Source organism: Arachis hypogaea, chromosome 6 (assembly GCF_003086295.3).
Source record: "Arachis hypogaea cultivar Tifrunner chromosome 6, arahy.Tifrunner.gnm2.J5K5, whole genome shotgun sequence".
NCBI lineage: Eukaryota > Viridiplantae > Streptophyta > Magnoliopsida > Fabales > Fabaceae > Arachis > Arachis hypogaea.
In genome coordinates, this window is record NC_092041.1 from 13793903 (window position 1) to 13865991 (window position 72089).

Below are 72089 nucleotides of genomic sequence, written 5' to 3' on the forward strand. Positions count from 1 at the left end.
TTGGTCCAAAAGATTTTCAGTTTGATTTAAAAAAAGGTTTCTAAAATTTTAAAATTAATTCTTTAAATCAAATAAAATCTTTCTTAAATGAGGTCATGTCTTTTCAAAGTCTTTTCAAAAGTAATGCGGTTGCATGGTTTGAGATAGTTTCTTTTGGGTACGGTTACCAATAATCCTTCTCTTCCCTCCATAACTCCTTCTACCCTTCAGTTTCTTCTCACTCACTTCACCACTTTTCTTCCCTCAAAAGCCTAAAACCAACCAAATGAGGAAGAAAGCTATTGCTAAAAGAACACCGCATGAAAAGATCCGTAAGCTTCCTAGACCATCAACTCGCTCTCAAGACCTTACCTTCACACCATCGCCATCTCCTCCCACTTCTCCTCCAAGAACTGACCCAATGGCGCGAACCAAAACCACACCCAGATTTCCTGCTCCTGCCAAGCCGACGCCACAACCAAAGGCGACGCCCTCCAAACCGGGATCTTCAAAACCTGGTTCTTCGAAACCTGCATCATCCAAGGGCAAACGTCCGGCTGTTGAAGAACCTGTTCCCAAGCCAACACAACCAAGGTCAAGGTCTGTTCCTGTGCGCTCCTAGAGAGGTAAAACTCGAGTTCCTCTCAAATCAGTTAGTAAACCTGACATTGGACCTTTTGATCACAAAGCTCATTTTTTGACCTCTCATTCAAACTATAACCCCTATAGATTCAAATCTGCCATGAACAATGACTTTTATGAGGGGGTTATCCAGTATCGTACCCTATGTCCATCTTTTCTTGCTGATCTGCAATATTTGAAAAGAAAAGGTTTTCCTTTTGTTGATAACTTGATTTTTCTGGACTGGAATCATCTTTTTGATATCAAAAAGCCTGTTTATCCCTTGTTGGTCAAAGAATTTTATGCAAATATGACATATCATGAAGGTACTGCTCACTCATATGTAAAGGGCCGAGACATTGTTTTGAACAATGAAACTATCAGTGATGCATTGAAGTATACTGATGTTGGGCCTTGTGCTTACACTTCAGTTAAGTGGGATGAAGGAGTTGGTGTTTCTTACAATGATGCCCTGGCTAGTATTTGTGAACATGTCTCTTTGATTGATGGCATTACACCCACTCACAAAGTCCTAGGATATGAACGTGCTTAGTTGCACCGAATGGTCAACCACATCATACTTCCTCAAAGTGGTTCATATCAAAGGGTTTCATACACTGACACTCTTGTTTTATATGCCCTTCTCACCAAAACTGAACTTTCATTTGCATATTTGATGGTTAGATACATGTTTGACTCTGTTAAGAGTGAAAAAGACGAAGCACTTCCTTATGACATGTTTCTAACTTGTATTTTTGAGTATTTTGATGTTGACTTGACCAATGAGAAATATAAAAATAGACATTCATATCTAAAGGGAGGTGGTGCAGTGAAACAGCAAAAATGACCCACTCGATCTGAAAGAGTGGTTTTGGATGATGATGATGACGAGTACAATCCAGAGGACTCTCCTCCTCCTTCCACCGAGGGTACTTCCGTCTCTACTGGCAAGAAATCCATTCTGCTGAATATTGTCAAGGATGTTGTTTAGGAGTTTGTCTCCCAATCCAACCATATGATTGCTATGAGCAAGGAGCAACGGAAGTTAGCAAGCAAACATGAAAATTTCCTAAGGAAATCAAGGGATAGAGTGGCGGTTTTCATGACATACATTGATAACCTTCAACAAGATGAAGATCCAACCACTGATGTTGAAGAAGAAGCTAACTCGAAAGGGAATGAGTCTGATGCCTAGGATTGCTACATAAAGCTGCTGCTGTCATTTTGTCTCATGAATTCTGTTTACTTCGTTACTGCTGAACTGTTTTTTTTTTTGTTGTTGGATGACTGTAATACACTATATACTACTGCACTTAAGTTTAGTTTACTTCATATTTTGGACTGTGCACTAACTCTTTCTTGCAGAGTTTAAGGTGCTGTTTTTGTTGATATTGCCTGTTATTCGCCCTTGATGACAAAAGGGGGAGTAATAGTAGATAAGTAGATAACTTGATGCTTAATTTATGCTCAATTTTGCTGCTGATATAATATGTTGGGCTGATTGCTGTGGTGTTGTTTGTTTAAAATCCCTTAGTCAAGATGAATGTGTGTGTAGCTCTTTATGGTGTAAACAGGAACAAAAGGAAGAAGCCTAAATCCAGGGGGAGCTACTCTTGAAAAGGAAAGGGGGAGCAACACAATTGCAAGTAACATCATTCAAAGGGAGTTTCTCTAACCTTACTAAAACTTTAAATCATTTTGATTTTGTTGCTTAAATATGTTTGTCATCAAGGGGGAGATTATTGAGTTAAGAAATTAACTAAATCAATTAGTGATGACAAACATTATTTTGGGGCAAAATAAATAATTAGTGTTGATAAATTATAATTGCATATTACTAATTATTTATTAAAATTGTTGCAGGCCAAAATCTGAATTACAGCCCAAATGGAATGGAAAATAAAATAACCAAGCTGGTGGGCTGAAAGCAAAAACAGAAGCCCAAGAGAAACAAAGCCAAAGAAATCAAAACGGGCCAAGCAAACCATATCCATATCCAAGCCCGAATTGAGTTCAGCAAGCTTTTTCCCTCTCACTTGCTTTCACAAACTCAACGTTCTTTTTTCTCTGACCATGTCAAATCACAGAAGCAAGAGAAAGTGCTTAGCTCCTAAGCTATTCAAAGAAGAGAAAAGAAAGAGAAGGTTAGGTGATGAGCGGATAATTTATACGCTTTTTGGCATTGTTTTTAGTATGTTTTTAGTATATTTTAGTTAGTTTTTAGTATATTTTTATTAGTTTTTAGTTAAAATTCACTTTTCTGGACTTTACTATGAGTTTGTGTGTTTTTCTGTGATTTCAGGTATTTTCTGGCTGAAATTGAGGGTTCTGAGCAAAAATCTGATTCAGAGACTGAAAAGGACTGCAGATGCTGTTGGATTCTGACCTCCCTGCACTCGAAGTAGATTTTCTGGAGCTACAGAAGCCCAATTGGCACGCTCTCAACGGTGTTGGAAAGTAGACATCCTGGGCTTTCCAGCAATATATGATAGTCCATACTTTTCCCAAGATTTGATGGCCCAAACCGGCGTGGCAAATCAGCCTCAGAAATTCCAGCGTTTAACGCTGGAACTGGCATAAAACTTGGAGTTAAACGCCCAAACTGGCATGAAAGCTGGCGTTTAACTCCAGAAAATGTCTCTACACGAAAATGCTTCATTGCTCAGCCCAAACACACACCAAGTGGACCCAGAAGTGGATTTTTAAGTCATTTACTCATCTCTGTATACCCTAGGCTACTAGTTTACTATTAATAGGATCTTTTGACATTGTATCAGTACCTCATGACACTTTACACGTTTTCTTTGTGTATTTTCCACGGCATGAGTCTCTAAACCCCATGGTTGGGGGTGAGGAGCTCTGCTGTGTCTTGATGGATTAATGCAATTACTACTGTTTCTCATTCAATCATGCTTGCTTCCATTCTAAGATAATACTTGTTCTTAACCCGGATGAATGTGATGATCCGTGACAATCATCATCATTCTCAACTATGAACGCGTGCCTGACAATCACCTCCGTTCTACCTTAGATTAAGTAGTTATCTCTTGGATTCTTTAATCAGAATCTTCGTGGTATAAGCTAGAACTGATGGCGGCATTCAAGAGAATCCGGAAGGTCTAAACCTTGTCTGTGGTATTCTGAGTAGGATTCAATGATTAAATGACTGTGACGAGCTTCAAACTCCTGAAGGCGGGGCGTTAGTGACAGACGCAAAAGAATCACTGGATTCTATTCTGGCCTGATCGAGAACCGACAGATGATTAGCCATGCTGTGACAGAGCATAGGAACATTTTCACTGAGAGGATGGGAGGTAGCCATTGACAACGGTGAAACCCTACATACAGCTTGCCATGGAAGGAGTCTTGCGTGTTTGATGAAGAAGACAGTAGGAAAGCAGAGATTCAGAAGATGGAGCATCTCCAAAACCTCAACCTCTTCTCCATTACTGCAAAACAAGTAATCATTTCATGTTCTTTTGTTTTTTCACAATCAATCCTGATAATTTCTGATATCCTGACTAAGATTTACAAGATAACCATAGCTTGCTTCAGGCCGACAATCTCCGTGGGATCGACCCTTGCTCACGCAAGGTATTACTTGGACGACCCAGTGCACTTGCTGGTTAGTTGTGCAGAGTTGCAAAAGTGTGATTGCAATTTCGTGCACCATTAGGCAAGAAAGGCTGAGGTCAAATCAACAAGTTTAAGCCAGATCCAGTTTTAGGTAAAAGTAATCCATTTCCGTTTGCGTGCTTCATATCTTATTCTCTTCTTTCCAACACTCTGCAAGTCCGAAAATGGCATACAAAGGAAAGTTGTTTTCTGCCCTAATCTGCTGTGTATCCACGGTCTCAAACATGTCTTGGGGACCAAGTTGGTTTTCAAGGGCTCAGATCAAGTTGACCATTGGAAGACTCATGTGGTTGCTGCTTTATGGCTTTCGGTCAAGATGAAGAAGTCAGAAGCAAAGTTTCTACTCTAAGGTTTAATGTGAAAAAGTGAATCTGTGGGTTGGTGAAGCTCAAGGCTCAAGGTGTTGACCTTGGAAGAAGAACCCAGTAACATGCAAGGAGATAAAAGAAGTCTTGTTGCTCATTCAGAACCAAGGAGAGAAAACCAGAGTTTGGTGAGTTGTGTTCTGTGAAGAGTTCTCTGAGAAGTTCCTCTACCTGGACAATGTTTTCTTTCAAAGAAACATTCCTCCAATACTGAAGAACTGTATCTGAGGCTTGCGAAGCTGGTTTTTCACATAGCAAAGAGGCTGTTGATCCAGTCAATCTCCTTCATGTTTTACAGATTGTGATGTACTTTTCAATGTTTATCTTTCTGTAACTTCTTGTGAGAAAAGGCATATTGTGAGAGCTCAAGTAAAAGCCATGAGTGAAAAAAGGCTTAGTGAAACACTTGAGAGAAAAGCCTAGAGTTTATTTCAGATTTCTTTAGGTTGATTAAGTGTCTTGTCTCTTGTACCTGTTAGGTATCCCTTTCTTAGTTGGGTTAGCAATAAAAGTGAAGAGTTAGGTATTAGCAGAGCCAATGTCAAGTTAGGTTAGAACTTGAGTGTGAAATTGGTGTATGTGATACTTTTAACTATAGTGGAAATTCCTCCATAGTTGTGGAGGAGATTGGACGTAGGTTGCATAGCACAAGGCAACCAAACCAGGATACATGCTGGTGTTAGCTTTTCTCTTCTCTGCTGTGTTTTGTTTTATGATATTCATGAGACAAAAATAAATTGTCTCATAAATTTCCGCTGCTGAGTTCAAACAAAATCAGAATCCAAAGTTTGATTAAAAAGGGTAACTTCAGTAATTAAAAGGAAGGCATAGATTCAACCCCCCTTCTCTAAGCCTACCACAACCTTCAATTGGTATCAAGAGCTAAGGTCTCAAGAATCAAGCTTAACCGCTTGGAGCAACAAGGGAGGGACTCCTCAACCTCAATTGTCCACACCATGGTTTCATCACGAAACCAAAAAGGGGTTTAAAACCTCTAAAAATTCTATGTTGCGACTACAATATCTAAGGAGGTATTTATAACCTCTTATTAGGTTAAAACAAAGAAAAACCCTAAAGCCCATAAACATTAGGCCCAATCTAGTAACTAAATAAACAAAATCAAAATACATTAAATTAAAATATTCTAAAAATATAAACTAATATCTTCTAAATAATACTTGAACTCTTCATATCTCGAACATTTGAAGCACATATCATTCTCCTCCTCTTCAAAAAAGATTTGTCCTCGAATCTGGTAGGTGAAAAAAATAGTATATGAAAAGGACAATAATTACAAAGAAGATATTTTTTGATTTTTTTTTCTTTTCTTTCTTGTATATATTTTTCTTTCTTTTTTTTTTGCACTGTATGCTTTTTTGTTTTTTTTTAAACAATAAAATTAACAATAATATAAAATACAAACGAAAAATAAGAACACAAGAACTTAAAGAAAGACGCACAAATACTGGACTCTTTTTTTAATGATAAAAGAAGAACAGATATAGATTAATAAGAATTAATCTAATACCTGAGCTTTGATACCAAATGATAAAGAAATAAAGGATAAACAAAAAGATAAGGATTCAAACTGAATAAGAAATATAAATTGAAATTGAAATAAAAACAAAAAGGATAGGTTGAAATTGAGTACAAAGAGAATCACTCTACTTTCTACCCAATTTCTTGACGCAACAAGAAAGGGACTCCTCAACCTAACTTATCAACGCTATGGTTTGGTAATTGAATCGAAGGGACTCCTCAACCTTCTACTCAATTCCCCGATGCAACAAGAGAGGGACTCCTCAACCTCAATTGTCCACACTATAGTTTCATCACGAAACCAAAAAGGGGTTTTGAAACCTCTAAAAATTCTATATTGCGACTATAATAGCTAAGGAGGTATTTATAACCTCTTATTAGGTTAAAACAAAGAAAACCCTAAAGCCCATAAACATAAGGCCCAGTCTAGTAATTAAATAAACAAAATCAAAATACATTAAATTAAAATATTCTAAAAATGTAAACTAATATCTTCTAAATAATACTTGAACTCTTTATATCTCGAACATTTGAAGCACGTATCATTCTCCTCCTCTTCAAAATTCGTCCTCGAATCTAGTAGGTGAAAAGAATAGTATATAAAAAGGACAATAATTACAAAGAAGATAATTTCTTTTTTTGTATATATTTTGGTTTTTTTTTTGCACTGTATGTTTTTTTTGTTTTTTTTAAACAATAAAATCAACAATAATATAAAATACAAACGAAAAATAAGAACACAAGAACTTAAAGAAAGACGCGACAGATACTGGACTCTTTTTTTATGATAAAAGAAGAACAGATATAGATCAATAAGAATTAATCTAATACCTGAGCTCTGATACCAAATGATAAGGAAATAAAAGATAAACATAAAGACTAGAATTCAAACTGAATAAAAAGATACATTATAATTGAAAATAGAAATAAAAAGGATAGATTGAAATTGAGTACAAAGAGAATCACTCTACTTTCTACCCAATTTCTTGACGCAACAAGAAAGGGACTCCTCAACCTAACTTATCAACACCATAGTTTGGGAATTAAATCGAAGGGACTCCTCAACCTTATACTCAATTCCCCGATGCAACAAGAGAGGGACTCCTCAACCTCAATTGTCCACACCATGGTTTCATCACGAAACCAAAAAGGGGTTTAAAACCTCTAAAAATTCTATGCTGCGACTACAATAGCTAAGGAGGTATTTATAACCTCTTATTAGGTTAAAACAAAGAAAAACCCTAAAGCCCATAAACATTAGGCCCAATTTAGTAACTAAATAAACAAAATCAAAATACATTAAATTAAAATATTCTAAAAATATAAACTAATATCTTCTAAATAATACTTGAACTCTTCATATCTCGAACATTTGAAGCACGTATCATAGTTTCTCTAACCTTACTAAAACTTTAAATCCTTTTGGTTTTGTTGCTTAAATATGTTTGTCATCAAGGGGGAGATTGTTGAGTTAAGAAATTAACTAAATCAATTAGTGATGACAAACATTATTTTGGGACAAAATAAATAATTAGTGTTGATAAATTATAATTGCATATTACTAATTATTTATTAAAATTGTTGCAGGCCAAAATCTGAATTACAGCCCAAATGGAATGGAAAATAAAATAACCAAGCTGGTGGGCTGAAAGCAAAAACAGAAGCCCAAGAGAAACAAAGCCAAAGAAATCGAAACGGGCCAAGCAAACCATATCCATATCCAAGCCCGAATTGAGTTCAGCAAGCTTTTTCCCTCTCACTTGCTTTCACAAACTCAACGTTCTTTTTTCTCTGACCATGTCAAATCACAGAAGCAAGAGAAAGTGCTTAGCTCCTAAGCTATTCAAAGAAGAGGAAAGAAAGAGAAGGTTAGGTAAGAAAGGCTGAGGTCAAATCAACAAGTTCAAGCCAAATCCGGTTTTAGGTAAAAGTAATCCATTTCCGTTTGCGTGCTTCATATCTTCTTCTCTTCTTCCCAACACTCTGCAAGTCCGAAAATGGCATACAAGGGAAAGTTATTTTCTGCCCTAATCTGCTGTGTATCCACGGTCTCAAACATGTCTTGGGGACTAAGTTGGTTTTCAAGGGCTCAGATCAAGTTGACCATTGGAAGACTCATGTGGTTGCTGCTTTATGGCTTTCGGTCAAGATGAAGAAGTCAGAAGCAAAGTTTCTACTCTAAGGTTTAATGTGAAAAAGTGAATCTGTGGGTTGGTGAAGCTCAAGGCTCAAGGTGTTGACCTTGGAAGAAGAACCCAGTAACATGCAAGGAGATAAAAGAAGTCTTGTTGCTCATTCAGAACCAAGGAGAGAAAACCAGAGTTTGGTGAGTTGTGTTCTGTGAAGAGTTCTCTGAGAAGTTCCTCTACCTGGACAATGTTTTCTTTCAAAGAAACATTCCTCCAATACTGAAGAACTGTATCTGAGGCTTGCGAAGCTGGTTTTTCACATAGCAAAGAGGCTGTTGATCCAGTCAATCTCCTTCATGTTTTACAGATTGTGATGTACTTTTCAATGTTTATCTTTCTGTAATTTCTTGTGAGAAAAGGCATATTGTGAGAGCTCAAGTAAAAGCCATGAGTGGAAAAAGGCTGAGTGAAACACTTGAGAGAAAAGCCTAGAGTTTATTTCAGATTTCTTTAGGTTGATTAAGTGTCTTGTATCTTGTACCTGTTAAGTATCCCTTTCTTAGTTGGGTTAGCACTAAGAGTGAAGAGTTAGGTATTAGCATAGCCAATGTCAAGTTAGGGTAGAACTTGAGTGTGAAATTGGTGTATGTAATACTTTTAACTATAGTGGAAATTCCTCCATAGTTGTGGAGGAGACTGGACATAGGTTGCATAGCACAAGGCAACCGACCCAGGATACATGCTGGTGTTAGCTTTTCTCTTATCTGCTGTGTTTTGTTTTATGATATTCATGAGACAAAAATAAATTGTCTCATAAATTTCCGCTGCTGAGTTCAAACAGAATCAGAATCCAAAGTTTGATTAAAAAGGGTAACTTCAGTAATTAAAAGGAAGGCATAGATTCAACCCCCCTTCTCTAAGCCTACCACAACCTTCAATTGGTATCAAGAGCTAAGGTCTCAAGAATCAAGCTTAACCGCTTGGAGCAAAGATTCAATGGCGAACAACTTGGGCACAACCACAGTTGCCTACACCCTCATTGAAGGCCATTCAAACAACCGGCCACCTTTCTTCAACGGGAAAAACTATGCCTACTGGAAAGAAAGGATACGACGTTAGGAGCATTACGCGCTCCTGCCCGTGTAGTAGGAATACGACGTTTAGGTGGTATCTTCCACCTAAGAATAAATGATTATATCAAATATAGGTAGGTTCAAACACAAAAAACAATGAAAACACACTTTAAAGACCTTATTTTACGAACATTCCTATAAATCCTTAGTAACATCACAACTTCTGAAAATGGGCCGGCTTTCATTTACACAATCATGATCTTACTATAGGAGAATTGCTCCTATTACATAGGAAATCTTGAGCTTTGGTACCAATTTGTCATGACCCAATCTGGCCGTGACTGGCGCTTAGGAAAATTTTTCCAAGCAAGCCTCAGAAATTGATATTACATAAAACAGAACAAATAGAATTTTCAATTATACTAAAAGACAACACATTCTCAACATCATATTTAAAACATAATCAGCATATTTACATAAAATTCTACTTTAATATTTACAGCAAGCACGGTCTATTAGTTTCATCTACTAAAATATTTACGAAATAACATACTTAAGTCACTAAAGTCAGATCCTGTTGTGTCACATGGAGCAATTTAACAAGTCTAAAGAGTTTTAAAGCTATTTACACAAAACATCAAGTCCTTAAATAGTAAAGGGTTCACCAACACAAACAAAACTAGAGCAGAACTGATGAAGTTGGATTAGGATCAAAGCCCATATCTGAAAGAAATGAAAGAACAACAGAGTGAGTTTTGTAACTCAGTGTGTAAGCAGAGCATCTGTAGCCCCACAAGAGACAGCTGTATAATTAATAAATTCTTAGTTAACATAAATCCACCTTAATAATAGTGATAAAATTATACTAAAACACAATGATAATTAATTATAAATATCAAGCATTCAAACTTCTTTATTTATAACAATATACGCGGAAGGTTATCTAATCCAGAAAAGTCAAGATAACAGACAAAAATCACACTTAGGTTGTTTTCCTTCGTGTGAGTTCTGAAACAGACATATTCCACTAGTTTTGTGGACATGAAACAGACAAGAACCATTTCATCTCATATAGTCCTGAAAATACAATTATATACTGACAAGGTGCACTAAGTCTAGTGCTTACTGCCGCTAGCTGCAGTTTCTGTCATAGAACCTTCCAAAATATTTTGACATACAAATTGTGAACAAGCTAAAAATTGTCAAACAAATCAATAAGTGCATCATCAATTCAATAGTAATAATTCATATAATAACTTTATCCAAATTTAATACTAAATTTACATTCAAAGTGTATACGCAAGATAATATATACATTGTAATTTAATTTTCCAAATGACAAAATTTAGTTCAACACAAAACACTATATCTCACGTGGAATTTTTTACTGTGTAAAGTATTTAATATAACATCATGTTGACAAATAAGTTAATAAATAACTAAATAATTAATTTTTATAATTATTTTCAATAATTATAAAAATGATACAATACTAAAATTTAACTATAGTTACAAAGTTTGTTTACAAACTAAAATCCAAGAAAGGGATTTCTACTCCACAAGTTTTAGCAAGGAAGAAGAGTGGTTCCTTTGAGTATCTAATACCACAAACATAACAATAATAATTCTAATAAATTAATCTTAACATCAATTAATATAATAGATCCTATATACCAAAAAATTTCAAATTCTATCTTATTCTAACCCTAAATCTTTGAATTTATTAATACACGTAATTATAAACATGCTAAAAATTAAAAAATAGGTAATTATCAAGTTAAAAAGTCACTTTAATATCTTAATAATTAGTAATATTTGAATTAAAGATTATTTTTCTCTTCTTCAAACTTAGACTACTTCAAATAATTTTTGGTTAGGTTTTTTTATTTTTATTTATAAAATTTTAAATACTAACCACATTATAAAACTAACCATTGCAAAATTAGTCGTTGAAAATTAGCTGTTGAATTTAATATTAATATTTTTTAATACTGAATTATTTTTAAATTTATAAATTTAAGTAATGTTATTATAAAGAAGATAGTAATTACATTAATTTTAATTAATTAAATTTTTTTTTATCAAAGATAGGAGACTCGAACCCGTAACCCTTTAATTAAGTATGGGAAAACTACGCCATTTGAGCTATTACTTATTAGTAATTAATTAATTAATTAAGTAGAACTACAATATAAAATAAAATTAGTTCTTTTTAATAGAAAAGAGAGATACTTTAAGTTCCTATTTATTATTTATGATGCAAAAATTAATTTAGAGTTATATTTTATAACAGATGGGTCATAAATAAAGATGGGATTTACGAAAATAAATTCTCTACTAAAAATAATCTTAACATTTTCTTTGTAATATACGTTTATTTGTTATACATTATATTAAAATCGAATTTTACACCTAATAATCTAATTGATGTAATATATTTTTGAGATTGTTTAGCAATTATATTAAAGATTTTTTAATTTATTTTTTTAATTAATTAAACCAAATCAATTATAGTAAATATTTGTACTAGTTGATTTATTTGATTAATTTATTAGATATTAAAATAATAGATTTGCGACCAAAATAGACAAAATATTTTTAACTAATATATATGTTCTGGACAAAAAAAAACGTAACTGACAAAGTAATTAGGCCATAACCGATGTCAGGAAATAATGACAAGATTATCACAATAGTTATGCTATTAAAATCTGTAACCGTTGATTTTTGGCAATAATACGCTGTAATAAATACTAAATGCCGGAAAAATGGTAGTCCTACATAGCGAAGTTAAAAGGGAAAGACAACTACACGGAAAAAAAAAAAACTTTGACCACCTGATACATTATCAACTTTAGTATTAGAATGTTTTGTAGGCTATCTACCTAACTTGATTTTGCACGCGACGAAATTGAATAATATTATCTTCTGTTCATAAATTCACTTCGAACATGAACAATATAATACCAACAATAATTAATAATACTAAAATAATTAATAATATTAAACTTGCTCGAGTGCAACATCTATTACATTTTTCCTTTTAGCACCTTTTCTTTCTTTCTTTATCCGTTTGGTGCACAATTTATTTAAAATATATTTTAAAACAATTAATAAAGTTTATTTATCATATACCGATATACCAGACTCGATGAATAAGAAAACAAAAGGTAGTATTTAATTATGACAACTATTTAAATAAAGACAAAAATATCTTTTTATAAAGATATTTTGTAAAGATGTGACTTATTTATTTAATTATATTTTAAATAAAAGTAGTACTTTTAGAATATATCATAATCTAACCATATAATATATTATCCAATAATAAAAAAAAATATTTTTATATGAAGATAATTATAAAATTTTTATAGTAGTATCTACCTTTAATTATATTAGTATTACTTATTACATTGCACAAGAATCATATTATTTATGTTGAAAAAAATATTAAATTATGTGTATTGAGTCAAAATCAAATCATATAAATTAAAGACTAAATTAAAATAAGAGAATTTATTTATTTAAATTGAATATAATAAATAAAAATTAATTTGGTTAAAAAAATTTTTTGTCTTCTATACATAAATGACAAAAATTATAAGAATCATCTTTTTTTTATTATTTTATTTTCTTTTTCTTTTAATTTATTATTTATCTATTCTATCTATCTATCTATTTTATCTATTTTATTATAATCGAGTTTTTACACTCAATCATAAAATTTTGACGTGACATATTTTTGTGAATATTTTTTTATTTAATTTTTTAATTCATTAAATATAATTCATTACGATAAATTAATTATATCAACTAATTAATTTGATTAAATATTTAAATATCATACAATTTATTATAATTTATATCAATAAATTAATTGTAACTCATTATATCAATTCTTTTGATTCATTAATAAGGTGTATAATAAAATGGGAAAAAGACAAATAGGTCTCTGACTTTTTAAATTTTTGACAAATACATCCCTGACAAAATTTAAATACAAAAAAGTCCCTAACTTTAACAAACGGAGGACAATTTAGTCCTTCCGTCTATTTTCCTCTCACACATCAAACGGAACTGGCTGACGTGGCTGTAACGGTGTCCAGGTGTCCATTACGGTGCCACGCTGGAAGGAAAAAAAAGTTCGAAGGACAAATAGGTCCTTACAGATCAAAACGACGTCGTTTTAGTAAGGTAACCCATTATTAATAAAAACCCTTTGCCAACACAGAAATTACCATATACTGCCCTGACCCCTTCATGAAGCCAGAGCTTCCTTCCCTCTGGCTCGAAACTGAAGCGTCATCGAAGAAGGTGGAGTAGGAGAGACTTAGTTCATATGCTGAAGAAGTTCAATCATCAATCAAGGTAAACAAGTCCACAACGTTCATGATCACATTCGCATTAGGGTTCCATTTAGTGTATGGTGTGATGCATGCAAATGCATTCTGCTATGGTTGCTTTCTGTTTCAATCTATTTGAAAAAAGTTATTTTGTCTTCATTTGAAAGTTTCTCAGGGTTCTATGCATTGTGGGTTGATTTTGTTTTTGTTTGAAAATTACAGATGACTGATAGATATGTAATTCCTGTTTTTCACCATGGAGGAAAGTTTGTGAGGAATGGTTATGGGGGAGTTGTTTATGTGAATGAGATAGTAGAAAAATTTCCAGAGATGGACATAGATTTTATCAACTTTGGTGATTTGGTGAAGTTGTATGAGGGTTTAGGATATCCTGGCTACAAGGCAATATACTGGTTTGATAGTACAGCCAGTGATATAGAATCTGGGTTTCATCGTTTAACAGGGAATAATGGGATTCGTGAATTGTGTGACAATTTGATTAGGAATGAAGAAAAAGATGAGTTCCATATTTACTTTGATCATGTTGTCAATGAACCTGAGTATGTAGAAGAAGCAGGAGGCGGGAATGCAGGAACTGGGAATGTTGAGTCCATAGAACTAGATGACATCTGTGATAATCTGATGACATCCTCCTCTGATGACGGCTACGAGAGCACGGAGGATGAACCTTACAAACCTCCACCTCCGGAGTATAATGATAGTGATTATGAGAATAGCAGTGGAGAAGAGAAACGTACCAAAAAGAAGAGAAGTATGACTTACAAGGGAAAAAAAGTGGATGTACCAAAGAGGAAAATGAAATAGAAGAAGAAGAAGGATCCACTAAAGAAGCAGGATGCACCAAGGAAAAATAGATCGAATATTGGTGGAAAAAGATCCAATGTACAACCAAGTGTTGGACCCAGTGTAGACCAACGAGCTGGGCCTTCGTTGAAAACTGGTGGGCCTAGTAATGGGCCTGACCAACACTCAAGCTGCATTGATTCAGAGTATGACTATGAATACCATTCAGAGGATTTGCATACCCCTGTTTCCTCTGATGAAGAACCTGAGAAGCAACACTGGCCTGAGTTCAATGATGAGTATGGATTTGGAGAAGGCCACTTTGAAGTAGGTACCAAGTTTGCAACTCTTGATGATTTTAAAGAAGTGGTGAAAGACTTGTTCACATCTGAGGGTAGGCAGCTTCAGTGGATTAAAAATGATAAAGAAAGGGTTCGGGTGGACTGCAAAGGAGAAGAATGTCCATGGGTTGTACATGTATCCTACAATAATTCTCTTAGGTGCTTCCAGGTTAAGACTTTTAAATCTGAGCATACATGTGCAAGGGACATGGGGAGTAATGCTGCTGACCAACACTGGCTGAGCAACAAAATTGAAAAAAGACTAGCTATCCATCTTCAAATGACTAGGAAGGAGGCTAGTGATTTTCTGAAAGATGAGTTTGGGATACATCCTAATGATAAAATGGTTTACAGGGCACTAAAGGAGGCAAGAGACAGAATTGTCGGAAGCGAGAGTGAGCAATATGGAAAGCTGAGTGGAGGAGTATCAAAGGAGACACTAGCAACTACAACTCAGACTCAAGTTGCTCCACCAACTTCAACAAGTGTGACAACAACATTGAATGGAGGAGTATCAAAGGAGACACTAGCAGCAACAAGTTCTGCCACAATAGGACCATTCAAGTTTGTACCAAATCCAGGCTTCAAGAACCAGAAAAAGTGACGTACTTGTTCCTGACTTATTTTGGAAACAAAAATTAGTTTTTTGCTGCAATAGTTGGTTGTAATACATATTGGCAAACTTTCTTTTAGCCAATTTAGTTGCTTATGAGTTAGTATTTTGGAATCCGAGGGCTGATATACCTGCTACAGTTACTTATCCTATATGTTATTATGTTGTGGTATGACAATATTCCTATATTATGGTTTATGTTCAATGAATGAATTATTGTTGATTGAATGAATTATATATGACTTGTTTCTGGTTTAGGTTCATCTCTTGCAAGTAAACATGTATGTTACACGCATTCTATATCTATTTCAAGCCAACAAGATATGGATAATTAAAATCTTCTTTCTTTCATTTATATTAGCTAAAATAATTAACAGATATAATTCATTACAATCCACATTTTTTTTCATATTTTTTATACCCTAAATAAATAAAAACCAACAACTACAACAATCAAGCTTAGTACTATGACCCAGAAGTTACTGCTTTTCTTGTTCTCTAGGTAAATTATCCTTTGCTCTAGATCAGTCATTCTGTTCTCCAATTCTATCTTCCCAAAATGTTCTTCAACATTTAAGCTCTGATTGTTACCCAATTCTTTTGTTGGCTCCATGCACCCAATTCTTCCAATATGGTCATCAACCCACACAAAGAATTTACAATATGGTTATTTCACCTAAATCAATTCAGATAGTATGAAAATATGTTGGTAAAAAAAACTCTCAACTTCATCAATATACATGAAAAATTGTGAGCTTACCTTGAAGAATGGGCATCCGAAGAATAGTCTGTTTGGGTTGGTATTTGTCTTCGACATGTAAAATATCACATACATCCCGCAGAAGCATTTTGGAGCGATGCAATCTTTCTCATCCCCAGCTTGAACTGAACATAGAGCTGCATTTACAATCGAGCCTTCCTGTCGTCTGCCACCACCTCCGCGTTGTCTCTTGATTGATGAGCTTCCATCACTTGCCATCAATTTAAGCAACACCACCATGAACAAATCTGAACAACTGCTGCGTATGTTACTTCAGAAAACCCAGTTTATCTCATTAGGGTTACCTTACTAAAACGATGTCGTTTTGATTTGTAAGGACCTATTTGTTCTTCGAACTTTTTTTCCCTTTCAGCGTGGCACCGTAACGGACACCTGGACACCGTTACAGCCACGTCAGCCAGATCCGTTTGATGTGTGAGAGGAAAATAGACGGAAGGACTAAATTGTCCTCCGTTTGTTAAAGTCAGGGACTTTTTTTATTTAAATTTTGTCAGGGATGTATTTGTCAAAAACTTAAAAAGTCAGGGACCTATTTGTCTTTTTCCCTAATAAAATAGATGATTTGTTACTAATTGAATTGTCAAACAGAATAAGGCTAATTTGAGAAGATAATGGTAATGATTGGAGTGGAATTGCACATAGATTGTGGCGAAACGTTTGATATATAAAGTGTGTTAGCACTGGAATCATGAAGCAATATTATCCAAAGGTAAAGTATTATGCAGGAGAAGTACCTGTTATAGGAGGAGATTACTTTTCTTCTGAGTGTAGTGTTGGTTTGAACTTAGACATAATGCAACCCCCTGAGACTACAACATATGTGTTGTTTCCAAATACTGCTTACTTTGAGTTTCTTCCATTTAACATGAATGATGAAACCAATAACAATGTTGCTGAGGAATTGTTAGGTTCTTGGAAAAGTTTAGTTTGTGTGATATTAGATGATATGTAAGAGTAATAAAAAAAAGTTTTAATATCTTCATTCACCATCTGAAAGGAACTTGTTTTCATTTCATACTGATAAAATTGTGTAATGTAACCGAATGATAAACTGTTTGGGAGACAAGTTGATGTACATTTTCAAGAGTGTAATCAACATTATGTTTAAGAAGATTTGAGAAACAAACTAATATCCATGAAAACAATCAAGTTTGCTCTCATCATTTGTATTCTTTCTAAAAATTGGCCTATCTAAGGCCTTAAAATACTTTTGTTGTTATAATCATATCAGAAGTATTAAGATATTGTTTCTGATATATCTTAAATAATTTTATTTTATTTTTCTGTGCATTCTGTGGCTAATCTAGTTTCTCTTAACATCAAAAGGCAAAAAGATGAACATGATTACAATCATAAGTTATACTACAGAAAAGTAAATTATTCAATGCTGCTAAATATCATTCAATGTCACAAAACTATATTTTTGCAAGAGTGTGACAATTTCATGATTTCTTATAATCTTGGGTGGTTTATATTGACTAGCTGGTGTTCCATTTCTAATGGCTACTTCATATAACTTATCAAATGCTCCAGGCCTTAGAATGAATAACACTAAGTTCCCTACTTGACCCTTATCCTTCTCCACCTTGTACAAAGCTCCAAAGCCACTTTCAAGTGAGGAAATACACCTTTTCAATATCATTGTTGACTCTTCTAGTTTGTCCTCCATGAAATCAGATTCCTCTTGAACTTCTGCAAACACCTTCAACTGCTTTGGCTGTGATTCCTGGTCCAAGAAACTTGCAAACTCAACTATCTCTATTTTCATCATGGCACCCCTTACTGCAAGTTGAAAGTTTTCAATTGCTGAAACCAAGTCCTTCTCTGTTAGAATCTCAGCATGAGTTTTAGGTGCTCTCATCACAAATTCTACTTCTGGAGATTTGTTATAGAATCCAACAACTTTCACTACATCGCCTAACTGATAGCGATAGAATCCTCTATAAGTAGTAACAACCACTTCATACATCTTCCCAACCTCTACACTGCTAAGATCCACTGTTTCATCAGCAGCATCATTGCTCTCCTCGTTCATGTTAAATGGAAGAAACTCAAAGTATGCAGCCGTTGGAAGTATCACGAATCGTGTCGTCTCAGGAGGTTGCATTATGTCTAAATTTATGCCAACACAGCACTCAGAAGCAAAGTAATCTCCTCCAACAATAGGTACCTCTCCTGCATAATACTTCAGCTTTGGATAATACTGCATCATGCTTCCAGTGCAAACACACCTTATATAACGAATATTTCGCCACAATCTATGAGCAATACCACCCCAATTATCATTATTACCTCTACAAATTAACCTTATTCTGTTTGACAATTCCAGTTGAGGCCCTCCAAGTGCTTTAATCACATCTTCCCTCATTGCCACATCTGAAACTTCAATACTTGGGAAGCCACATTCAAGATCATCACAAAGCTGCTCCCATTTGGACTCTAGAAGGCCAAAAGCCTTAACCAATCCTACAGCATAAGGGGTTCGAATAGCATCGATTGCTTCGAGATTCCTTAGGCCGCAGAGAAGGTGGCAATACATTTGATGCTCAACAATAGATCCAAGAAACACTTGTGGAGGGCTTGAATAGACAGCAAGTTGTTGAGGTTCGGCCTTACCACTCTGCAAAGAGTAAGAAGATGCAGCCATAACCTTGAAGCCGCATTTAGTAGTTGTGATATTGTCAGCATAGAGAAACCAAAGGATCTTGTTAATCCCTGGCCTTGGAGGAAAGAACCTGCATGCATTAGATATATCTATTATTGATTTTATGTTTATTTAGTTTGACATTAATGTAATTTTGTTATTACGATTAGATTGTATCTTGTTCTATAAATAGGTACTCCTTGTTGTCCATTCCAATTTCCAAGAATAGTATCTGAATATCGAGTTTATTCTTGAGTTATTATCATGAATTCTAGCATGGTATCAAAGTCATTATATCTCATAGATAGGTACTCCTCATTGTACATTCACACAGAAGCATCAGAACAATAATATCTGAGTATCAAATTTATTCTTGAGATATTATCATGAATTCTAACAAGGTATATAACAATTCATGTATTTTTCCTAACATTTTAAGATTTTGTAATAAGTAATTTCATGTCTCATCGAATTCTGGAAACTAGATTAGTTTACCTGTGAAGAACTGCAGTGCTGCCTCTGTGAGCAATAAAGGATGCAGCTTGGGAAAGGGTTGAATCAAAATAAGGGATCAATTTAGGCTTCATGGAGCTTGTTCCTGAGCTGATTAAAAGGACAAAAGAAAAACAAAAGGGTCAAATCCAACATCAAACACTGAAGGTTTTTAGTTTTTACCAACTAGAGAAAGAACAGTATTGGAACCTGTAGAAGAAGCAGAGGAGGGGATCAACAGAGAGAAGAGGAGGATCATGATGTTGTTTTCCATGTTCTGCCATTTGATTGATGTAGTCAACATAGTCATCATAGGAAGACAGAGGCACCATAGTCCTGAAAGTATTCACATCAAGATGAGAGATAAATGGTTGGAGATATTGCACTTTTGAATTGTGTTGAAGGATTGAGCGTAGAGTTTCCAACTGGTGAAACCCTGCGTTCTTGGTGTACTCTTCCACCTTCTCTATGATGGATTCCTCCTCTGCCATCTTGTTTGAGTCGTTGTTCTCTCTGTTCTATGTATATCTTTATATGTACCTTGATCATGGTCCATAGTCTTTGACTTTGACTCATTAATGTTGGAGTTGATGTCAAGTTTCTCTAAATCAATAGCACCAATTACTAAGGTGTTGACTTCTTTGAGTAAAACTAAAACAGCAGCAACCCATGGTAATGCAAGTACCAAGTTTTGTGACTTCTTTGACTATAACCTATGTTCTATCAAAAGATTCTTTAGATATTTTTATTCTACTAATCAATATATTTTTTGTTTTTAGTTTTTACCTTATATTTGAATTAACATTAATCAACTTTCTTTTTTTCTTTTTACACTAAAAATATTAGCCTTCTACTATTCCCCATTTGTATATTATGTTATGAAAGCAATGCGACGCTTATTAACAAAAGAAATAAATAAATAATGGTTGTTTGAGTTCACAAATCAAAATCCAAAAGCTATACAACTCCAACAAGAAATAACAAAAGAAAAATGTGTAAGACATAACATTTTGCCTCTCAATAATCTTGTAAATCTTTTGTCTTTTAGGAAACACAGATTTATACAGAACACATATGATTAGAGGATTAGGAAGCATGAACAAATTAAAACTAACTGAACTGCCCCATCTTCGAAACTATAGTTAAATTCAGCAATGATTAATGTAAGCAAATTAAAGAAGAAGAAAAAGAAAAATAAGAAACTCAATCTATATCTCTCTCGTATGTGTTTTTGTTCCATATACAAGTTGATGGACTTGGCTGTGTTTTCATTCTCTGCTGCTTCTTTGTTACATTATTGTTTTCTTCTTGAAGAGGACTACTGTTTAGAATGCTATTATTTTCTTTAACCACATCAACTTTGACTATGTGATGATCTGAAGTCCCTTTGGAAGAAAGCACAAGATAGGACCCTGCTACGAACTTATATGTTGAATCTGATGATGATAATATGTAATCTACCCTTGTTCCATACTTACATGTCCCTTGCACACCTGCATTATAATTTTGAGGATTAAAGAGTTTTCAAAATTGATGAAATGTGTGTCACATAATTAAAAGCTTAAGGTATTCTTGTTTTACTTTGTCCTTTGGCAATCATCACTACAGACTCACATTCTCCTGAATAGTCCTTAGCATCCGTGTAGTGCTTACTCTTTAGATATTTCATCACTTCAACCTTTGGTGTTGGTTTTCCAATCTCTTCATAGTACTGAAAAACAAAACAAAGGGAAAAAATAATATCAATTCATACATAGGACTAACTTGACTTAAGTTTGTATCATTACTCTTAGTTTTCTGTTGAGGTATGTCCTCTGGAGTTATTCGGATTGAATCAGTGATCGATTTCTAGGTTTCGCTGTAAATCTTTTCAGTTACTTCCAATTACGTAAATCAATCTTCAAATCACATTCTAAAATAGGTCATTTTCTATAACTTCTGTAATAGAAACAATGATATCTCCAATTATAATCCCTTTGGATGTAAACTAAATTGATTTATGGAATGTTTTAGTGACTAATTTGACTATCGTGTGACTTATTAGGAGGCCAATTTGGACATTAACCCCATTTTAATTTCTCATATTTACATTTGACTATGGTTAAAACTTTAAAGCTTATGTATAAAAATATACCTTAACAATATCAGTCCATCTTTCTTGTGAGTAATCTGATTCATCAAGTGAGTTAAGCCCTCCAGCTAAGATGTGAGGCTCATCATTATTAGACTGGATTATTGCATTAATCTGCTTCATCCTCCAATTCTCATCAAGATGATCAAGATGGGTGCAGTAAAAGTTCATTTCACCAGCTTCAGGTACATCGATAGTGGCCTTCAGAACATTCCTGTTGCCAACAAAATTAGTCACATTCGCACTTGTTGCTCAATCATATTCTCTAATCTAATCTATTTCTAACCCACCAGAATTCAGAGTCTTTTGTTGTTGTATTTTGTTTAATCATTTCCACTAATATTCCCATGATCATATTCTTTAGTAGATGGTCAATGCTCAATGCCAAGAAGCTGGCTTTGGAGTGAAGTAAGACAAGTTTCTTGCTTCAATTGTAGCAAGAAGAGTTTGTAATATTCTTACTCTTCTTTAAGATTAGGCAAGGTCGATATCTATACCTACTTCTTCAAATGGCACCCTTCATTGCCAAACTAAATTATGCTCCTTGTAGTGAGGCAGCATTCTTTGTGGAAAAATGAGAATAAGTATAGGAAAACAATTTTATTAATTAACATTAATTAATTGTTTTAATTATGAAATTATTTTTTTAACTTTAAATTTTTTAGTGGAGGATTTATAATTAGAATTTCGGTTTAAATATAAAATTCAGAATTTAGAATTTAAGATACAAAAATTATTTCAAAAAAATTAACTCTGTAATTATACTTATGATTATTTAGCCTTCAAAGTAGCATGTAACTAATAAGTTAATCCTCACTTTGAGTGAGTTTATCAAATAGGATCAATTTTTTTAATGCCATAGGATAATTATTAATTCTTGAGGCTGTCTTATTAGCAAACTATCTTTTAACAACAATCAGGATGGCAGTTTATTAATTGAGAAGTGGTTACAATAATGTGAAGGAATCAGACAGCACTCATTAGCCAGAACCAACCCAAAATTGTGGTACGGAGGAGAAAAAATAAAATAAGCACTGAATCGGTCTAAAAAGTGTTGGTAATAAATTACTGTACCTATAAATGTGTTCACAAGAATGTTGAGAATAGCGGAAAACAAAATTAAAATATCTAAAAGGCGTGGAAAAGAAACAAGTTTAGAGGGTTAGGTGTGGGATCCATCCCTGCCTCGCTGCATACAGCTATCATTGGGAACACGTTAACACTTTCCCGAGTTAGATCATTCGAAAACCATTACATTACTACGACAATTAGAAAAACAAATTAATCATAATCTACTTCTAGCTGCCTTTTATTATTATTTTCTTTTTATAGATTTTATGATTGGATACTTTTATGGGAAAAGATAAGTGACCCTAACTTTTTTTCTCCTTCTCCGCTATGCTTAGATATGGCACAGGGCCATGAAGAAGCTTCAACGAAGTACACTCAAGCTAAGAAACCGTAAAAAGGCGCACAACAAATATATATATATATGAGAAATTTTAAGTGATCCAACAATTTTTTTTTATTTTTGTCTTATATTTAAATCGTTAAAAAATAATTATTATGTACATATATAAATATATGCATTATTCTATTTAATTTTTTGTTTTTACATTAAAAATATTTAATTATAATATACGCACGTCAAAATTAATCATTAAAATTAATTATTAATATAAAATATATATTAAAAATAAATTAATTTATATATTTATTTATACATAAATTTATTATTAGCTAATTTAACATTTTTTAAAAATATTATGCTGTAAGATTTTGTGAACTAACCTGAAATCGGTGTGGTCGAAGAGTTTCTGAACGTTGGATCGTTTGATGGGCCACCTGGACAAAACGGCGTTGCCGTATTCAGGAGCCCAGCTATCAGCAAAGACGTAGTTCATGCCCAAAGCTTTGGCCAAATCCGACAATGGCTTCATGTCGTTTTGTTCGTCCGCCTTCACATCCTGCAAAGCCAAAACGTCAGCGTCCAACTCCCTCAGAACCTCCAGCACCGTCTTCCGGCTCTTTATTCCGTACACATCATTCCCTTCCACGCCGGAGAAGCTGTTGCACTGTCTCATCACCACGCTTCTCCATCGCCAAGAAGACCCTCCTCCTTCTCTCTCGTGCTCCGAGAAGCTCGATTGTCTGCTTCTCAGAAGCGAAATCTCGTTATCTGGTAGGTTGATGGAAACTCTCAGCTTCGATTGACGTTCCGGTGGTGGAACAACCGAAGTTATTGGGTGAAGAGGAGAGTGCTTGAGAATGCTTTTGGGTTTGAGATCACAGCGCGCGTTTTGTTCTTCGTCGTTGTTGGTGGGGACCGCTGGTGCCATGGAGAAGAGTGCGGCGTTGAAGGTTGCTACGCGGATTGGTTTCTGCGGTTTCTTGTTTGGGTGAACCAATGCTGATGAACAAGTGCTGGTGGTTAGGGTGCTTTTGTTTCGGTTCGATTTGCGGAAACGGCGCCGTTTTGGCCACCGGAGGTGCGAACAGAGACGGCAGAGGAGCTTGATCATGTTTTGATTGCTTGCTTGGAGAATAACATCCACTTCCTCTGCTTTTCAAGTTTCTCTATGTTGGCTTTTTTTCTCATCATCGGATAAGTAGTACAATTATGGAAGGAAAAATAATACAAAATTTATTTCTACATTAAAATTATTTACTAAAAATCTAAAGTCAATCGTTATATATTTATATATAAATATAAGAAATATTAAAGACGATTATAATTTATTATTTTTTATTATCAATTAGTTATTAATTTTATTTTTTTTAATTTAATAAGTTAATAATATATTTTATCTTACATTTTTAAATATTAATATCTAAATAATAATCAAAATCAATAAATTTTAATAATAATTCTCTAACATTTTTTATAAATATTATAATTTATTTTTAATATATATTTAATATTTTAATAGTTAATTTTAAAATATACCTACACAATTGAAAATAATAATGGATTATAATATTATATGTGTCATAGTTTAGATTAGATTAGAATATAGATATGGTGCTATCTAGTTGTGTTGTGTCTTTAGGCTCCGGTCGACTCATGAAGGGTGGGTGTCTTTCCTGGAAAATGAGCTTTTGACACGTGGCACTCTATACAAATAATTTAAACAAATATATTAATATAAAATATATATTAAAAATAAATTAAAATACATATCTATTTATATTGATATTTTGATGTACATCTAATATTTAAAAAAATATATTTTAGATAATTTAATATATTTGTTTAAATTATCTAACATAATATATATTAATATATTAATTATTATTTTCATATAAAAGGGTTTTTAGATGAGTAATTATCTTAGAAACATGATTCATTTAAACAGATTATTTTAGTCTCTAACTAAATTTATTTGATATTTAATTATTGATTGAATACTTTTTGTTTGTGAATTTGATATTAATTTAGGCTGTATTATTAAGTAATAGTAAAAAGTTGGTGAAGGGGATTGACATTGCCCCTTTAGTCCATAGCATTTGGTAGGGTCAATTGGGAGATTCCACTATTAAGAAGAGAAACAAAAGGAAAATGAAAGAACATAAATTTGGCATGGCATATTATTGCGGTTGCCACTATCGGACCCCAACTGCTCCGATCCAGAAAGAAATAAAGAAAAGATGGTTGTTTATTGGATGCTCTCCTGTCCTTTACCCTTCAACTCAGGTAACAACTTACAAGGACATTATTTATGCTCTTATTCAACTCCTCATAGTGCATTTTAACTTCAGCACCAATACTCTTTTTTTTGTTTTCATTACTTCTAGTTTTTTTTTAAGTTAAAAGTAAGATTCGAAAGTGAGAAGGAAGAAACTATATTGTTTGAATTATAACTCGTTTTAATTTTATTAATACTAAAAATGTTATAATTAAGTGTTTTTTTTATTAAGATAATAGAATAGTGAATGAAGCGAAGCAAATAGCAGTAGTTAGTACGATTATTATAACAAAATAAATCGGGCAACAACTCTGATCTGCTCTTGATTGAGTATTGACCAGTGAGATTCTTGTTTGGAACGCCACGTCACTTGAAACCCGGCGTACCCATCTCCCATGACATGAAATGAAATGAAAATTCCCATTCAACGTGACTTGTAAATTGTAATGTGGGTGGCCTAGGAACCCTCATCCAAATTCTACATCTTCTCAAAACACAAAACCATCTGCTGATCTGCACTACCTATGTATAAATATAATGCCAATGCAATCATAAATTTATGATTATTATTTCAATAATTAACATTGAAAGGTTACATTACTCTCCATGTTATTACAATATTATTTTCATATGTAGATGTAGATAATATCTATATGCGAGTTGAATGTTAAGATTTACCTCATTCATCAATTAGTTGAAGTTCATTGATGACTGATGAGTTTAGATCACTATTAATTAGAATAACAAAAATATTATATACATGTTAAAATCAATTACCATATATTAGAAGGTAGCTAGATACTATTATGAAAATTTTATAATTATTTTTATATAAAAATATTTTCTTTTAATCTTTGGATAAAGGATTGTATGGTTAGATTTTGATATGTTATAAAAATGTTATTTTTATTTAAAATGTTGCTAAATAAATGAGTCATATTTTTTAACAAAACATCTTTATAAAAAGATATTTTTGCTATTTTCATTTAAATAATTGCCATATTTGAATACAAAAATAATATATATATATATATATATATATATATATATATATATATATATATATATATATATACTTTAACTTATTTTAATGTGTATATATAGTGATGATTGATTTTGATACCTAATTTTAATACACACCTACATAATTATTAAAATAATTACTAGTTTTCTCTCAATATATTAAAATACATATTATTAGATATGCACAATATAATAAGATAAGATATGCCTCTTATTGTTTTTTATTTTGGCAATATAATATTTAATCCCCCTTTTTAATCATTTTATGTACTGATTGATATGATTTTATTGGCATACAGAGCCGTATATATGAATATGATGATATACCTATTAGTACAGTATAAACATTCACAATTTCACGTCTAGAACGTGACAATTGGCAATATTATTGAAAAGTATAATACAATAATCTAATAATAATGAGACTTAATCCAAGAATTATATGAAATTGTTTCATTCAACCATGTTATTGTCATACTCAATTGTTTGACTTGTAGGTGATGTATCGAAAACCTTAAAATTAAACGAGTGAAAATAATACCACTAGCCAGTATTATTATAACAAGAACAGGTCATACGTAAAATGTAACATGAATCATCACGTATATTTTCACCTATTTATTAATATATTTATTTTGATAATGTAATTGTCACTTTATGTAGAAACAATTGTGGAAAAAAAAGGAGCAATGAATCAGAGCCCAACAGGCTGATGAGTATGTATGTCAGCCTGAATAACATATAATTGGAAATTGGTAATTAATTAATTAATTTAAAGGAAATAATGTCCCTATTATCCACGAATAGTTAATGATGATCCATAAATAAAGAGACACTAAATGAGAAGTGTATGTTTATTGCTGTAGATCAATACGTGGGGCTACTTGGATTTGATGTATCAAATAGATGCCAATTGCATAAATTTGGTGTTAACAGCCCAGAAAGATATATACTTATTGACAAGCTTTTTATTCCTTCTTGATTGTCACATACTGGGATATCATATTTTAATTACTCAGGTCGTTGGATGTTCCTTTCATATAGTTTCATTACACCATTATTAATAATAACAAGTTATGGGAGATAATAATTCTGCATATTCTTATGATAGTGACAGAATTTAAGGGGGAAAAGTTGCCAAATTAATTTTAATTTGCAACAACGCTAAGAAATAAATATGAAATAAATAACGAATCAATAGGTCAATTAGATTGTTTTAGCCAAGGACAGTACAATTTCGAACCTTAAGAACTTGAGTTTCAAAATGATTGAAAGTAGCACTTTATTAGAATAGAATATTGTCATCCACAATTATTAGAATAGAATTACACTCAATGATTGTTCTGAAAGGGAATAATTTCCATGTCAATTGCCAAATAAAACTGTCACTTTATTATTACTATTATTATAATTATTATTTTTCCAGCTGAAAGTCTCAAACTTGAAAGAGAGGTAGTTGGATACCCATGTTATGCAGAGCATTCATGACTTTAGCTCATTGATCTTATCCTATCCGAATCATGGACAGAGCTTTTGTCTATGAATTAAGGCTACAATTACAGCTAATGAAGCTACATAATTGGTAAAGAGGACCATTAATGATTAATGAAGAAGCATGATTGAAGTACACAAAGGCTATAGAGAACCCAAAACTCTGCTTGGTTTTCATAACTCGTGTGCCTTGTGCTCATAAATTTAATATAATATAAAAATGGTTGCAATAATAGGGTCCATTTTTTTATATGAAGGATAGAGAAATATGGAGTTGTATTTGTTGTGTTAGTTATTTGAGAACGTGTTTGATATCCCACCATAGCAGACATCTGAATATAATGGGTCCAAGCTAAGAGATCATATATAAAACATTGTGCAAATGTGGGGATTTAAAAAATAGTTCTGAAATTTATCAAAAGGTAAAACAAAACCGTCGACAGCAGGGTTCGAACCTGCGCGGGCGAAGCCCAACAGATTTCAAGTCTGTCTCCTTAACCACTCGGACATATCGACTACATATGAACTTTAACTACTATACCTTTATATCATAGTTTTGTCTTAATGCAAATCAGTGAATAATGTTTGGTATTTTGCTTATAGAAAAATTACTATTTTTAGTTATGAAAATTCAAAATGTCAATAAATTTATATCTGAATAAATATGTTTGATTTTATATACATAGAAAATAAAAAATTAATATTCTTACTTATGAGAGTTTAACATATTAACTGAGGAGTATTTTTATTATACGTAAATTATTTTTGGGTATGAAATTAAATTTCTTTATTTATATTAAAATTTGTTAACATACTAAATTTTTATATGAAAAAAATAGTAATTTAATCTTTACAAACTAAATTTTTCAAATCTAATATATGGATATATTAAATATTAGAAATATTAAATAAGTAACTATTTTTTTAACCAAATCCAATCAAATTATATGTTATATATGTGTGTACTTCTTTGTTTTTATATTCTTTTTTTTTGTTTTTTTTTTAATTTGAATTTTTTTCTCCTTTTTTATTGATTATCATCGTTATTATTTTTCTTCCTCTTTCATAGTTGTTATCATCATCATCATTTTTTTTATATATATATTCAATAAAATTAATGAACATAAAAATTTAAGTATACAACAAAAAATAAAAAAAATTTAGAATATTGACTCCAACAAAATACATTCAAAGCATCAAATATTATTAGAATTTAATACAAAATTATTAGATAAAAATTAAGAATTTAGTATAGAAAAAAAAAACAGCAGGTTCTAATATGTATAGCAAAATTTTTTAAATTATATGTAAAAGATTATTGTTATATTAATTTTTAGACTATATGCAAAAAATTATGTACTATGTAAAAAAAAAAAAAGATTTGTACATATAACATAATTGATTAATATTAATCTTTTAATTACATACTGGTCATTCAAACATCAGATTACATAAAACATTTCTCAAGTATAATAGTTTAAAATCACATTAGTATTACACTATTACTTATAAATCCATAAGGAAAAATTTAGGGGACCAGCAGAATGTAACCAGCAGAAGAAGGTGAGCCATTGGATGAAATCTCACACTAATCTCACACCATCAAATCATCATTGATGGCTAGTTGATGGCTAACAATCACAAAAATTGCTGGCCCCTAGTATTGCTCAATCCATAATATAAAAACGAAGATAATAATTTATTGAGTTAATTAAATGGGTAAAAGAAAAGGGTAGGAACACCACCAAGCTTCCACCACCTCCACCAAATTCTTATCTTGTCAAATTTTTCCGATGAACACTCTCTTCTCACCCCCTTCAACCATTTCGGGCCTTCCCCATGTGAATACAAATCTTCCTAGGTTCCATTCCACCATCAGAACCACCTTCTTCCCTCAGCAGCAGCCGCACTCTCTGCTCCGCGGCACGCTCTCTGCACGTGCCACTTCCGATGAGGTAGACACCCGCTTACAAACACTGGATGGTGAATCCCAATCCCCACTCTCAGAGGAGCAGCTCAAATTGGAATCCGATGCTACCGAAGGAACTACTACCACTTCCACTTCTTCTTCTGCTCCCATCGACAAGGAGCTTAAAAAGGTTACTTCCCGCATCCTTTAATTTAATATCTAAACACAGTTCTTTAAGGATGCCCATTTCGTAAAAAATATTTCTTTCTTAAAGATTTTTGCGTATAATAGTGATGAATTCCCAAAGTTCGAAACTTTGCATGTGGGCATTGGTACGTATCTAATTTTGAGTTTGGAGATTGAAAAGGTCCATCCTCCTTGCTGAATTCTGGATTTGGACAAGTGTCTAATGTTGCAAGTTGATTTTCTGATTTGAGATTATGCACTTGAAAGTATAATGTAGTGGGTAATTTAGAGTGCCAAATTATAATTTGAATATTGTATGCTAAATTCTTTTCTTTTTTTGATTTTTTATTTGTGTGTGTGTGTGTTATACATTACAGGTAGCTCAGAAGACAGCAGCTACCTTTGCACCAAGGGCTTCCACGGCTACAAAGAATCCTGCAGTGCCTGGAACTGCATTGTACACTGTTTTTGAGGTTCAAGGTTATGTATCAATGTTGTTGGGAGGAGCTTTGTCTTTCAATCTGATATTCCCTTCAAACGAACCTGACATTTGGAGATTAATGGGAATGTGGTCCATTTGGATGTTCAGTAAGTTTATACTTACCTACCAATCTAGTAACTTGGATTTGAAATCACATGCTATTGCCAATCAGCACTAAAACTTCTCTGATAAACACAACAATCCATTTATGCAGCAATTCCTTCTCTACGAGCTAGGGACTGCTCAAAGAATGAGAAGGAAGCTCTCAACTATCTTTTTCTCCTCATCCCATTGATCAATGTTATAATCCCATTCTTTTGGAAGTCCTTTGCTGTTGTTTGGTCGGCAGATACAATAGCCTTCTTTGGAATGTATGCCTGGAAGGTAACTATACTTTCTTGTTATCCATTTTTGCTCTTAGCTTTCTGTTTCTCACATATAGTTATCTAAAGAACATTACTTGCAGTTTGGGTGGTTGCAGAAAACGGACTAGGAAACCAAGTAGACAGTCAACTGTTACCAAGGCATTTTTGGTCTCTTGTTTCTCTCTTGGAATTATTTTTTTTTACACACAATAAAAGACATGCAACATTTCTTGCAAGAAATTCTGTATTAAAACATCTTCTGGATATACTAAAAGGAGCTAGACACATCCTTATAGTTGTTTCCCATTATCAAATGAATATGTATATGATATAGGCTCTTTCAAACATTTTGCTACTTTGTCATCTCATTGCACTTTGAACCTACAAGGCTACAAATAGAAAATTGCAATGTTACCGACAACAATCTAGAAGTAATATGACACGATTTTATTTTATTAGTCAGTCAATGAATGTAATATGTTGTTGCATCAGCGAGATTTTCGATGGCTGTACCCATGGCTGTAAAGTATTTTCTTGACTTGTAAGGAAACTTAAACACTACGAGCTCGGTTTATTGCTGTGAAACAATTAAGGTCAAAATATTAATGTTAACAATTGAAAAGAAAATTTTAAAAAAAATGCAACTCGTCTTCCCAATTTATTGGGACTCCGTATATTTTACAACTATTTAATTGTTGTCTAAAATCAACCATTCAATAACGTCAACTAAATTGGGTAAAGAGTGTACATTGCAACGATTTTTCTCTTTTACCCATATGCAGAGGAAAAAATAGATAATGAAACTAGGAGACCTACAGTTCAACCATGATGTTACAAACTACCTCTTCTTTTTACTTGAGCTTCTCCTTTCAGCCTCTTTTTCAGCAACCAGAACATAGAACTCCGAACCAAGCATATCATGTATATCAAGATTTAGCGAAAGGCTTAAATCAATAACTCCCTTGATGATTTCTAATGTCATATTGAAACCCAAAGTAGATAATACTCTAATAGCATTAGCAGCCCTGCATATGTATTTTCTTGTCTCCAATGCCGTATAATTTTTCTCTTGTTCTTCAAGGCTTGCTGAATTTCTATTGGAATGGTTCACTTGATCTTCTACCATGTCATCTTTGGCTTCAACATGTTCTCCAACCCATATGAATCCATTACATCCAAGTATCAAATCAACACCATATTGCTCAAGATGATGATAATGTTGCTTTTGCCTCTTAACTAAGTAAGGTGGGACTGTTAGCAGTTGACCTCTGTTCAGCTGACAGACAAATGTAAGCAATTAGCATCAGCATCAGCAACAACAATAAAGCCATTAGTAATGTAAGAAAATTTAAGGATATAATTTCAATATGTATTTTACACAACCTGAATATATTACATACAATCTATTCTATATAATCACCGATAGTACCAAGGCAACCAAAATTTTATTCTCCCTCATTCAAAGTCATTTGCATTACATTTTAATCATTAACAGGCAGTTGGAAGTATAATTTTATATTTGTCAACATTGGCCATCTCCATATACATTTACTTTTCTTTACCATCTCCTACTCTGTAACCGGCTAATACTTTTTGAGAGGAAACAAGAAGCAAAATGATTTACAAAGTTTCCCAAGTACGAACAACAAACCTTCCCATATTTCTGACTTCTTGCCTGAAGATGTAAGCCATCACGCTGGAAACCACGAACTTCAGCCTGTAATCATGTAAATAATTTAGAACTTTAATCAACTGATCCTTCACCGAATGCAAGCCATTTTTGACATAAATAATAAAATCGTACTTACACAAACAACATCCTTCTCTTCAAAAATTGAACGCATATTTAGTTCATCCACAGCTGTCCGCCGTCTCTAGAAGAAAAGAATCACTTCAAATGAGGGGTATTCAAGCTTATGTGAGGCAGAAAAGGCAATAGAAAAAAATATCTTAAGGATCAAAATATTGAAGCTTAAAAACCTGCATCTGATAACTATAACTGTTTTGCAACTGACAGTTGAACCCCTGACCTTAACTATTTCTTTGACCACAATTAATTTTTCTTTACACAAATTACATCTCAAATCTTTTTGCAATACAACCAACATATTATGAGGCTAGACGGCACCAAAAATCAGATGATCAAGCTTAATATTAGTTATAAGCTGCCCGAAGGACCCAAGCGCATCCCAAAGGCCCAGGTCAGTTCGATAATAAGGGAAAAAAAACTGCAGAAATCAGTGTAGTACAAAACTAACAATCATTAAATATTGAATAACCATAATCATTATGAACCGCCTATAACATAGACAACATTGTAACAAGTGGAAACAACAGTTCTATTGCAGATATTGATAAATATACGACTTATCAAAGTAGTTTTTTATAATTAGTTAAGGCTTAATCTGCTAGTTAGCAAGCTATGCAGAAACTTTTCCAATAAAGAATCAGAAATTCATGCAATACCTGGACACCATCAGGCATATTCATAGAAGAAAGCATCAAAACTGCATCTTGACTGTAATTTATCTCCAACCTCCAACGCTTTTGAGAAACCTAGACAATAATCCAATCGATAAATATGCATGAAATACTTCCACAGCCACACCAGATATGAAACTATGAACAGGAACTACGAAGCAGTTTCTTCCCTACCTCGACAACACGTCCAATGACGATGTCTCCAACTTCGGGTTTGTAGCTGCAATTTGCTCAATTCAACTACCGAATAAGAGAAGAAAAGGAGATCGGCGAGGAGAGAAGCTGAGAGATAAGGTGTTCGGGGTTTACGGTTTACCTGGATCGCAGGGCGCGGACATAGACGAGCTTATTGACGCGCTCAACTACGCCGCAGAGGGTGGCAACGAGGTCGCCGTTGATGTCTGCGGTTCCGTGGCCCTTGAGGACGCCTTCCTCGTGGTTAACGGAAATGGAATCGGCGACGGTGACGGAGGCATCGGAGTTGACCTTGGAGGAGAGTGACTCCAGCTGCTGCAGAGCGTTCTGGAGACGAACCTTCTGAGTTTGGGTCAACGGTAACTGTAATCCTCTCATCTCTCTCTTTCTCTTTCTCAATGGAAGGAGGGAACAAGATTGAAAACCATAAACCCTAAACCTCCGTGAGAGAGATGGAACCTTTTAATTTTTTGGTCCGAAGAGAGATGGAAAAAGAAACTTGAAAGGGCTAAACCCAAGTTAATGAACCCACCTGACCCACTATAACCCAATAATTCCTCTCCAATTTTTTTTTTCTAGCTGAGAAAAAATTTAAGTACCATTAAATTTTAGTTAATATATAACAAATAATTTTATTCTTATATTTTTAATAAAAAGAGAAAACATATTAATTAGTTAACTTTATATATATATATATATATATATATATATATAAATCAAATTCTATCAATTTTTTGAGTTTATATATCCATTTTAAAGAGTTTTTAAAGGAAAATTTTCATACACTTAATCTTATCCATATTTTTTCTTAAAGATAGAAATAATCACGTTATATCAAAGTCTTTGTGTCAATAACCAATTTGAATTATTGAAATAGTCAATTTACTTCTGTTTAAATAAACATGAGGAAATCCACTACATTAATCGATAAATTCTATTTAAGAATTTAGTTATTTAGATCCGGAACAAGCCAACAATCATTGACCTTTTTCTCCTTTTCTTTTTTTCTTTTTTTTTTTGGTCAGGACAATCATTGACCTTTTAACTTAAGATATGGTGCAAAACTTAAAAAAAAAAAGAATGTATATGCTAATCCATTTATATTGGGCCTCAGCCTTACTGGACTTCATCATTAACTCAGAAACTATAGCACGTGCATTTTAGTAGCATCCCCTTCAAACGCAAGAGGTATATAATATATATAGAGACCAGAGTTAGATACGCACCCATCGTATCACAACAGGATCAACAGAAACTTCCCATTTCTCGTTTACTCTAATCTCTCTTCAATGAATTTCTTTAAATCCATTCTCTCCGACGATCCAGATCCCCCTGGATCCGAATCTGAATCCGACAATGCGCCTCACCCGCAAAACGCAACCGATCCTGATCCCTTCTCATCCGACGCCGCCACGGCCACCGCCGACCACAGTGACGGCGTCGATGGCAGCGGGTGGATTCGGTTCGGTGGCCTGATCAAAACCCTAACCTCCAAATCCGAATCGATAATCGAGACGTACCGCCGGGACCTCCAAGAATTCGGCACGGGACTCAAGAAGGAGATCGAGGTCGCCCATGGCTCCCTCGAGACGGTGGGCCAGGCCATCGATCAGTTGGGATCTACTGTTGTCAAAGGAACGGCCCAGATCATCTCCCAAGGTAAGGAAGCAATCCTAGCCGCCGATCTCGATTCCGATAACAATAGCAACAAAAGCACTAAAAGCCCTAGCAAAGATGGTAGTAGCTCGAATTTGAAAGGGTATAGTAGGTTTGAAGCTCAGATTCGTGCTATTCAGGGTGATGCTAGCACTTACACTGATGAGCCTGAGGATTTGGAAGAGTATGGAAAATGGAAATCAGGGTTTTCGTTGGAAGGGAAGGATAAGGAATTGGAGGGTTTGCTTATTGAGAATGAGGCTATGGAGAGTATTTACAAGAGGCTTGTTCCGAATAGCGTGGATAACGAGAGTTTCTGGTTAAGGTATTTCTATAAGGTGTATAAGCTGAAGAAAGCTGAGGATGTGAGGGCTAGACTTGTGACGACAATGTCAAGGGAAGAGGAGGATTTGAGTTGGGATGTAACAGATGTTGAAGATAATGATGATGATGATGAGGAGGAGGAGGAGGAGGAGGAGGAGGGAGAAGAGAATGTGGGTCATGGTAAATCAAAGGGTGTGATTGATAAGGAGGTTAGTAGTGAAACTTTGGCAATTGAGGGGAATTCTGACTTGCAAGGTGGTAACTTTGGTGAAAAGGGTGTGGTCGAAACAAAGAAATTGAGTGTGGAAGTGGGGGGAAATTCTTCTCAGGAGGAGTCCAAGGTGGAAAAGGGAAATAGTTCATTGCAAAGTGAAAGTAAGGAACATGGCAATGATTCTGTTGGGGAAACTAAAGTTGAGAGTTCAGTGATTGCTCAAAAGGCGGATGATGGAAGCAACTCATGCAAGGAAGTCGTGAAGGAAGTGGTTGAATCTGGGAAGAATAGTGATTATGCAGCTGGTTCTGATGAGAAAGTGATAGTGGAAACAAAAGTTGATGATGGAAAAACTTCGGTGGTTGAGGCAAGTAAGAGCCCGGCACACGAGGAAGAGGAGGATCTCGGTTGGGATGAGATTGAGGATCTCAGTAGTATTGATGAAAAGAAGACAAGTCCGCCTCGGAGTGGAAGCCCAAGCAAAGTTGATGTGCGGAAGCGGCTGAGTGTTGCAGAGGAAGAAGAAGACTTGAGTTGGGACATTGAAGATGATGATGATGATGCTGTTAAGTCTTGAGACACTTGATGCTCACTGATCTAAGTTCTGGTGAGAGGCATAATTATGTAAGTGTGATTATGATTATTCTTTGATAAGTGAAATTAAATTAGCATTTTCTTTGTTTTACTTATGTATAAATTGATTTAGAAATAGTGGTGTCATTTGTTTTGTCCTTCTTGTATGAAAAGCAATTGTTTCTATATAGATTATCTTGTCTTTTTAAATTTGTCAGTTGTTTCGAATATTTATGAGATTATGATGACTTCAAACAGAATTTTGGATAACTCTTCATAACAATCCCCTTACTATTTCTTTTATAAGTTAATCGATCTGTTGTAATTATTAGTGCCAGCAAATTATCCTTTTTAAATTCAGAGTTGGTTATAGACTTATAGTTGCATCATTTGGAATACTCTTCTTTAAATGGCTCTTCCAGTTAGTCTAATTTGTTATATTAAAGAGCTTTATCAATGGAAACAATTAACCAGCAACTTGTTCATTTGATTTAAGTGTGTTGAAAGTTTGAAGTATAATAAGTAAGCACATTTACCCTATATAAATATATTAGTTCTCTCTAAACTAATAAACGTATCAAGTAGTGCCTGCCGAGTGAAAAAATGAAGGTATGAAGACGACGGATGACAGATCAGAAAGTAATTAAAAAACAAAAATCTTCACTTGAAGCATTTAAAGCAGTACTTTCTATTTCGGTTAAAACAGTATGAAGATCAGATATGGCAGCCAGAAATAGTATGAAAATCAGATGTGGCAGTCCGGATATTTTGGAAAGGAATCAAAATATTTGACTTGTCTTGATATGTAAATGTACCAACACAGTATTAAGTAGATAAACATAACTTTGAATAATGTTGATGTTTAATATGAAAAATATAACCTATCTCTTAATTCACACTCTTCACATTTGAAAGCTAGATTCCTAAATCCCTTAAACTGATTGGAACACATACTAACCTATTGTGAACTCTATAGTTTATACCTTATAAGCTATCCGTCTAGTAAGTTCAAAAAGAAAAAGACGGGGGAGGGGTGAAAAATAGAAAAAAACACACTCTTCTAGCAGCAATCGGGCTCCTTTGTACAACAAATGGACATCCTCCACTGGTCCAAGGTAACTTTCTTGATTCACATTCCTTTGAAACCCGTGCTGCTTCTAAACTAAAATCTTACCTTAACCTCCAACTGTAATGCTGGGTTCAGAAGTTGACTCTCCCATATGTCAGATATGTGAATTGGTTGGCGTTGATAATGCCCTAAGGCGTCCCTTTTGTGCTCGAGGTGGGAGGTGCCTTGCAGGTTTCCTGGATGCTACCTTCCAAGGCAAGAAAACCCCAGTCCCAGCTCCACCAGGAAGTTTGCCAGGGTTCATTGCCATAGGGTGTACAGGGTTTGTTAGCATGATTATTGGAGCATGAAGTATTCCCCATTTGGGCATCATGTCCATAATCTCATAGCTGCTTACAGCTCCATTTGGCACAGCATATGGGCTAGCAATGCCGGGTTGCCAAAGAGTCATTGCGTTTGTCACGGTCGGAGTTAGTGACTGGCATTGATTGGAGTCTGGCCTCACTCTAAAGAAGCTGATGCTAATCCTTCCGTTCGGTGATGGACACATTACGTGTCTTGCAATGTCTGCATTATTTCCTCTCATCACTAAAAGAGACCTGCCAAAGTAAGATGAAATACAAGTAAAAACCTTAATATTAATGTTTTGATCGTTAAAAATGACATTTAATTTTCTAATTTTATTTTTTGTGAATGACAAAATGTCCTTTTAACAATATTATTACAACTAAATGATACTAAAAATGTAAGTTGTTGAAAGGAAAAAAAGTGATATATAAGCGACAAAGACATTATATAACTAATAAATACAATTATACAAAGAATTGAAAATCTAATGAATATAATCACACATTTACCTAGTACATAGGTTCAACAAATTAAAAAAATAAAAATAAAAACTATGGTCATTAACCAAATTCTAGTTGTGCAAAAAATTAATACACGCGGAGAGGGAGAAAGAGATATGAGATTATGTAAGAGGAGATAAAGAAAATGTGTAAAATAAATATTGACTTATATAGTAAATATATAAAGGTTTAATTATTCTATTAGTCCCTATAGTTTTGCGAAATTTTCAATTAGGTTTTTATACTTTTTTTTCATTTTAATTGAGTTCTTGCACCATTTTTTTTTTAATTGAGTCTCTACATTTTTTTTCTTTTATTTGGGTCCCGGTACCAATTTTTTTTTTTTAGTTGGGTCCCTATAAAATTAAGCCGATTATTGCTAAGAGGGACCTAATTGAAAAAAAAAAAGTTTGGTGTAGGGACTCACTTAAAAGAAAAAAATATAAGAATTTAATTAAAAATTTTGCAAAACTATAGAGACTAACAGAAAAATTAAACCATATATAAAAGAGTGATGAATATGAAATGAGAGAAGAAATTAGATTTTAATTAAATTTATATCTATTAAAAAATTAACATCAACATTAAAAATAATAGTATAATTTACATAAAAATAAAGGGTAATAAAATATGAAAAATTAAGGTTAAATACTAATTTTATAATGAAAAAATAATAAAAAAATGAGAAGCAATAAATTTAATATAAGAGAACGAAATAAATTTTATAACTCAATTATAGCTATTAAAGAGAAATAATATTAAAAAAAATCCTTAAACATTATATATAAAGATAAATTATTATAAGAAAATGAAAATACAATAAAAATTTTATAATATAATACAAAGATAAAAGATTATGTCACCTAATAAAAATTTATGTGACAATATAAAATAAAATTAAATATCTAAGAATAATTATAGACCTATCTTTAAATTTTCTTTTAGGGCAAAGTACATAAATAAATAAATTGATCAAACCCTTTACCCAAATACACAAAACTGATATTCTTTACCTGATTGTGCAATTTGACACTTTTATGTAAACCGTGGGAAGCTACCACGGTTTACAATTTTAACATAAACCGTGGCAACCTACCACGGTTTATGAAGGGAGAATGTTTAACGTAAACCGTGGCAAACTCCCATGGTTTATGAAGAAAAAAATTTGATAGTAAACCCTTGTAGGTTACAACGGTTTAGGAACACCAAAATTCTATATATATGTGGGTGACATTCTACTTGCACAAGAGATCATTCTCACAATGGCAAGTGAGGAAGAGAGTGTTCTTGCTTTAGTGCATTGCTCTGGAAAAATTAAAAAAAGCAAAAGCCATGGTGTGAAATTCACAGACAAAGAACCATTAAGTGTGTTCATCAGTTCATCAAGCACTTTGTCAGATCTAAAGAACAGCATCTTGCAGAAGCTTGGCGTCTTTGGTACGAAGTGGGTGAAGAAGCTATTCTACAAGATTCCCATCGCAGTTGTCTCGACGGGTGTTCAGTATGATAACTTTGTGCTAGCGGCTGATGAAGATATTAGGGTTCTGTTCCATTGTGTTAGGAGTTTTCCAGAGATCTGAATTCACGAGTTGTTTGCGAAGTTGGAGGTTGGTGTCGATAGTTCTGGGGCATCAGCTCCATTTCAGAGCTCGACTGCCGCGGGAGGTGCGTCTAGTTCGATGCCTGCGGTCAGACCGTATCTTCCGCCGGTGGGTTCCCCTATGTTCGCGGCTGATTTAGAGCGAACGGTGGTTGTTGGTTCTGTACAGTTGGAGAATGAAGGAATATTTGAGCAGCCTGATGTCATTGGCACCGGTGGTGGCCAGTTACCTTATATGGAAGGTTTTGGTGAACCTGATAGAGTAGAGAATGCAATGTGTGACGATGACTCTGACCAGGAGCCTGTCGATATCATCGGGGACAGCGACGACGACACAAGTGCCAATCCACATGCGCAGCATGGGCCTTCAAGTTCTGCTTCTCGACAGTACCCTCCACACTTCTCCACACTAAACTTGGAGGTTCTTGGTCAACAGGAGGACGGTGGTAACACTGTCGGGGGCGCTTCTACAGAATTTCAGATTGGGCAATCTTTCCAGAATAAAGATGAGGCTGTGCTGAGTGTGAAGGACTATAGCATCCGGCGAGGTGTTGAGTATAGAGTCATCGAATCAGATCATCTGAAGTATCATGGAAAATGCAAGCAATTCGGCAAGGGTTGTACTTGGTTGATTCGCGTTGCGCTGCGTGCACGAAAGGGCACTTGGGAGATTAGGAGGTACAACGAGCCACACACATGCTTGGCAACCTCTATTTCCAATGATCACCGTCAGTTGGATTACCACGTTATCTGTGCGAGGATTCTTCCGTTGGTTAGGGCAGATGCTGCAGTTACGGTAAAGGTACTGCAACAAGCTACAGAAGCCGATTATGGTTTCAGGCCTAGTTACAGGAAGGTTTGGATGGCGAAACAGAAGGCAGTGGCACAAATATATGGAGATTGGGAAGAGTCGTACGCGGAGTTGCCACGTTGGATGCTAGGAGTACAGTCAACAATGGCCGGAACAATAACCGTGTTGAAGACCTCTCCTGTTCGGCTTCGTGGTGAGGTTGATGAGTCGACGGTGTACTTTCACCGATTATTCTGGACATTCCCACCCTATATCGAGGCATTCCGTCATTGCAAGCCCCTCGTCAGTATTGACGGTACCCACTTGTATGGCAAGTATGGAGGGACACTGCTGTTGGCGATTGCGCAGGATGGGAACTTCAACATCCTCCCCATTGCATTCGCCCTTGTGGAAGGAGAAAATGCAGAGTCGTGGTCATTCTTCTTGTCCAACCTACGAGAGCATGTGACTCCTCAGGAGGGTATCCTTGTAATCTCTGACAGGCATAACGGGATCAAGGCAGAGCTTGAGGCACCTGAGACTGGGTGGCTACCGCCTCGTGCTTTCCGAGCGTACTGTATTCGGCATGTGGCAGCGAATTTTGCCCCAACTTTCAAAGGTAAAGATTCAAGGAGGATGTTAGTGAATGCTGCCTACGCAAGGACTGAAGCAGAGTTTTATTACTGGTTTGACATCATGCGGACTGAGAATCCAGCAATGTGTGAATGGGCCAATCGGATGGAGTACGACAAATGGACCCAACATGAGGATAGTGGTAGACGGTTCGGGCACATGACAACCAACATCAGTGAATGTGTGAACTCGGTGCTAAAGGGAACTCGAAACCTCCCGGTCACATCGTTGGTTCAGTCAACTTATGGGAGGCTTGCTCAGCTTTTTGTGGTACGGGGACATACAGCAGAGGCACAACTCGGATCTGGTAATGAATTTTGCCAGGCATTGGCCAAGGCAATTGATCGGAATCTAAGAGACTCAAGGTGCTTCACTGTCACATTATACGACAGGCATCAATCGGAGTACACCGTGGCCGAGACAACACCAACTGGGCGCTTCTGGTTGGGTAGCTACAGAGTTTCCCTTAAAGATCACATATGCGACTGTGGCCACTTTCAGGCGCTGCATTATCCTTGTTGCCATGCCATTGCATGTTGCGCCTACTCCCGCCTTAATTGGGCGTCATATGTTCACGAGGTCTATCGTATGAGTGAAGTTTTCAACGTTTACAAGCAGGGTTTTGTTCCGCCTATCCCGGAAGGCCTATGGCCTCCATATGCTGGGCCAACCATCATTCCTGATCCTAACATGAGGCGTGCAAAGGAAGGTCGTCCAAGGGCAACCAGGATCTGTGGTAGTATGGATCAGTCTCTAGAGAACCAGCCGAAGCGCTGTGGGCTATGCCGTCAGGCTGGGCATACGCGGAGGAACTGTGACCAGCGAAGACATACTACCGGGGGGGATGCGTAGATCTCATTACCTTGTTGTTTTAGTTGTTTTATTAACTATTCAGTTGAGTTATATATGGTTGGTTAAGTCTATGAATGTCACCATGTTGATTTTCTGCATTAATTTCATATGAATAAAATACGTTTATTTTAGATGTTTGATTGCATCAATGTGGTATCATTTAGACTGCGCATGATAACTGTGACGGAAATAATGTATATCTTAGAATCTCAAACCGCTTAAACTATCAAATACATAGCAGATAACATATCATTTAGACTGCACACTGTGATCAAATTTTTTCCTTCATAAACCGTGGGAGCTTGCCACGGTTTATGTTAAACATTCTCCCTTCATAAACCGTGGTAGCTCGCCACGGTTTACACACAAATCACACAATTCATAAACCGTGGTAGGTTACCACGGTTTATGTTAAAATTGTAAACCGTGGTAGCTTCCCACGATTTACATAAAAGTGTCAAATTGCACAATCAAATAAGGAATATCAATTTTATGTATTTGGGTAAAGAGTTTGATCAATTTATTTATTTACGTACTTTGCCCTCTCTTTTAATATATTATAAATAAAGTACTCGATTTTTTTTCGATTGTTTGTAAACTCTCAATCCAAAAATTAGGAAGAAAACGTCTTGCTACCCAATTCCAATCGAATATAGTATCTACCCGCAAAGACAGTACAAACTGAAGAGAGATTCTATGGTGTGAATAATACGATAAAATATTCACACGAGAACGATGGGTAGCTTAGTGCTAGATGAACATAAGATTAATTCTTATTATAGTTGTATTTGCAGCAGCTAGTCTCTGCTATATACTAAATATCAATATTAGTTTGTATACTTTTATCACTTTTGTTTTAAAGAATACTAACTTTAATCTCTCTCGTTGAAATTTAACAAAATTCTCCGAAACAAAACCCTCTCACAATAAATCTTAACCTCATAAAAATTGTTTTCTTCTTATTGATTATACCAATTTCATAAAATGAATTATTATATTATTAATTTTCAAATAAAAATAACAAACTATTTTAAAGAACTTTAAATTGACTTAATAATATTCTCAAATTTTATTGGAAGTTAATACATTAATAATTATTTTTGAAAGGAGTAACCATCAAATATTAGATATATTCTCAAAAAAATATTTTAGTGATCGAATTTCGATATATAATTTTTTGTGAAAATGATTAAAAATATAGGACCTTTTCATAGTTAAAATTTTTTGATTTCGCGCCAATTAAAATTTTTATTTTTTTGTCAAAGGCCGAAAAGTATTTTAAAAAGTGGGTAAAAAACCATAATAAGCCAACTGGCTCAAAAAATTACGTAAATACGCCAAAGCAAAAATCGTTTCAGCAATAAGCCAGATCGCATTTTTATATAATTCGAACCAGCTTGGTTCGAACTCTATTTGTTAGTAAATCGAACCAGGTGAGTTCGAAATACGGTTTTTTGTTGGTAATAAATCGAACCAGCCTGGTTCGAATTAAGAATGAAGGTAATTCGAACCAGGTTGGTTCGAATTATAGAGAGAGAAGGTTCCCATGTAATTCGAACCGGGTTGGTTCGAATTACACCAATCATAGTTCGAACCAGGCCGGTTCGAATTAGTGTGAGACTGAGCTGTATATATATGGTTCCAAACGTGAATTAGTCTCATTAGAGGGAGTAGGATGGCTAGTGAGGAGAGTTTTGTGGTTTTGGTGCACCACAGAGGATCTGTTAATAGAAAAACTCGTTCCGGAGTAAAGTTCACAGATAAGAATCCGCTATGTATTGTCATAACATCTACGACGAGTTATGATGACCTTGTTAGCGCTGTACTAATGAAGCTCGGTCTGGAGGGTGCGAAGCGGGTAAAGAAGTTTTTCTATCGCATTCTAGTCACGGTGCTACAGAATACGGTGAAGTATGATTGCTTCACGATTAATAATGATGTGGACTTGCAAGTAATGTTTCTTTGTCGGCGGCAGTTTCCGGAGGTGAGGACACCGGAGTTGTTGGCACGGCTGGTTGATGTTGTATCCAGCTCCGGCGGTTCGAACAGGAATACGAACACTATAGCGAATCCAGCAGGTTCTAGTTCCCGGCCTGCCGTTGCTTCCTCGTCCGTCCCTGTGTACGAACCAGTGGTCCAACATGTCGTCTCCCCATCTTTCGCTGTTGACCTCAATGGCACCGAAGGCGACGAGGTAGTGGAAAGGGAAAATTTGCCTAACGCTTTAGTGGGAGTTGCACCTGTTGGCGTAGGAGACGGTTTTTTGGACGATGAAGAGGAGGATGACGTCGAGCCGGATATGATTGACGATGATAGCGCTGATGATATTGGAGCGACTGGGCCTGCATTGGAGGTAGGTGGTTCTAGCTCTGGCACACAGCAGTATCCACCACATTTTTCCTCGTTGGACTTGGACGCCATGAGACATGAGGGGGTTTTTGGGCATGCTGTTGGATTCGGAGCTAGAGATGCGGAAGGGAGTACTGGTCTGACAGAGTTCCAGGTTGGTCAGCAATTCCAGGATAAAGATGAGGCCCTTTTAAGTGTGAAGACTTACAGCATCCGGCGAGGGGTACAGTACAAGGTGGTGGAGTCCGATCACCGCCGGTATGTGGGCAAGTGTTCCGAGTTTGGGAATGGGTGCACATGGTTGATTCGACTGAGTCTCCGGAAGCGCAAGGGCATTTGGGAGGTCAAACGGTACAATGGACCTCACACTTGCCTGGCCACATCCATCTCGAGTGACCACAGGAGTTTGGATTATCATGTGATTTCGGCGTTCATTATGCCAATGGTTAGGGCCGATGCATCCGTGAGCATCAAGGTGCTCCTGAACGCCACGGCAGCGCACTTCGGTTTTAAGCCGACTTACCGGATGGTTTGGATGGCGAAGCAGAAATCTATTGCCATCATATACGGTGACTGGGATGAGTCCTACAACGATTTGCCTAGGTGGGTGTTGGGTGTGCAGCTGACGATGCCTGGTAGTGTTGTCGTCCTTAAGACGACCCCGGTTCGAGTTGGAGGACAAGTGGACGAGTCTCAAGCGTACTTTCAGAGGCTTTTCTGGACTTTCCCGCCGTGCATCGAGGCATTCCGTCATTGCAAGCCGCTAGTGAGCATTGACGGCACACATCTGTATGGGAAGTATGGGGGGACGTTGCTCATCGCGATTGCACAGGACGGGAACTCGAACATTCTACCTGTCGCATTCGCCCTGGTAGAGGGTGAGAATGCGGAATCCTGGACATTCTTTCTCTCGTACCTTCGACAGCACGTGACCCCGCAGCCCGGTCTGCTGGTTATATCGGACAGGCACAACGGCATTAAGGCTGCGCTTGAGGCCCCTGACGGCGGTTGGCTACCGCCATCTGCGTACCGTGCATTCTGCATACGACACGTAGCGGCTAATTTTGCCCTAACCTTCAAGGGCAAAGACGCTAGGAGGCTACTAGTGAACGCGGCGTATGCGAAGACTGAGGTTGAATTTGGTTACTGGTTTGATATCCTGCGATCTGAAGATCCGGCGATGTGTGAGTGGGCGAACCGGATTGATTACTCGTTGTGGACTCAGCACCGTGATGAGGGGCGGAGATTCGGTCACATGACGACGAACATCTCCGAGTGTGTGAACTCTATCCTGAAGGGGGTCAGAAATCTCCCTGTAGCATCCCTGGTGAAGGCAACATATTGTAGGCTTGCGGAACTGTTTGTTCGCAAGGGGAGAGAGGCTGAGGCCCAGATGGGAACAGGACAACAATTCAGTCAGCATTTGGTTAAGTGTATTGAGGCCAACATGAAGACAGCCAGGTGCTTCACGGTGACGCTGTATGACCGGGATAACTCCGAGTTCACTGTAGCAGAGACCACTCCGACTGGTTCTTTCTCCTTGGGTACTTACAGCGTATCACTTGCCTCTCGGACATGTGACTGCGGCTACTTCCAGGCTCTTCATTTCCCGTGTCAGCACGCACTTGCATGCTGTGCATACTCACGGGTCACCTGGACCTCTTACGTTCACAGCGTCTATCAGATTAGCTCGGTGTTCAATGTGTATCGGATGGGATTCACACCTCCGATTCCGGAGGGCTTCTGGCCACCTTACGACGGGCCCACGGTGATTCCAGACCCTGACAAGAGGCGTGCCAGAGAGGGTCGTCCTAGATCCACTAGGATACGGACGAATATGGACCAGGCGGATCCGAATCGGCCAAAGAGGTGCGGCCTATGTCGCCAACCCGGACACACACGACGTAGTTGCCCACAGGTTGCAGGCTCGTCTCAGACAGGACACCATTAGTATGCATGTTGTTAGTGTTAGCATTATCTACATTAGTGCGCATCTTGCTAGTCTTAGAGTTATTTAGATTATTTCCCATGTTGTTAGTCTCAGTATTATTTACATTAGTGCACATGACTTTTAGTTTGATTGTTGCGAGTAGTAATGAATATGGCTTCTTTAATTATGTATTTTTTTCTTTAAAGTTCAATCATGTATGATAGTGGTCTGTACTTTTTTTGTTATGTTATAGTCTGTTTACCTATGTTTTTTTTTATTTGTGTTCTGGGACATTCATTTTGTATGATCAATGAATCTTGAAACAGTTTAGTGTTTATTTTTTCTTATTAAATTGTGTCCGGGTTGGCGACATAGGCCACATCTCTTTGGCCGATTCGGTTCTGCCTCGTCCATAGATACACAGCTAGCTCAGTCTCACACTAATTCGAACCGGCCTGGTTCGAACTATGATTGGTGTAATTCGAACCAACCCGGTTCGAATTACATGGGAACCTTCTCTCTCTATAATTCGAACCAACCTGGTTCGAATTACCTTCATTCTTAATTCGAACCAGGCTGGTTCGATTTATTACCAACAAAAAACCGTATTTCGAACTCACCTGGTTCGATTTACTAACAAATAGAGTTCGAACCAAGCTGGTTCGAATTATATAAAAATGCGATCTGGCTTATTGCTGAAACGATTTTTGCTTTGGCGTATTTACGTAATTTTTTGAGCCAGTTGGCTTATTATGGTTTTTTACCCTTAAAAAGTGGAAAAGAAGAGGTTTGAAAATAAAATATTATTTCAATTATTTTTATGCACTTTTTAAATAATTATCTAAAATATTTTTAAAAAAATTGGATCAAATACATAATTTGTCTACTAATATAAAAATTATTTGTCACTTATAAAAGATAATTTTATTATTATTTTTGCTAATTTTTTAAATTTTTTAGACATTTTTATTGTTTTAATTTTTTAGATTTATTTTTGTCTGCAGTTAAATTTTTTAAAATATTTTGTTTTATGTTTTTACTTAATTAATATGATCAAAGTTCATCAATTTATAATTTGTTTAATTTTTTTATTTTGTCTTAGAAATTTTAAGGAGAGAGAAACTAGCAAAAATGTATAATTTATTAAAGAGAGAGAGAAAGAGAGCCAACTTAAAATTTAAAAGAAGGAATTTAGCTAATATTATTACTATTAATAGAAAATTTTAATTTTTTTATCTCAATAAAAAATTTAATTTTAATGCACTGTGAATTTAAAGTAGTTTTATATGTGTATTCAATTACGTAATGTCACATAAATAAAAATAATTATTTTTTATATTAATAGCATAAATAATCATCAAAAAAATAGATATAAATATACGATAGTATAAAATATTTTATACTGTCAATATATTAAAATTAAACTCTTTAATAATACAGAATAATTACTTTAAAATATAAATTTTACATTCTTTTTATAACAATTTTTTGATTAGGTAAAAAGAGAGAGAGAAAAGGTTAACATGCCTCTTTTGTGTTAGTGCCTGTGATTATTACTACTTTAATCGTCCATATATCGTGTCAAAGATTTGGTGTGTAGTTTAATTTATTTCATCGAAAATTACGTACTAACTCTAACAAATAACACCATCTCAAAAAATATAGTGCAAGGGAGCGTTATAGGTTTATAAATGGCTAATAGAAAAAATTTTAAATTGAAATATCAATAGTAATTAGAATTAGAGATGACTACCTAGATCTATAGGTACCCATTTCGTTCTTACCCGTTTGAGACGGATAAATTATCCGTCCTCACACCGGAACGAATTTTAATGGGGCAGATTTTTTAGTGGAACAGGACGGAGTTGAATTTAAGTTAAACCCGTCTCTATCCGTCCCCGGTATATAATAAATATAAAATAATTAATAAAATGATTAATAATATTATATCATATTTAAATTTTAATTTTAATTTATGTTATGTATGTAAATGATGGTTATATAATTTTTAAAATTTAATTTTATTTGTTGGATTTAATAATTATAGGGACGGGATCGGTACCTGCAAGAGCGGGTTAGGGTTTAACATTTTACTACCCACAGGTAGGGGCGGGTGGGTTTGATACGGGTTTTTGTAGGGCGGGGCGGGATCGGATAGAGCAAAAACCCACCTCTACCCGCTCCGTTGCCACCCCTAACTAGAACTGGTTGTGGAATAATACTAACATTTTAAAGAAGTTCAAATTCACTATATGGCTTGGCTTACATGATACTCTACCGACTGAGACCTTTTGATTCAAGCAACATTTAGCTTTTTCAGATATGTGTAAGAGATGTAACAAGGCGCAGGAAACTATGGAGCATTGCCTTAGAGACATATTGGTGTTGAACGAAAAATATTTTCGATGAGGAAAAAGCTATTCGAAAACATGAGTAGTTATCGAACAAGACACTTGTGCAAGTATTGGACTAAGGTTCTCGACACGGGTTCGAATTTAAGGCCTTTTCGATAAAACGAGTAAGTGAAATCAAACAAGGTATTCGAGTTAGCTGATCGAAGTATGTTATTCGAATAAAAGAATTGGGTAACTTTTATAGCTGAGAAGTTAAAGATTTTCATCACGCGAGAAAATTATGGAAAACGTTTAAGCGGGAACGGTTATCAAGAAAAATGCATTCAAGGCTATAATTTTATAATTAACTATAATTAATGGTCAGTTACCAAATTAGGATTATAAATACTAGGAAGTTTAAGGGACTAAGGGTTGAAACTTTGAATTCAGAAAAAACACTCTAAGCACACTCACATCTCAGAGAATTTCTGAGTCTGCAATCGAGTTAATTTTTCTGTAGGGTTTTTTTCCATGTTTTCACTTTCTTAATCTACTTGTAAATTTTATTTTTTCAAGTAAATCTATCTTTCAAGTATCCTCTATTCTCTTTGTTTGATTTATTTGTTTGTGCATCTTTAAATTTTCATGTCAAAGTTCTTTGATTCAGTCGAAGGCATTTTTATTGCTTTATTTTAGTTTCAATGCAAATTTTTACGCTTCTGTTATTAATTTACAAACTTTCTTTTATTCTTATTTTCAATACTTGTCTAATCAAAGACACTTTGATGCACTTCTAGAAAACTGGTACTCGCACAGAAGAATAGGTTTTGCTCCCAGATCATTAGATATCAAACCACCATCGATTTGCTAAAAATCGACAAAACAATTGGATTCTAGTATCCTGGACTCGACGGGTGGTACTGCTCTTGAAGAGTGGTTTTGAAAAGTCTTGGCTAATAATGAGGTGTCTTTTGGTGCAGGACTTTAATTTGGTGGGTATGGAGACACAGGTGCAATGATATATTCAATGCTGACAACCCTTGGACAGACCACAAGGTTGTTACCTTGGCCAGAATTACCGCCAAGGACTTACAAGTTTACAGGAATCGAAACAATGCCTTTAGGTCTCTCCGAAATTGTCTGTGTTGGAAACCACAGGCAACTGTTTAAAGTTAATTATGATGCAAGTTTGTATCTGGATTCAAATTTAGCGAAATTTGGGTGTATTATTAGAGATTTTAAGGGAAATTGAATTTCGGGCCGCTCTGAAAGCATTCTCCCCTGATCTATCATCATATGTGAATTATTTGCTGCTTGGAAGGGATTGGTTTTAGCTTGGGATTGTAGTTTGAGGGATACTATATGTGAAAATGCATGATCTTACAAGTGAGTATTCATCTAAAGTAACAGATTTAGTTCACAAGATTCATGAGCTTTTTATCTTGTTCTTGACTTGTTCATGTTGAGTGGGTGTCCCAAGAAACAAATAGAGCTCCGGATTGATGACTAGATATGGTGCCAAGAGTAACTTTAATCATGTTATTTGGTTTGAGTCTTGTATTGATCTCCAATAAATCATCCGCTTTGGATATAGAATATATAGTATTTACTTTATTTCTTTGCATGTTTAGACATAATAATAATAATAATAATAATAATAATAATAATAATAATAATAATAATAATAATAATAATAATAATAATAATAATAATAATAATAATAATAACACCTCAAAAGTAAAATAATCATTGAAATAGTAATGTTTCAAAAAAACAATTGAAAAAAAAACATCATCAACAAAATTAATAATCATATTAACCATCTAATATATAATATAAAAGTTATTAATTTTTTATAAATAAACTATAGTTTTACAAATATATATATATATATATATATATATATATATATTATTCAATAAAAAATGTCTTTATCATCAAAATCATAAAAGATTTGAAAGTATAGATAAATATATATCAAGTAATAATATGCACATGAAATTATCAGTATTTGTTTCCCATAAAATTGTCATTTCTGAAAATCTCAAAATTCATTTATTTAATCCATAACATGCAAAATTATAATTATTTGTATAAAAAGCATTTTATACCAAATAAAATTGACAAGATTAAAACTACTAAAGTTTAACATCAGTATTTAATTTCTTTGTGGTTGTGTTTTGCCTTTTGGGCATTCTGCCCCAATATTAATTAAAAAATATGAGTATAAATTTGGCTATGATATATGAACGCTGATACAGATATAGAATATATATGATATGACATAGGATATATAAATACACAAATTTAAAAATTTTATAAAAAAAGGAGACACAATATATCTATAAAATATAAAATATTTTTTGGAATAATTATTGTAATGATATTTTGGTATTTTATTGATATTAAAATATAAAATTAATTTTTTATTATTTTTAATGTCTTTTTTAATTATATAAAGTATTTAAAATATTTTTTATTTTAATAATTAATAATATATGATATTTCTAAACTTATTTTAAAAATACGTATTAAGAATAAGGCTGGATATGTCGACATGTGATCGAATTTAATTAGATATGTTTAAGCGTGTTCGAAAAAATTTTGTTTATTTTTTATTTTTTATTAGGATGTGGTTGGGCACAAAACATACGCATGTCGAACGAATGTCAATGAATATCATGTCTAAAATATGTCTGTGAAAACCACAAATAAAAAAAAATATCCATGCTTAATAGATATTTAATAAAATTCAAATCTTTACAACTTTTATGACAGTAACACAAAGACGTTTAGTTAATTGCATTGGATTACTGAAACACTTTAAAAAAAATTTCTTGGATATATACGAGAATTTTATCCAAGCAGTATGCTTTGTATTAAAATAAAATTTTAATAATTTTTTTATGCCATATCATATTGATTTAATGAGTAATAATGATAAGAACATACACTAAATTTTATATACTCATTTAAAACTGGCCACTTATCAACCAAATAATTGAAGTGGCTCCTAATCCATTCTAGGATATATACATTATGCATGTTATAGTTCTTACAGCAGCCATTTTCCATGTCTAACATGTTGACGATGATATAGCACTTCGGAGATGGTTATGTTCTTGGTAAAATAATGAATAGTGACAATAACAACTAGAATTTGTTATAGTTTCAACAATCATATTATTTTTCGAGAGATTTGCCCAAGAGAATTGTTATTGAGTTAATAACAATACTTTTTGGTGTTTGTTACAGTATGCTCATAAATTTATACATACCAATATATTTAAAATATAAATAAATAATAATTAGTCATGTGAATTTTATTTTTCACATTAGTATGTATCTTTTTTAAAATATATATATATATATATATTATATCACCACTTTGACTACAAGAAATTATTGAAATAGCGACCGATTTGGGTGGTCGCCAAAACCATGGTCGCTAATTAGAAAATAGCGACTAACTTCGATCATTAAACTTTAGCGACCGATTTTTTAGCAAGACCACCAAACCCTCACCAAAGAGTATCGGTCACTAAATCAATCGCTAACAAAATCGGTCTTTTAGTAAATCGATCACTAAATGGCGACCAACTTTTTGGTCGCTAATTTGTAACTAGTTTTTCAGTCTCCAATTCAATTACTAATTGTGGACCAATATTTTAGCAACCAGCATTTCAGTCACTAAATCAATCGCTAATTAAACTAAACATTTTAATGACCAAATTTTCATAGCTAATCCTAATTTTTTAATTATCAATATTTTACTAAAGTTTTACATCTAGGCCATCAAATATTAAAAACCCATCAACATAAAACCTACACCTTAACACATAAAAGTAAACAACACTTTATTATTATTATTATTATTATTATTATTATTATTATTATTATTATTTAATTTATAAAAAAAAGTGAATTAGTAGGCAATGCCTTTTAATATAGTAGTTCTCATAAAAGAACAAAACAACTAGCTATAATTAGAGATAAAATCCCTCAATCATATTTATAACAATAACAATTATGGTTACAAATATAATGTTTGCAGCATGCTGCAAATATATGGTTACAAATGAAGGTTGAGAAAAAGAAAGGGTGCTCTTAATATTCACATGTGAGACTAAATATTCTTCCGCAGCACTCTCTACAGCTTCATTAGCTCTCCAAACCTGTCAAAGTTAGTCTTACCTTTATGCTTTGTCCATTATTTCACCACAAGTTGTGAGCATTATAACTGCATTGGGGAGAAAAACTTTCTTCCATATTGCAAAGTTTATCTGCTCATTTTTTTCTTTAGCTTATAAGGAGGAATGAAAGTTAATTCCGCAAATTGGATACAACTTTTTTGCTCTTATCAGCCAATGAAATGAAAGCCTTAACAAGCTCCTCCTTATCATGAATAGAACAGAAGCTGCAAAAACATTTATGAATAGAACAGAGGCAAATTGAATTTCAACAAATATGACACAGATCAATGTAATTTTCCATCAAACAAGTTAAAAGGGGCTTCTAACTGTGCTCTATACCTCCAATGCAGTTACACTACCCTGCTTCTTAGCCTACCTGTAACAGATCAATCATCAATGTAAATATTTCACTTATTTTTTATAGATTGCAGACCTGCAGACCCTTATTTGAAGTAATGCTCATTTCGATTTCTAAAATTGGTGTAATTCTAACCTTTTAAAATGATTGATTAATTCAGTGAGTCTTTGTTACTTCCTAGCCAAACTTGTTGATGGGAATAGTTAAATGCTACTTTGGAACAGCTACTTGATATGGATACTTTTGTTACTATGGCCAATATAAAAATTGGTATACACTAATTAAATGACATAAATTAATTTCAAATAAGATATTGTGATTAACAGATCAGGTGACAATAGACAGTAGTAGAGTGGAATCACATCAGCAATTGCTAAGGTTGATTCAATTGCTATCTGGTGGGAGACTCGAAAATCATGTTGACTACATCATGTGTGATTTATCATTTATGCAATGTAATTAACTATTATTTGAAAAATTATTTGTATTTATTGTAAGTACGAGGGATAGGGTATATACAAAGAAGAGTGGTAAGTACTTACATGAATGAGGTAATTGCCTTAGGCAAGCTTCCCTCTTGAACCTTGTTCAACACCTTCTCGTCTATGCAGAGTTGAATCAAACTTAATAAGAATAATTATGTGCCATGTCTACTGACCTGAATAGAGAAAACATTTTCTATTATCAAGTTGCCTTACAGGATCAGAAATGTATGCATCCACAGCATCCATTAATTTTAAGATAGCCTTCTTTCCAAGGTCTTCATTTGTCCCCTGCAAGGCAGACAGGGCTGAACCTCGAACAATTGGAATCTCTTCCCCAGGAAACTTGTAGAAACTAAGTAGCTCTGCTAAAAAAGAAAGGTTGTTTGCCGATAGATGCATATCCATTGTATACGCTGAGGATAGTAGGCTTGTGATTGATTCTGTGATGATGAAGAAGGGTCTACTATTCTTGATGCCTTAATTGTAGATGTGGCTGAGGAACGCTTGTGATTGATTGGTTTATGTGGCAGTAAACCCTTCTTCATCATCACAGAATCAACAATAAGCTATCACCAATACCTGTAATCTTCTTCAGTAGAAGGTGTTATTGCCTTTTTATTCATTGGAGATTCTGCTTCGAAGGGTGGCTTAGTTTTTGTTGAAAGTGCTGAATCTCCTCCTGATTTTGAACCTCCCTAATTGCTAACACATTGACACGTGTACAGCTAGTGGGATGATAAAGCTTAATGACCAATTTGGTTAGAGGTATGCAGTATTTGGTTACTCCCCAACTTTCTCACTTCTCGGTAACCAGTTTGGTTTCGGCAATCCCAAGGTTAAACATGCAATAGAATGATCTCTTTGTTTTCTCATTGGATGATAACACCATCACACGGATTGCCTTTCGTTGATCAGCCAAATATTTTTATTTCAAATTCCTACCAAAACTCATTATCGGGAATTTTCTCGCAAAAATTTTCGAATGAATATTAAACTTTTGTAGTTTAAAATATTATTTTAATATGATTTTTTAATATTATAAAAATTTTCTTTCATAATACTTATTCCTAATAAATAAAAAATACTTATATTTTTTATATTTATTTATTTTATTATTTTTTAGAACAAAAAACTTTTATCTTTATAAAATAAAATATGTGATAATCTTCTTTTTATATATATATATATATATATATATATATATATATATATATATTATTTATTAATTTTTTATATATTAAATAATTATAATAATATAATAACATTGAAATCAAATGACATATTAAGTTTATTACATTAAAACTAAAAAATTATATATTTTAATCTTAGATTTAACAAAATATATTTTTAATAAATTATATATAGTAAAAAATATTTTGTGAAACACATTTGTACACTAATTTTTTATATATATAAGTGTTGTTGAGTTAGAGAATAAAAAATTTAACTAAAAAAATAAAAAATATTTAAAAATAATCTTATTATAAATATATAATTATAAACATGGGCAAAAAACACAATTAAGCCAAGAGAGGAAACAAGTTACATGAATAAGCCAAACCGAAAATAGCTTTACGAATCAGCCAAATCACGTTATTATGTAATTTGAACTAGCTGGATTCGAACTACATTAACATATAATTCGAACCAAGATAACTCAAATTATAAAGGAACACCTGATTAACCTAATTCGAACCTACGTGATTAGAACTACGAAGGAGCATAATTCGAACTGCCTTGGTTCGAATTACACACGTGAATGCTTCCCCAAGTAATTCGAATCTAGATGGTTCAAATTACTCACAATTTGTTCCAAATACTAATTCGAACGGGGCTGGTTCGAATTACATAGGTTCCGACTATATAAGGAGTTCGAATCATCCTCATTCGAACCACTATTCCATTCTCATACCCCACCAAATCCCAAAGAAAACGACCCAGATTCGATCCGACAAAGACTCGAACAGAATACTCAGCCGATGGGGGACGATCCGGAAAGGCTATATCGGTTGGACGGAGTTGCTCATGTAGCCGGGGTCATCAACGACGAGGTTAGTAGATAGAAAACTTTGTGCTAGCGGTTTATCTGAGTTAGTGGTTTTATATGCGGTTTTAGTGGCGGTTTATGTTAGTGGTTTATCGTAGTAGTATTGCAAGTGGTTTATTTTAGAGGTTTTGCATGCGGTTTAGTTGGTGGTTTATGTTAGTAGTTTTTGTTAGTGGTTTTATATACGGTTTTGTTGATGGTTTATGTTGGCGATTTATTTTAGTGGTATTGGAAGTGGTTTATTATGTGGTTTTGTGTGCGGTTTATGATAGTGGATTTGCATGTGGTTTTCGTAAGTGGATTTGCTTCCGGTTTATGTTAGCGGTTTAAGCATGTGGTTTTGTTGGCGGTTTAGGTTAGTAGTTTTTATTAGTGGTTTTTGTTAGTATTTTTGTATGCGGTTTTGTTGATGAATTATTTTTGCGGTTTATTTTGGTGGCATTGGAAGTGGTTTACTATGTGCCTTTATAAGCGGTTTAGGATAGTGGTTTTGCATGTGTTTTTCATAAGTGGATTTGTATGTGGTTTATGTTAGCGGTTTAAGCATGTGGTTTTGCAACTGGTTTGTTATAATGGTTTCGCATGTAGATTGTGTTAGTGGTTTCCATAAGTGGTTTCTGGTGTTAGTTATTTTTGTCACTGGTTTTCTAAGTGGTTCTAATAATGCGGTCCATGTTATGCCCAGCCACAGCAATGCATCAAGAGCATGCGGCGGCAACAGGGCATGCGACTCGATGAGCGGTATGTTTCGTACTTGTAGATGGCCGGGTTATACCATCTAGCGAGGCTGAACGATAGATGGTTCTGGTTAGATGAGCCCCTTGTCAATGCCTTCGTGGAGCGGTGGCGTCCTGAGACGCACACCTTCCATATGCTGTTCGGAGAGTGCACGATCACGCTTCAGAACGTGGCGTACCAGTTGGGGTTGCCAGTGGACGGGCGTTATGTCAGCAGTTGCCTTACAGATTTCCAGATATATATCTAGGGTGGCCGTCCAGCTTGGGTGTGGTTCCAGGAGTTGCTTGGAGTGATTCCTCCTCCGAGCTAGGTTTAGAAGTTCGCAGTAAACTGCACCTGGTTCTAGGAGGCTTTTGGAGAGTGCCCCGAGGGAGCCGATGAGGAGACTGTGTGGCACTTTGCTCGTGCCTATATCATGATGTTGTTGGGCACTCAGCTGTTTGCCGATAAGACCGGCAACCGCATTCACATCAGATGGCTTCCCTACTTAGCTAGGCTTGAGGAGATGGGTACCTATAGCTAGGGGTCTGTAGCACTGTGTCCACAACGAATACTCAATCCGTTTCGCCCACTCACACATCGCCGGGTCTTCAGACCGAAAAATATCAAACCGTAATTGAACTCAACCTCGGTCTTAGCGTACGCCACATTGACAAATAGCCTCTTTGCGTCTTTGCCCTTGAAGGTTAGGGCAAAATTTGCCGCTACATGTCGAATGCAGAATACCCGGTATGCAGATGGAGGTAACCAGCCTCCATCGGGAGCCTCAAGCGCGGCCTTGATGCTGTTATGCCTGTCCGACATAACCAGCAAACTCGACTGCGGTGTCACATGCTGATGCAGGTGGGATAGAAAGAATGACCAAGACTTAGTATTCTCACCCTCGACTAATGCGAATGCAACAGGGAGTATGTTGGAGTTCCCGTCCTGTGCAATCGCGACAAGCAACGTTCCCTCATACTTGCCATACAGATGGGTGCCGTCAATACTAACCAGGGGCTTGCAATGACGGAATGCCTCGATACACGGTGGAAACGTCCAAAATAGTCTGTGAAAATAAGCTTGAGACTCGTCCAGCTGTCCACCAACTCGAACAGGGCTAGTCCTAAGGACTGCAACAGTACCAGGCATCGTCAACTGGACTCCTAACACCCACCTAGGGAGCTCGTTGTATGACTCATCCCAGTCACCATAGATGAGGGCAACAGCCTTCTGCTTCGCCAACCAGACCCTCCTATACGTCGGCCTAAACCCAAAATGTGCGGCCGTGGCATTTAGGAGCACCTTGATGCTGACGGATGCATCAGCCATAACCATTGGCCTAATGAATGCGGATATCATATGATAATCCAAACTCCTGTGGTCGCTGGAGATGGAGGTGGCGAGACACGTATGCGGTCCATTGTACCGTTTGACCTCCCAAAGGCCCTTGCGCTGTCGGAGACTCAGCCGAATCAACCATGTGCACCCATTCCCGAACTCAGAACACTTGCCCACATACCGGCGATAGTCAGACTCCACTACCTTGTAATGTACCCCTCGACGGATGCTGTAAGTCTTCACACTTAACAGGGCCTCATCTTTATCCTGAAATTACTGACCAACCTGGAACTCTGTCAGACCTACAGACCCTTCAGCATCTCTAGCGCCAAATCCAGCAGGCTGCCCAGGAACCCCCTCCGGCCTCATGGCATCCAAGTCCAAAGAGGAAAAATATGGAGGGTACTGCTGTATGCTAGAGCTAGAACCACCTCCCGCCCCAGCAGGCTCACTCGCTCCAATATCATCGCCACTGTCATCAGCAATCATATCCGACTCGACATCATTGTCCTCTAGATCATCATACAATCCATTTCTAACCCCAGCCGGTTCAACACACTGTAAAGAGGTCGGCAGAAATTTTCCTGTTCCGACCTCGTCGCCTACACTGCCGTTGAGATCAACAGCGAACGAAGGGGAGGCGACAGGCTGGACGGGTGGCTCGTACGCAGGGACGGAGGAAGAAGTAACGGCAGGTCTGGAGCTAGAACCGGCTACCGTGGCTAAAGTAGCGGTATTTCGGTTCGAACCCCCGAGCTAGATACCACATCAACCAACTTTGCCAACAGTTCTGGTGTCCTCACTTCTGGAAACTGCCGGCGACAATGAAACATGACGTGTAAGTCCTCATCACTCCCGATCGTGAAACAATCATACTTCACGGTTTCTTGGAGCACCGTGATTGGAATGTGATAGAAAAATTTCTTAACCCGTTTCACACCTTCCAGACCAACTTTCAGCAATACAGAGCTAACAAGGTCATCATAGCTCGTCGTAGGCCTCACGATAATACAGAGAGGATCCTTATCAGTGAACTTCACACCGGAACGAGTTTTTCTCTTAATCGATCCTCTATGGTGAACCAACACTACAAAACTCTCCTCACTAGCTATATTACACCCTCTAATGAGAGCAACTCACGATCACACCATATATATACAGGTCTGGTCCTCACTAATTCGAACCAGCCTAGTTCGAAATACGATTTGTGTAATTTGAATTAACTCACTTCGAATTACGTTGAATGGTGTGCATGGAGGTAATTCGAACCTGACTGGTTCAAATTACCTGGGGAAGCTTGCCAATGTAATTCGAACTCACCTAGTTTGAATTATGTGTGCTTATAGTTCGAACCATATAGAATCGAATTACTGAGCATTTCGTTCTTATATAATTCGAGTTGAGTAGGTTCGAATTATATAGAAATATAATTCGAATTCAGCTGGTTTGAATTACATAGAAATGTCCTTTGGTTGATTGATGAAGCAATTTTCAACTTGGCTAATTCACGTAAATTTTGGCTTCCCTTGGCTTATTTCTGTTTTTTGTCCTATAAATATTATATATATAAAACTATAAATTTTAAATTTAAAAATAATTTTAAACTATTATCTATTTAATATTACTATAAAATAAAATATGAATAAGAAAGATTAGAGGAGAGAGTCAAGAGGTAACATATATATTAGAGAGTTTAAAGAATAAAAAAATGTATATCAATCCTATATCAGGCACTATTACATACATACATATGATACATATTATTTATTTAGTTTTCTTAAAATAAAACTAAAAAATAATATTTTTATGTATTATATATAATATTTTGAATAAACTATATTTAGACAAATATTTGAAAAAAAATTATATTACATAATTACATTTTTCACAAAAATAGTTAGTTAAATATTGAATATAATAATTTAATTATTTATCAAGTAATATAAAATAAAATTTAATTATTTTATATTTTTATGTTGCAGTTTAAAATATCATTTTAATATATTTTTTAATATTATAGAAAGTTTTTTCATAATAATTAATTTTAATAAATAAAAAATATCTATATTTTTGTATTTATATGTTTTATATTTTTAATTACGTAAGTTTGATTAGTTTAGGTCTTACTAATATAAGTAAATATATATAATATGATAGGCATGTATTTAGATTATATTATTTGTTCTGTTTTTCTAAAAAAAATTGAAAAAAATAATAAAATTTATATTTTCATGTATTATATATAATATTTTCAAATAAATTATATTTTTAAAATATTTTGATGAAAATTTATATTATATAATAATATCTTTAGCAAAAGTAGTTGGTTAATAAATTTTGAACATAATAATCTAATTATTTTTCAAGTAATATAAAACAAAATTTTAATTATTTTATATTTTTATATTATAGTTTAAAATATTATTATAATATAATTTTTTAATATTATAAAAATTTCTTGCATAATAATTAATTTTAATGAATAAAAAATACTCATATATTTTGTATTTATATATTTTATATTTAATTATTTAAATAAAAAATTCTGTGACCACTTAAAATATTGTGTATTAAAATATTGTCATTTAGAGTATTTAATTATATATTAAGATATTATTTTATATTTATTAAAGTCCATCAATACTCTTCTTTTATATTAATCTTTTATTTTTATCTAATATAATCTAATAATCTATATAAATGTGATATATTTAATAAACACATAATTATTATGTTTATTTTAGATATACCCTAATTCATAAAGTAACGTGAACTTTAGATCAATGTAGGATATGGTAAGTGTATATTAAACTTTTAAGGTGTAACATTTCATAAATTTAATGGGAGATTAAGGTAAAATTATTATATTGATTTACATTGAATTGTATTCCTTGTAACGTTTCATAATTTTAATGGGAGGTTTCATGATAATTTTTGTTATTTCTTTTTATTTTATTATTATTATTATTGTTATTATTTTTTGTAGTTGAAGAAAGAAAAGTAGAAGTCTAAAAATGAATTTAAAGCCACCAAATCCTATGTGGCATCATGATAGAAACTAAAGAGGTTAAAAATGATTGTAGAAACTATCTTTAATTCTGTTTTAATATATAGATAATAGATAAATTATCACGTATACACAAAAAAGTCAAATACTAATAATCAATTATTAATTTATTATGTACAAAAATATATTTAATATTTTATAAATATTTTTATTATACTACTACAAACAAATTTAATTATTAGTTTATTACAGATTTATTTACTATGATAAATTTGATATTATTCTCAATTTTTTATAACTGATTATTTAGTTTATATATATATATATATATGGTGATTTATATATTTAATCATTAATTTTTTACTGTATACGTAGCACTTTTAAAATAATTTGTAAATAAAAATGTAGGGAGTAAGCCAACAGACAGTTTAATGATTAAAGCATTTTGAGTATTTTATTTGAGTTGGGAGCTTTTCATGTTTAATTCTCTAATATCTCTTGTGTTAATATATTTCATGAACAAAAAAAATTATTTGAAGGAGTATGGATAATGGGTTATATACCTAACAAGTTTTCAAGAATTTTTTTACGTAAATTTTTGTATAATTTTTTTTGTCAATAAATATCAAATTTTAGATTTTTAAGTCATAAAAATTATAATATCATACCATCAACTTATCATACCATTTTTTAAAAATATTTAAACTAATAGAAAGAACCACATCAGTATCTTTAACATAGAGAAAGTCAAAAGATATCAAATATTTTCTTCTAAGCCCATATATATATATATATATATATATATATATATATATATATATAGAGGACAGTTATAATATACAGATGTAAATTTGTATAAAGTTAAAGAGATTTACATATTTGCATCCGTTATAATATAAATATTTAAACTAATTCATAAAATATTTGCATCCGTTCTTACATGTGGCAGTGGTACAATATACATATATTAGAAGTCTATATAACGTTATGGTTCTGGATTGACGCATGAGATGATATCATTAAAACGTAACTTGGATTGTTTCAGGACATCAAAGCATAAGAGATGTCGTTAATTAATGTAGAACTAACACAATCCTCATTTATTTGGTAACTTAACGGAGTTAAGAAATAAATTTGATGTTGATCTTTGGAAAAATAAGTTTAATTTGAAAAGATGGAAGCTTCCTCTATGGGGAAAGAATTTTCGGACGTTTATGGTCTAGAAAACATTTAGAATTAATGAAAAGTGTAGTTTTCGATTCATAAATACTTTTAAATGGAAAAAAACAAATTACTAACAGCTAAGAGTTCTGGTTTGTGATTTCTTATTTTTCATATTTTTTTAATAATAAAAGTTTTCATACTTAAAATTCACTTTCTATAATATTATTTTATAAATATTTTAAAAATCTATATATTTTGTACCACAGACCTTGATTGATCTTTTTTTTCTTCCTAAAAAAGTTATTTTACAACAAAATTAATTTACTTGAATATTTTTCTTTTCAAAATAAAAGAATTGATTTTGGATATGTAATAGTGAGATAAAGATTAGAGGCGGTGGTGGTGTTGAATTGGAGTGAGGTGGGAGTTGGGGTTTAAGGTTAATGTTAAAATTGAGAAGCTCATCAAAATTAAATTTGTTCAATACCAAACTTTGGTCATAAAAAAGGAATACAGTTGTGTGTAGCCAAGACACAGGAATTGAAGTGATTAATTTTTAATATAGGAAAAGTTATCATAAACATTTTATTATTCTCTTTATATAAAGATATTTTTTTTATTATTAGATGATAAATTGTATGATTTGATTTTAATATATTATAAAAGTATTATTTTTTTTAAAATATAGTTAAATTTTTGTAGTACACTTTTAATATAAAATTTTTTATAAAAAAATATTTTTATCATCTTTATTTAAGTAAGTTCCTTGTTATAAATTTATAATGTACCTACGTAATTAAATTACTAACCTTCCTAGTTTGTTAAGGGGCATGGATAATGGATTTATCTGCTGCCACTTGTTTAGTTTAATTCAATACCTATAACTAGGCTTTTACCACACGTCAATATTAATAGTCAGTTGTTAAATAGAGATTAATGTTTTATCAAATTGTAAAAATTTCTATATTTAGGTTAAAAGAAGTGGTTTTTGAGGGTTTAGTAGTGCAGTAAATAATTTTATGTTATTCTTATTTAGGTAAAAAAGTTTGAAATTTCATTATTATTAATAAAATACACAACTAAAAAACTAAAAAATTACACTTTAACATAAAAAAAAAGAGAGAGAAAATCAATTCTCTGTATAATTAAACTAACTATATCCTCATAAAAGCATGCATATTGCTACTTTTTGACACCTGCAACTAGAAAGTTAATAATATAGGAAAAGATAAAAAGTCATATGAATAAATATACACTTTGTCATATATAAAACAAAAGGTATGATTTGGGAAGAGAAGAAGGCATTTTGAGAATTTGGAATGAAGAAGAAGAGAAAGGAGGGGGAAGGAGCAGAGATTGTTGCGCTACAAGAGTGGAAAAGAGCAAAGAGCAGCAGCAACATGCAGAGAAAAAGAAAGAAAGAGACCCTAAGACGAGTAACACTTTCATTACTTTCTTTTTAACTTAACTACATGTTTCTCAACAAATTCAATATGTCAAATTGTCAATGTGTGATTAGAAATCAATCGAATAAAAATTTATTGTGTTAATTAAAAGTTATTAATCTTCTAGTATTTTTGTGCTCTTTATAAAACTGTTACCCATGGAGTATTAACATATATTTTTGTTATAAAATATAGTATAGTAAGTTCTATTATACCAATATTTAAAATAACTAAGGTCAGCGACGGAGTTTAGTTGAGATAAGGGAGGTCATGGTTTCTTAAATTTTTGTTCAAATACTTTACTATGACTTAAATATTAAAGTTTAATTTTCATCTCTTGCTTTTATTACATAATAGTGTTTAATTTTAAACATTCAAAATATGTTGAATTTGGATTGAAATTATTCGCATTTTGTAACTCTCTATTTAATAAGCAACACTCCTTTTACCTTTGAGTTCAAGTATAAAAAATTAAGTATTTTTATTTATATAATTTAATATAATTTAATATTTTATTGTTTATTTAATTTAATTTTTTATATGATAAAAAATATTAGAATATTCATAAATATTGATATTATTGTATTTGTATAAATTGATAAAAAAAAATCAATGATATTATAAATTTTAATATTTGTGCTTCTAATTTTTTTTACATATTTTATGTGATATATATTTAAATTTTTATATAAAATAATTATGAAAAATCAAAGGATTGATGTATTTTTTAAGAGGAAGTCTAATATTTAAAAAGGAGAACATATAACTTTTACAATATCAACACCTGTAGATAGTTCTTCTACTTTAATGAATCACGAAAAAAATGAGATACAATCTTCAAAAGTTCAAAGAGTGCATCTAATGAGTTTGACCTTAATTCTTTGTAACGAGATCCTAAAAAACGGTTTTAAATTTGGTAATATCACCAAAATCCAAGAGATGAGGTTAGACGAGTTTATCTTAAATAGGATCTATATAAAAAATATCTTGATAATTATCTTCTATTTGGTCCTTCAAAATTTTGTTTTAAGCTTCGATGCTGACTAAGGTATATAAACTATAATGGTATTTAGTATGTACAAAAAAATACAAAAATTAACTTGATTAATCTGATTTATAAATGGCTATAATCATTAAAAGATTTTTTTCATTTTCCAACTAGGTTCCTCCATGTCTTCATCGGCAGAGATTGGTTAATGGATGAGTCATGATGGCATTGCCTATAATAACAACTGTACTGAGTCTTAGGCTTTTAGGGTTTAGCTTATTGGTTCCCGGCTCCCGCATGAAAATAAAGCTGCTTCCTTTCTCTTTATTTTTTCATCACCATGATCATTATGTGATGCTAAACACACAAGATTATATTCATTCATTTATGATTTTATATCCTCCTAAAACATCAACCAAAACAAGAAATTGTCTATGGTGGGTAAAGTTATATTTGATTTTTTAGGGTCCAAGTGCCAATATTCTAAATGTGTGCTATCCTTAGTGTCGTACTGATGGTTATACTTGTGTGATGTTTGGCTCTGAAATTTTGATAATATTGAACCGGATTTGGTTTATTAACTAAAGGAACCATGATTTTTTAATGCTAAAAGAAATCATGATTTTGATAATATTAGCTACAGAAGATTTTATAAGGTTAATAATAATAATAAGCACAGAAGATTTTAAGAGGTGTGATGAGTTTGGAAAACTCTAATTTAATTTGATGATGAATAAACATTATTAAAAATAATTAATTACAAAATTATTAATTTGATCTTATTTCATATTTGCTTAATTAATAATTTTGTTGTGCAGATTTTGTGACGGGCCGAAAAAAATAGCAAGCCCAATGGAAAAATAAAATTCAGCCTTGTGCAAAAATATATCTAAGAATATGTGGCTGAATTTTTTATTGTGATAGTTGGGTCAGATTTAATAGTGTAAGCCCAAATCAATTGTTGGTGCAAGACCAAATAAGTTGGTCCAAAATTAAAAAGGAAATGGACCCAATGGTTAATCTATTCTTTTATCATCACGGTGAAATCCAATTTTTGTTATATAGCTGCATGTTTCCATGCATACCAATCTCCCATTAAAGAATGGATTTCAAATTTATTCAATTGTGTTTATTATCTTGGAAACATGAAAGAGAAAAAGCAAAGTGATTTGATGACATTGATGGAAGTCTACACGTTGCCACACAAAGCATGGAAAGTTGCACCTAATTAATTTATTTTTTATAACACTCATTGCTTTGCTTTTCTTTTCTTTTTCTCTAGTCTTTCTTCTTTCTCTCTCTCTCTCTCTCGGTCATTTCCATCAGGAAACATGGAAGCATTAGCAAGCTACCAACAACAAGAAGAAAGAGCTAGTATCAAGATCATCATGATGATGGCAAGAAAACATAAAAAATATAAAGTATGCTATGGTTGAGATCTTCAACCATGAATGGTAAGATATGGTGATGAGATCTTGGCTTCTTCATACCAAAAAAAGGTAGAAGGAGATTCGGCCAGCAAAGAAGAGATCCTTGGAGGCATGGCTTGTCTCTGATTCTGCTCAACCACCACAGGAAGTAGCTAGAGTGGCGAAGTGATGGAAGAGGCATAGATCGGAGCAGATGAAGCTATCATCATCATGAAGCATCAAGGGGCAGAAATCCATCTTGGAGAGCAAGCCAAGGATGGAGTGCTCGGATTGATGAAGTCTGATGACCAAGGAAGAACTAGAGGTATTTGCATGTTGGGTTTTGCATGGGTTACCTCCTCTCTCTCTCTCTCTCTCTCTCTCTCTCTCTCTCTCTCTCTCTCTCTCTCTCTCTGGCCGAACCGGTTCTGTTTTGAAAGAAAAGAAGTTAAGCTTGGTTTTGTTTCAACTGTGAAGGCTTCTCTTCTCTATAAAAAGGGTGAACAGTCACTGTTTGATTCAAGGAGAAAGTTTGACAGTGCAAGGCACAGAAGTCTCATAGCTATCTAAGCTTACAGATTTTCTTCTCCTTCAATATATTCTTTTTGTAATTTTTTTCTGTTTAATTTTGTCATGTCTTGAGTCTCATGGAAAAAGGCAAACAGTGATGTTTGTATGAAAAAGCCATAGAGCGGAAAAAGGCAGAGTGCAAAATTAAAAGAAAAAGCCATAGATGTCTTAGAGTTCCTTTGTTCATCTATGTTGTGTTTCATGATTCTGTGGAAATCCCCTTGTAAGTTGGGTTAGCACTTTACAGTTTGTAATCAGATTGATTATAGTGAAATTCCATCATAGTTGTGATGGAGACTGGATGTAGGTTGCATTGCACTTAGCAGCTGAACCAGGATATATCTGGGTGTAATCTTCTTTCTCTACTACTCCATTTCTGTTTCTACTGCACAAGAGCTAAAACCAAAAATATCTCGTGCCAAGTGACGAGACAAAAATAAAAAATCTCGTGGTTAGGGACGAGACAAAAACAGAAAAGTCTCCTCCAAGACCAGAAAGTGTAATCAAGCAAAAAAGGGGCTAAGATTCAACCCCCCTTCTCTTAGCCACTGAAACCATCAATTGGTATCAGAGCTTGGTCTCAAAGAGATCAAGCTTTGCAGCTTGGAGAAAAGATCCTCATGGCAGAAAGCAGTGGCTCAAATCTGGTGTCCTATAACCTTACAGAAGGACAGTCAAGCAACAGACCGCCTCTTTTCAATGGGAAAAACTACACCTATTGGAAGGAGAGAATGAAGATCTTTGTGCAAGCAGTAGACTACAGACTATGGAAGATTATCCTGGAGGGTCCTCAATTTCTGATCAACACAAGTGCTGAAGGAGTAGTCACTCTTAAGCCTGAAGTAAGCTGGACCGAAGAAGACAGAAAGAAAATAGAGTTAAATGCCAAGGCTGTTAATCTACTCAACTGTGCTATCAGCTTTGAGGAGTACCGACGGGTATCACGATGCACAACAGCAAAGGAAATCTGGGATAAATTACAAATCACTCATGAAGGAACTACCATTGTAAAGAAGACTCGGATAGACATGTTAAACAGGGAGTATGAAATGTTTACAATGAAGGAAGGAGAATCCATTGATGAACTGTTCGAACGATTCAACACCATCATTGTGGGCTTGGATGCTATGGGAATAGTACATTCTGATTCTGTGCTTGTGAGAAGAGTGCTGAGATGTCTCACTAAAGAGTGGAAAACAAAAGCTTCAATTATTTTTTAGAGCAGTAACCTTGATTCTATGACACTTGATGATTTGAGAGGAAACTTTCTTGCTTTTGAAAACACTTATTTGAAAAAAGAGTAAAAAAAGAAAGGAATTATTTTTTCTTCTGTAACTAACCCCCTGGATGATGAATCCAGTGATAACTCCTCTGAAAATGAATTTGTGTTGTTTGCAAAAAAATTCAGGAAAATGGTGAAGTTCAAAGGTAAAAGCAGCAGCTCAAGGAAAATAAAGAAAGACCTTAGCAAAGTAACTTGTTACAACTGCAAGGAAATGGGACACTTCAAATCTGACTGTCCCAAGTTAAAGAAAGAGGAGAAGCAAAAAGGGGGAAAGAAGAAGAAGGGTCTGATGGCATCATGGAAAAACTTGGAAAATAACTCAGACATTGATGAAGAATCTGAGACCAAGTCACAGCCTTGTCTCATGGCAAATCATGTAGATCAGGTATTTTTTCAAAACCCTAACACTGAAGACCTTCATCTTATGATAGATCACCTTTCTGAAAAAATAAGATGTTTTGTGACTGATAATCAAGATCTTGAACAACAAATTGTCATTCTTAAAGCTGAAAATAATTTTCTCAAAGAAAAGCTAAGGGAGGCCAAAATTGCTTGTGATCTTATGGAAGAAAATAAGCAGTTGAAAGCTCAACTTAGAAGTTGTGAAAGTGATCACTCGGTAGTTGCATATGTAAATTGTTTTAAGGAAAATGAAGAGTTGCTGAAAAAGGTTAAAAGTCTTGAAAACGACTTAGCCAAATTTACTCAAAGTTATGAAAATCTAAATCAAATTTTGGCTAGTCAAAAACTACTCTTTGATAAAGCTGGTTTGGGGTTTTATAAATCTGATAAGAAACCTTCTTTTAAAGATAAAGCTTCTTCATCCAATGACACAAGGTTTCAAGATCCCACCTACTTTAACAAAACAGCAACTCCAAGGTTTTGTAGGTTATGCAACCGAAGCGGTCATTTTCCTGTTCAGTGTTTCTTTGGTGAAAGAATGATTGGTGATAAAGTTTACAAAGTTGTTTTTTATTACAATGATTTGGGACATAGGAGATGGTTTAACGTGAAAGGATCCAAGAAAATTTGGATACCTAAGGTCACTTGAGCTTATTTTGTAGGTATGCCTAGCATCCAAGAGGAAGAAAAATATGTGGTACATGGACAGCGGATGCTTTAGGCATATGACCGGAAAGACAACCTTCTTCATAAAGCTTGATGAATATGATGGAGGACTTGTCACTTTCGGTGATGATGGAGAAGGAAAGATAGTGGCCGTTGGAAAAGTTGGTAAAAACTTTTCATCTTGTATAAATGATGTTCTTATTGTAAATGGTTTGAAACATAATTTACTTAGTATAAGTCAATTGTGTGATTTAGGATTTGAAGTAATTTTTAGAAAATTTGTGTGCTTGGTTGTTTGTGAAAAAACTGGAGATATTCTTTTTGAAGCTAAGAGATACAACAATGTGTATGGATTAACTCTTGAGGACTTGAAAGAATAAAATGTAACATGTTTTACATCTCTTGAATCTGAAAAATGGCTATGGCATAGAAAGTTGGGTCATGCTAGCATGTACCAAATTTCTAAGCTAGTAAAGAAAAATCTGGTTAGAGAAATTCCTAAAATTAAATTTGATAACGATCTTACTTGTGATGCTTGTCAATTAGGCAAACAAGTCAAATCCTCTTTTAAACCAAAAGATGGAATTTCAACCAAAAGGCCATTAGAGATGTTACACATTGATCTTTTTGGTCCAACTAGAACATAAAGTCTAAGAGGTAAACACTATGGTTTGGTAGTGGTAGATGATTACTCTAGATTTGGTTGGGTACTTTTTCTTTCTCATAAAAATGATGCTTTCCATGCCTTCTTAACCCTTTGCAAGAAAATTCAAAATGAAAAAGATTTAAAAGTAGCTCATTTGAGAAGTGATCACGGAAAAGAATTTGAAAACCAAGACTTTAAAAAATTCTGTGATGACTTTGGAATTTCTCATAATTTTTCATGTCCTAGAATACCTCAAAAAAATGGGGTTGTTGATAGAAGGAATAGAAGCCTTCAAGAAATGACTAGGGCTATGTTATGTGAGAATGAGGTTCCTAAATTTCTATGGGCTGAAGCTGTAAATACAGCATGTTATATTTTGAATAGGACAATAATTAGAAAAGGGTTGAAAAGAACTCCTTATGAGCTATGGAAAGGAACCCCTCCAAATCTTAAGTACTTTCATGTTTTTGGATGCAAATGTTTTGTGCTTAACAACAACAAAAAAAATCTTGGTAAGTTTGATCAAAAATCTTATGAAGGAATGTTTGTTGGATACTCCACCACTAGCAATGCCTATAGGATTTACCTTAAAGAACATAGAACCATAGAGGAATCCATACATGTTACTTTTTGTGATTCTAACTTAATTCCCAGTACTGTAATAGATAGTGATTCAGATTGTGAAGGAGCTGGAACAAGCAAAGAAAATCCCAAATCTGCCCAAATTGAAGAATCTGCTAGTCCAGAATTATCTCGTCAGATTGGACGAGACATTTCTATTTTGTCTCCTGAGCCAGCACGAGAAACTGAAACAATGAGACCAACAGAAACTCATCAAAGCTCAACACCACAAAGGAACCCTAGAGAATGGAAGTCTATGAGGGGTTATCCTCATGACTTCATCATTGGTGATCCCTCCCAAGGAGTGACAACAAGATCCTCAACCAAAAGACAATCTAAACCAAGCAACTTTGCATTTTTGTCACAAATGGAGCCCAACAATGTGAAAGAAGCTCTTGATGACCCATCATGGGTCAAGGCCATGCAAGAGGAGCTTGCTCAATTCGACAAGAATGAGGTTTGGACATTAGTACCTCATCCGGATGGTAAGAAAGTTACGGGTACTAAGTGGGTGTTTAAAAATAAACTTGGTGAGGATAGACAAGTTGTTCGTAACAAGGCTAGATTAGTGGCCCAAGGTTATGATCAAGAAGAGGGAATAGATTTTGATGAGTCTTTTGCTCCGGTAGCTAGAATGGAAGCAATTAGATTTCTTCTTGTCTATGCTGCCCATAAGGGTTTCAAAATATTTCAAATGGATGTAAAATGTGTGTTCCTTAATGGCTTTATTGATAGAGAAGTGTATGTGGCACAACCCCCCGGTTTTGAACATAAAGACTTTCCAAATCATGTTTTCAAACTAACCAAGGCACTTTATGGTCTTAGGCAAGCTCCAAGAGCTTGGTATGAGAGGCTTAGTGCCTTCTTATTGGAAAATGAATTTCAAAGGGGTACCACAGACACAACTTTAGTCATTAAAGCATCTAATGATGATATTCTTCTAGTTCAAGTTTATGTTGATGATATTGTATGTGTTTGGATCGGCCAATGAGTCTTCGTGTGAAGAGTTTGGAAAACTCATGACTAGTGAGTTTGAGATGAGTTTAATGGGAGAGCTTACTTTCTTTCTTGGTCTCCAAATTAAACAAACTTCTAGTGGTACTTTTATTCACCAAGGAAAGTATGCAAAAGAACTTATCAAAAAGTTTGGCCTAGAAAACTCTAAACCAATGGGAACACCAATGCATCCAAACAATAAACTTGAAAAAGATGATGATGGCGAAGATGTGGATGAAACACGGTATAGGGGAATGATTGGTTCACTAATGTATCTTACATCCTCTAGACCGGATATTGTTCAAAGTGTGGGTGTATGTTCAAGATTTCAATCTCACCCAAAAGAATCCCATCTTTCGGCTGTTAAGCGCATCATTAGATATATTAAGGGAACATGTGATTATGGCTTATGGTATCCAAAATCTGATGATTTTTGTGCAGTAGGGTTTTGTGATGCAGATTATGCGGGAGATAGAGTGGATAGAAGGAGCACCTCCGGCATGTGTTGCTTCCTTAGAAGCTCACTCAATATGTGGTCAAGCAAAAAACAAGCCACAGTAGCTCTATCCACAGCTGAAGCTGAATACATATCCGCTTCTGCATGTTGCTCACAATTAATTTGGTTAAAAACGCAGTTGGAATATTACAAATTAAAGATCAATAGTATACCATTATTTTGTGATAACATGAGTGCTATAAATATTTCAAAAAATCCTGTTTTTCACTCAAGAACAAAGTACATTGAAATCAAATATCATTTTATTAAAGAACATGTGCCAAAAGGGTACTATTGATATTCAATTTGTAAAATCTAAAGATCAACTTGCTGATATTTTTACAAAACCCTTCTGTGAAGACAGATTCTGTTCACTAAGAAAAAAGCTTGGGAATGTTTGATTTAAGTTCTGTTGAGAATTTGTGAAATTCTGATTCTGTTCGGTTTTGTCTCGTAGGAAAGCAAGAGACAAATTTCAGGATGTGTTGAACGAGCCATAATACAGGGAGAGACTGAACCAAAGTTAATTATTTTAGGCCCCCTACCAAATCTCTTTGACCTCACTCTGACCCGTTCCTCATTTTTTTTAAATTATACTTTTGGAAAGTTGTCAAATCAACTCTTTATCCTTCCCTCACACCTTGATTCTAGGAACTATTTTTCACTTGTCTTGAATTAGTATGGACTGCATTATTTTTCCTCATTTTTTTTGTAGGGTCCCTCTTTGATGACAAAAAAAGAGGCTGAATTGAAACTGTTATGTTTCATTGATTT

At 34.1% G+C, this 72089-nt stretch overlaps 6 protein-coding genes, 1 long non-coding RNA gene and 1 other non-coding gene across 10 annotated transcripts; 3 read left to right on the forward strand and 5 right to left on the reverse strand.

Moving 5' to 3' along the window:
- Positions 1-17514: 17514 nt before the first annotated feature.
- On the reverse strand, positions 17515-20055 carry LOC112696163 (probable indole-3-acetic acid-amido synthetase GH3.6). Of its 2 annotated transcripts, none has more exons than XM_025748783.3 (3): positions 19571-20055; positions 19364-19471; positions 17515-18959 (listed from the first exon to the last, which is right to left on the reverse strand). In XM_025748783.3, exons 1-3 carry the CDS (start codon positions 19849-19851, stop codon positions 17615-17617), a joined length of 1734 nt encoding a protein of 577 aa, XP_025604568.1. In that variant the 5' UTR covers positions 19852-20055; the 3' UTR covers positions 17515-17614. The 2 variants fall into 2 exon arrangements, with proteins under 2 accessions (XP_025604568.1, XP_025604569.1); XM_025748784.2 differs by having other exon boundaries at positions 19364-19466; positions 19571-19868.
- A 283-nt stretch (positions 20056-20338) lies between these two features.
- LOC112696165 (uncharacterized) lies at positions 20339-24169 on the reverse strand. Of its 2 annotated transcripts, none has more exons than XM_025748786.3 (4): positions 23283-24169; positions 21495-21705; positions 20975-21071; positions 20339-20853 (listed from the first exon to the last, which is right to left on the reverse strand). In XM_025748786.3, the coding sequence occupies exons 1-4, from the start codon at positions 24011-24013 to the stop codon at positions 20564-20566; spliced, it is 1329 nt and encodes a 442-aa protein (XP_025604571.1). In that variant the 5' UTR covers positions 24014-24169; the 3' UTR covers positions 20339-20563. The 2 variants fall into 2 exon arrangements, with proteins under 2 accessions (XP_025604571.1, XP_025604570.1); XM_025748785.3 differs by having other exon boundaries at positions 20942-21071.
- Positions 24170-28125: 3956 nt separating this feature from the next.
- On the reverse strand, positions 28126-28207 carry TRNAS-UGA (transfer RNA serine (anticodon UGA)). The gene has a single exon. It is a non-coding gene; the product is annotated as a tRNA-Ser (tRNA).
- A 1186-nt stretch (positions 28208-29393) lies between these two features.
- LOC112696167 (protein RESISTANCE TO PHYTOPHTHORA 1, chloroplastic) lies at positions 29394-30979 on the forward strand. Its single transcript, XM_025748788.2, has 4 exons — positions 29394-29790; positions 30164-30374; positions 30482-30651; positions 30734-30979. Exons 1-4 carry the CDS (start codon positions 29485-29487, stop codon positions 30758-30760), a joined length of 714 nt encoding a protein of 237 aa, XP_025604573.1. The 5' UTR covers positions 29394-29484; the 3' UTR covers positions 30761-30979.
- Positions 30980-31259: 280 nt separating this feature from the next.
- On the reverse strand, positions 31260-33829 carry LOC112696166 (exosome complex component RRP4 homolog). The gene is made up of 6 exons (XM_025748787.3): positions 33430-33829; positions 33288-33333; positions 33099-33188; positions 32441-32506; positions 32284-32349; positions 31260-31908 (listed from the first exon to the last, which is right to left on the reverse strand). The coding sequence occupies exons 1-6, from the start codon at positions 33684-33686 to the stop codon at positions 31471-31473; spliced, it is 963 nt and encodes a 320-aa protein (XP_025604572.1). The 5' UTR covers positions 33687-33829; the 3' UTR covers positions 31260-31470.
- A 674-nt stretch (positions 33830-34503) lies between these two features.
- On the forward strand, positions 34504-36345 carry LOC112696168 (uncharacterized). The gene has a single exon (XM_025748790.3). It carries the CDS (start codon positions 34598-34600, stop codon positions 36077-36079), a length of 1482 nt encoding a protein of 493 aa, XP_025604575.1. The 5' UTR covers positions 34504-34597; the 3' UTR covers positions 36080-36345.
- A 3326-nt stretch (positions 36346-39671) lies between these two features.
- Positions 39672-41867, forward strand: LOC112805340 (uncharacterized). The gene has a single exon (XM_025847732.1). The coding sequence runs from the start codon at positions 39672-39674 to the stop codon at positions 41865-41867; it is 2196 nt and encodes a 731-aa protein (XP_025703517.1).
- Positions 41868-52465: 10598 nt separating this feature from the next.
- Positions 52466-54343, reverse strand: LOC112696169 (uncharacterized). Its single transcript, XR_011862205.1, has 2 exons — positions 53729-54343; positions 52466-53633 (listed from the first exon to the last, which is right to left on the reverse strand). It is a non-coding gene; the product is annotated as an uncharacterized lncRNA (long non-coding RNA).
- Positions 54344-72089: the final 17746 nt, after the last annotated feature.

What these genes read in the sequence shown, in the direction of transcription:
- LOC112696163 (XM_025748783.3), bottom strand. Translation starts at nt 19,851, where the DNA reads ATGGCAGAGGAGGAATCCATCATAGAGAAGGTGGAAGAGTACACCAAG. An exon ending in CTCCTCTGCTTCTTCTACAG is followed by an intron (nt 19,472 to 19,570) that starts GTTCCAATACTG and finishes CCTTTTAATCAG; the next exon opens with CTCAGGAACAAGCTCCATGA. An exon ending in AGCACTGCAGTTCTTCACAG is followed by an intron (nt 18,960 to 19,363) that starts GTAAACTAATCT and finishes TAATGCATGCAG; the next exon opens with GTTCTTTCCTCCAAGGCCAG.
- LOC112696165 (XM_025748785.3), bottom strand. Translation starts at nt 24,013, where the DNA reads ATGATCAAGCTCCTCTGCCGTCTCTGTTCGCACCTCCGGTGGCCAAAA. An exon ending in GATGGACTGATATTGTTAAG is followed by an intron (nt 21,072 to 21,494) that starts GTATATTTTTAT and finishes TTTGTTTTTCAG; the next exon opens with TACTATGAAGAGATTGGAAA. An exon ending in GATGATTGCCAAAGGACAAA is followed by an intron (nt 20,854 to 20,941) that starts GTAAAACAAGAA and finishes ATTATAATGCAG; the next exon opens with GTGTGCAAGGGACATGTAAG.
- LOC112696167 (XM_025748788.2), top strand. Translation starts at nt 29,485, where the DNA reads ATGAACACTCTCTTCTCACCCCCTTCAACCATTTCGGGCCTTCCCCAT. An exon ending in GTGGTCCATTTGGATGTTCA is followed by an intron (nt 30,375 to 30,481) that starts GTAAGTTTATAC and finishes CCATTTATGCAG; the next exon opens with CAATTCCTTCTCTACGAGCT. An exon ending in TTGGAATGTATGCCTGGAAG is followed by an intron (nt 30,652 to 30,733) that starts GTAACTATACTT and finishes CATTACTTGCAG; the next exon opens with TTTGGGTGGTTGCAGAAAAC.
- LOC112696166 (XM_025748787.3), bottom strand. Translation starts at nt 33,686, where the DNA reads ATGAGAGGATTACAGTTACCGTTGACCCAAACTCAGAAGGTTCGTCTC. An exon ending in TCATTGGACGTGTTGTCGAG is followed by an intron (nt 33,189 to 33,287) that starts GTAGGGAAGAAA and finishes ATTATTGTCTAG; the next exon opens with GTTTCTCAAAAGCGTTGGAG. An exon ending in ATATGCCTGATGGTGTCCAG is followed by an intron (nt 32,507 to 33,098) that starts GTATTGCATGAA and finishes CTTTTCTTCTAG; the next exon opens with AGACGGCGGACAGCTGTGGA.
- LOC112696168 (XM_025748790.3), top strand. Translation starts at nt 34,598, where the DNA reads ATGAATTTCTTTAAATCCATTCTCTCCGACGATCCAGATCCCCCTGGA.
- LOC112805340 (XM_025847732.1), top strand. Translation starts at nt 39,672, where the DNA reads ATGCCTGCGGTCAGACCGTATCTTCCGCCGGTGGGTTCCCCTATGTTC.